At 42.9% G+C, this 69,718-nt stretch overlaps 5 protein-coding genes and 1 long non-coding RNA gene across 11 annotated transcripts; 4 read left to right on the top strand and 2 right to left on the bottom strand.

Annotated features, from left to right (window-relative positions):
• Nucleotides 1–14,556: 14,556 nt before the first annotated feature.
• On the top strand, nt 14,557–17,364 carry il17a/f2 (interleukin 17a/f2). Its single transcript, XM_040011868.1, has 3 exons — nt 14,557–14,675; nt 16,491–16,645; nt 16,753–17,364. Exons 1-3 carry the CDS (start codon nt 14,640–14,642, stop codon nt 16,985–16,987), a joined length of 426 nt encoding a protein of 141 aa, XP_039867802.1. The 5' UTR covers nt 14,557–14,639; the 3' UTR covers nt 16,988–17,364.
• A 4,383-nt stretch (nt 17,365–21,747) lies between these two features.
• LOC120720990 (membrane progestin receptor beta-like) lies at nt 21,748–27,622 on the top strand. The gene is made up of 5 exons (XM_040010946.1): nt 21,748–22,492; nt 22,602–22,690; nt 22,824–22,980; nt 26,529–26,744; nt 26,903–27,622. Exons 1-5 carry the CDS (start codon nt 22,208–22,210, stop codon nt 27,212–27,214), a joined length of 1,059 nt encoding a protein of 352 aa, XP_039866880.1. The 5' UTR covers nt 21,748–22,207; the 3' UTR covers nt 27,215–27,622.
• A 1,143-nt stretch (nt 27,623–28,765) lies between these two features.
• LOC120721508 lies at nt 28,766–38,203 on the bottom strand. 3 transcript variants are annotated; one of them, XR_005693181.1, is made up of 3 exons: nt 35,308–35,776; nt 31,123–32,401; nt 28,766–29,309 (listed from the first exon to the last, which is right to left on the bottom strand). It is a non-coding gene; the product is annotated as an uncharacterized LOC120721508 (long non-coding RNA). The 3 variants fall into 3 exon arrangements; XR_005693180.1 differs by lacking the exon at nt 28,766–29,309 and adding an exon at nt 37,314–38,203 and having other exon boundaries at nt 30,618–32,401; nt 35,308–35,379; XR_005693179.1 differs by lacking the exon at nt 28,766–29,309 and having other exon boundaries at nt 30,618–32,401; nt 35,308–35,778.
• Nucleotides 30,143–36,819, top strand: si:ch73-204p21.2. Of its 2 annotated transcripts, XM_040011882.1 has the most exons (6): nt 30,143–30,274; nt 32,265–32,388; nt 32,543–32,603; nt 34,053–34,113; nt 35,665–35,739; nt 35,843–36,819. In XM_040011882.1, exons 2-6 carry the CDS (start codon nt 32,270–32,272, stop codon nt 36,124–36,126), a joined length of 600 nt encoding a protein of 199 aa, XP_039867816.1. In that variant the 5' UTR covers nt 30,143–30,274; nt 32,265–32,269; the 3' UTR covers nt 36,127–36,819. The 2 variants fall into 2 exon arrangements, with proteins under 2 accessions (XP_039867816.1, XP_039867815.1); XM_040011881.1 differs by lacking the exon at nt 30,143–30,274 and having other exon boundaries at nt 32,109–32,388.
• Nucleotides 38,204–49,955: 11,752 nt separating the features above from the next.
• On the top strand, nt 49,956–58,875 carry znf395a (zinc finger protein 395a). 3 transcript variants are annotated; one of them, XM_040011321.1, is made up of 10 exons: nt 49,956–50,090; nt 53,246–53,406; nt 53,556–53,653; nt 53,745–53,854; nt 53,959–54,152; nt 54,256–54,356; nt 54,672–54,945; nt 55,025–55,114; nt 57,182–57,252; nt 57,513–58,875. In XM_040011321.1, exons 2-10 carry the CDS (start codon nt 53,248–53,250, stop codon nt 57,622–57,624), a joined length of 1,209 nt encoding a protein of 402 aa, XP_039867255.1. In that variant the 5' UTR covers nt 49,956–50,090; nt 53,246–53,247; the 3' UTR covers nt 57,625–58,875. The 3 variants fall into 3 exon arrangements, with proteins under 3 accessions (XP_039867255.1, XP_039867256.1, XP_039867257.1); XM_040011322.1 differs by having other exon boundaries at nt 53,962–54,152; XM_040011323.1 differs by having other exon boundaries at nt 53,568–53,653.
• A 125-nt stretch (nt 58,876–59,000) lies between these two features.
• On the bottom strand, nt 59,001–61,598 carry gtf2a2 (general transcription factor IIA, 2). Its single transcript, XM_040011324.1, has 4 exons — nt 61,413–61,598; nt 60,217–60,321; nt 59,966–60,123; nt 59,001–59,397 (listed from the first exon to the last, which is right to left on the bottom strand). Coding segments are annotated over exons 1-4 (336 nt in total). The 5' UTR covers nt 61,485–61,598; the 3' UTR covers nt 59,001–59,396.
• Nucleotides 61,599–69,718: the final 8,120 nt, after the last annotated feature.

Genomic DNA, 69,718 nt, shown 5'->3' on the forward strand with positions numbered 1-69,718 from the left:
CTGTGGCTACAACTGTAGCTGCCTCCACCAGCGTGTGAATGAATAGTGGCATTGTAAAGCGCTATATAAATCCAATCCATTATCATTACTTCAATTTTATTCATAACCAAAATCACGACAATAGTACAGAGAACCCCCAATAATTAGACAGCTCCCTACAAGCAAACACTTTGGCGACAGTGGGAAGGAAAAACTCCCTTTTGACAGGAAGAAACCTCCAGCAGCACCAGGCTCAGGGAGGGGCGGGGCCATCTGCTGTGATAAGCTGGGGTGAGGGGAGGAAGACAGGACGAAGACCGCCTGTAGAAGAGAGCTATTAATAATAACTCATAATTAAATGCAGAGAGGTGTATAAACACAATATATAGTCGCTGCCTCCCCTCGTGCTTTGTCAGAGTGTCTGCTCACCTTGTTCCAGAGGTTTCCAGCCCAGGGTTCAGGTTTGTTTTCTGTTTCACCTTTTTGGATTTTTGTAGCAGTCAATAAATGTCTCACTGTAAGTTCACCTCTGGCTTTGGTCCTCATCTCCACACGTACAACAAAGTGCTACACTAACAGACAAATATACAAATAATCCAGAGGAAGGTGAAGAGCTTCTCCCTCAGAGTGGACCATCCATCATCTAGAAATACTTTCAATTTAGGTCAACACATTTTAACCCCGAGAAAACAGAGAGGATCTCACACCTGTCAAGGATTCTGCTGTGAATTTTATTTACATCCACCTTTTTCTACAAAGATTACGTAACAGGAGGAACTATGTAAAGGTCGAAGACGTGCAGTTTATGCATTTTAATTTACTTCAGCGTGATGGAGAGAATTCATGTGAACAATGAAGAGCAAATTTTATTTTGCTACAAAAATAAGTTCATTAATCTTTATTATGATAGTAGAGAGAGGACAGGGAGGATTCACAGCCGGGCCTGAACAACATCCAGGTCAACTCAGTGAGAGCTCAGGTTATTAACCTGAGTTTGCCATGTATGCACTTTTTTTTGTTCAGATATTTCGTAAGCATAATACGGTGATATTTTGTTTCTTAGGCTGTTTCCACAAACTGTTTACCTCCCACTCTCACCAAAAGCAAGAAGAAATTAAAAATTGGGTCACAGTAATTCAGAAGTTTCAGCACAAAGAGATGAGGTAGGTGTTTGAGTTTTCGATGGACGTGATCCTCGCAGTGTGGCGTGTTTGACGAGCGAGCTGCTGCGTGTTGAGAGCTGTGCTGCTGCGGTGACTGGAAACAAAGTCAGAGTAGTGACGGGAGGGGGGGTTTCTGAGCTAACCAGAGCCTCTGCTGTGGTTTGGGGAACCACAGAGTTTGTGACATCCAGGAATGTTTTATTCATTCAGAACTGCCTCTTAAGGTTCCCATTCATTCATGGCTCATTCATTCCCTCTTTCCCTGCCTGGAAATTAAGCTTATGATCTCTACAGTCAAAGTGCAATGTGTCTTTATTTTTTGTCAAATTAGTCATTACATGTCTACTTAGGAAAATGAAGAAAGGTTAGTTGTATTTGGGTAAGTGCAAGAACTGTGATTACAACCAAAAAACAAAGCACATGCCAAAACTTTAAACTGAGTTTCCAAAAGTATATTTCTGTGTCTCTGCAATATTTCTGTTGACCTTTTACATAAAATAAAACTGATATAAAACATATTTGAGGAGCTAAAACTGATTTGATTAAGTTTGCCTCACAAAACACAGAAACTACCTGCCGGCTGAATTCAGTTTTACTGTACAAGTAAATTGTTTTAAGGTATTGCGTGTAAATGTGAAACTGTTCTTTATTATATTGCATACAGCAATATTACATAGTAAATTTTACTATTATAGGTTACATGCTATAAAAAGTGAAATGATAAATTTAAACACAAAGCCCTGTTTCTATGACAACAACTTATAAAAAGACCTAATTACCTAAAGAAGATGAAGCTGTTCAACTTCTTATTGGCTGAGCGTGGGTCAGACCGTCTCTATGCAGACAGCATTTGTTGTCAGATGGAGGCAGTGTCCAAATAACGTGGTACAGCTGGTCTGTGGCTGCTCCTCCATCAGCCAGCTGCAGAGAAGAGCAAAATTATAACATATGAAGATTTAAAAGAAAATCAAGTTGTAAAAACAATAAAAGTGTGATTTGCAGCCACCGTCTGTGATTTTCATGCTGTTTTTTAATCCTTGATGTTTCGTCACACTTCTCCCGTTCCTGGAAAACTCTGCTGTCGCTCCCTTTTCCGGCCCAGAACAGGCTGCTGGGTTTTTGGAGGAGTGCATGGTTGGTTCCATTTATGTTGGAAAGTTTGCTAACGAGATAGCTAAAGCTAGGCTTTAAGTTCTGTGTACGTGAGAGACACTACGAGGTCTGAAAATACCTCCCAGTTTTTCTGCGATGACGTTTACAAAGCTGAGCCTGTTTAATATTTGGATGAAAAAATAAACTTGTATGCAGATGATGCAGCACTTTTAAATGTTCCTGTGACCCCTCAGTTACTTCCAGTGACTACTTTGAGGAAAGAGAGGCCAGTTTATCTGCATTTATCCTCCAGTAGTTTACAACAGCTCACTGAGATTAAGAACAAGAAAAAAAAAATAATTATCTGACGTCTCGATCACTGGTTTCGTTTTACTGCTGCCTTAGATCTTAGTTCAAGCATAAAACTGCATGGATTCTGTTTTTTGATATAAAATGATTGTGTCTTAAGTCTAGTCTTTTTAAGTCTTTTTCAATCTGTACAGCTCTTGTGCCACATATTATAATAAATGACAATAGTAAAATGCAAGTTGTCAAAGGAGCTTGGAAAGAAAAGCGTCTGGACTTCTTTAAGTTGCAACTTAACGAAGTCCAGACGCTTTTCTTTCCAAGCTCCTTAGACTGCGATGACCTGGATGACTGAGAACCTTCACAGACATAAAATGCAAGTTATAACATTTTTAATAGACACAAAACATTGTATGGTTGGTGTCTCTTTTCCTTGAAAATAAGAGTTTCTAACGTTTTTACTGTTACATCGCTCCCTTCCACTGAGCCTTTACAGGATGAAGTAACTTTGTTACTTTGTTTCTGGCCGTGGAGGCCAATAACGGTTGGCTGTCCTCTCCTTTAGCGCCACCCTCAGGTCAGACATTTTTATCTCACTACAGACAACGCTACAGCTAAGGCATCCCCTTGTATCCATCGCATTTGCAGGTGTCGCTGGTGAGGCTGCACAGGTTACCTTGAAACTTGATCGACACACGGCTGTGTGAAAACTCCTGACAGCCCTGCCAGTAACCAGCAGTGGTTGAATACTTAGTGATTTATCAGATAAATCCTCGTTTTGTCGGGTTTCCTGTGTCAAACCAGGTCAAAGGAAATATGCTGACAGCTCTGATAGAAATTCTCTCAGCTCAAACCTCAGGGTAGACCACAATCAAAGCTACACCAAACAGCTCCGCTGTGATGTCACTGCAGGGGGTGGAGCCACGGCAGGAGCTTCTGTGAGAACCTAATATGGAAAAAGGAAACATACAATACTGAAACATGGGGGCTAACTGAACTATGAATGCATTCAAACCTGCAGCTCTTTCCATGCTAGACACAGATGAAATGCATTGTTCTGATTGGCTGATTACACACATGCAGCTGTTTCTGTTTCTTACTGGTGGATTTTCTTTATTTGACACTTTAAGAATATGTCACTGGTTTCATTAGATTGGGATCCATGAATATGTAAGATTTCCCCTCATTTTTTTTCTCTGTAATGGAAAATCTCTCTTTTTTTACCTTCACAGAGAAAGTGAAACATTACGTTAAAACTCTGTGTTCTACCTCCACCATACAACGTTTTGACATCTCCTATGAATTAGTAGACATGTCTATCTAATAGTCTCTGATTTGTTCATGTAAATGGAGAGTCCTCGTCATATTTTTATATTTATTTCCCCATACCTCTACACAATCAGTTAAATGCAATACTGAGAATTATGATCTAGAACCTGTTTGATTTTGTTCATGATTGAGAGGTTAACTGAAGTGATAAGAGCTAGCTTTTGAACACTTGAGTTTGGACACAACTGGTTTAATTGTCACGTATTAGTCCTAATAATTTAGTCTCCTTTAGTATTTTAGTTTGTTCATTTTCTACCTGTGTTTGTATCCCATCATTCACTTTATACTCACCAAATATCATTGCTTTTATTCCCAGAAAGAATATATTAGTACCATTTCAGCAAATAATATTAAATTTGATCATTTAGAAATCTTGAACATCTCATTAATATATGTTCACACCAAGGGCGTAGATTTGGTTGTGGCATTGATGGGGACGGATGATTCAGCCATCGAACCCTGCCCCGTTTCTTATTTTTTCCTTTTTGTTTTTGCTTCTTGATAAAAAAGGAGAAATATACTTGCCTACATGTGCTATTCTACCTGCTTTTAAACCGTTTAAAATTACAATTCATAGTTTTATATGTGAATTATATAATGTTAAATTACTATTAAACAAATGACTGACTAAGTATTTCAGGCTTTAGTTTACTTCAGCCATATTCCATATAAATCAGGTATCATACAAAAGTAAAAATAGCTTCAAATACAGTCATGACAATAAAAGAATATGACTCTAAGGACTTAACAACATTACTTCAGTTATAGTACACCAACATCTCTTATACATTAGCACTAAGGAAACACTGAATGACCTGCTGGTTTTTGTCCATAAAACTACTCGTCTAAGATTACCACAGAGTAAAAGATCTCTCAGCAACATTATGCAACATTTTAGGCACTATTGCCCCGATCAAGTCAGTGAGCTGGGATGTTTTACTCTAAACATGAACTACTGTTACAGCAACAGACATGGACTATATGTCAGCTTGATAATCTGTTGTTAGAATTTATTTAATATTACTTTCTACACCAGGATCTTTTTCCACGCAGCTGACGGCTGGTAACTGTGCAGGGGCGGATCTAGCAAAGTTTAGCCAGGGGGGCCGATAGGGCATGAACAGGGAAAAGGGGGCACAAAGACATACTTTTCTTTCTTATTCCCATTTAAAATGTCGAGCTTTTAATAAATAATTATCTGAATCTTACACCCAAAGTTTTAATTTGATGTAAAATGTATAGAAGTCCATTACTGTATATAGTAACTGTTAAGTCTAATATACCCTAGTAAGCTATAGTACTTTTTCCTTTGGGAAGATACCATCTGTGCAGTCTGCAGTTCTGTTGAAGAAAGATGTTGAATCTATTTAATTATTCTTGAAAAATAATTGATTTCTGTGCATTTTTTTCACACTGCATCAAATTAAAGTTGATTACGTCGATTAAGCATCATGAGGTGGAGGGTGGGGGGTGGTTCCCTATTTTTTTTTTTCCACTGGGAGTTTTAGAGCCCTATTAGTTAGGTTGCTTAATATTTCTGCTAAGTACTCTTTAAAATACCAGAATAGGGAGGATGGTGCAGGTTTAAGTTTATTAGATTGATCAGTGTTGCTGAACTATGAAATATTTTGGGTGCAGTGTATTTTTACATACAGGTATAACAGAATAGCTTTAGTGTTGTTATTTATTTAAACTTGTGTATGAACTTATACAAAAAGCAGCAAGATATTTTAAAAAAAACAGTTTTATTGATTAAAAAACACTATATCGGATTCATATCGGTATCTCACATAAAAAAAAGTGGTATCGTGCCATCTCTAATATATATGTATGTAAGTATATATACACATACACACACATATATACATATACACATACATATTCCATCACTGAAAAAAGGAAATTGGGTGGTTGTTACATTTACAAAAGCCTAGCTTGTTTGCAAAACATGTTTCTATGGTGAACGTAGTGAAATCATCTAAGGTCTGAATGAAATTCAACAGATTAATTTGTTCTTGTTGAGATGACATGAAACAATCCTGTCAGAGAGATTACTTGACTGGACTTCATAAGATCACACAAGATTTCAAAGCCCAGGAAATGCACGAGTCAGAAGAAGCAGAAAAGCATACGCACACCACGTGTATGCTGTTGCTATATATTGTGGTTTAATCTGTCAAGGACAAAAAAATGTAAAGAAAATTCTGCATCAAGCCTTGTAATCATAGCTTTCCTACTTTTGTGAGGTCTGTATCGACAGCTCGGTGGTGCATTGGTTAGCATTGTTACATCACAGCAAGAAGGTCGTTGGTTCAAGTCCGCAGTCTGGTTAGTTTGCAGTGGGTTCTCTCTGGTTTCCTGCCACAGTTTAAAGTGTTGCATTTATTAGGCCTAGGTTAACTGGTAATTACAAGTGAACATTATGTAATATGAAGACAACATGCAGTATTTAAGTGACCAAGTAGTACTGGGGTAAAAAGGTATTTAATCAATCTGGACAAAATTATAATATTCAAAGAGCTCAACTTACTTCATCTAAACATGTTTAATCACATTTTATCAACACAAAATTCACACGTTTATTGAATATGAATAAGTTGTGCTGATTTAACTCAGTTGTTTAAGTTGCTGCCAACGTGACTTAAACAACACTTTTTTCAGTATACCCAATTCTCCAAACTTCACAAACTGTTGTGTTCTTGATAAATGTATTTATTCACTTCCTTAAATGGACGACTGTAACTCATTATTATCAAGAAGTCCTAAAAACTCCCTGAAAAGCCTTCAGTTAATCCAAAATGCTGCAGCAAGAGTCCTGACAGGGACTAGAAAGAGAGAGCAGATTTCTCCTGTTTTGGCTTCCTGTTAAATCCAGAATTCAAAATCCTGCTCCTCACATACAAGGTCTTAAATAATCAGGCCCCATCTTATCTGAATGACCTTGTAGTACCATATCACCCTATTAGAGCACTTCGCTCTCGCTCTGCAGGCCTACTTGTTGTTCCTAGAGTATTTAAAAGTAGAATGGGAGGCAGAGCCTTTGTACTGTAAAACTGTCTGTTTCGATAAAGCTTTTTCATAGAGCTGAACAGCCATTAGTTATGTTGCAAAAGAGTGTTTCTTCTCCAGTCTTGTGTTCCCACTTCCCGCATTAGATTTGTGGAAGTGTGGATTTGGCACACTACTTTAAAGTGGGAGAAAAGCATTTCAACAAAAGCTCCTGTTTGACATTCACGGGGAGATATTTGACTATTTTGCACGGGTGATTTCTCTCAAATGACTGTACAGTTGTGGCAGATGTTACTTGGTTGAAGTTGGTTGAATTGGCAGCCTAAATGGCAGCACTGAGGATTAAAATACCAAAGCATGATAATGATGTCATGGGCGCAAACCTCCCTCGTTGCTTTGATGCTGGTTGTAGCCTAGAATGAGTTAGTGTCAGCAGGCGTCTGAGGTCAAAGTGGCACCATCACAAAGCTGCTTTTAACAATCACTCCCCCAAACCTCAAACCGAAAAAGGTCACTGTGCCCTTCAGCCGAATTCTACCGACATACTTCTGTGCCACCGAGTAAATGAAATCATACAATTTAACACCCACACTCGCAGTAAGGCAGTGCAGCAACAGCCATGCTAACAATTCAGCTACTGTGCATCTGCAGGCATGAAGGTAACTGGGCAGCTGACAGCTACTGACATCCACCAAATGACTTTAGAGCAGGTGGACTTCCACAGGTCAGAATTTGAGAAGTAGCCTTCAGGGCTCTAAAGAGGTTCTTCATCAGCATGGACAGCCATGGGTGCAAAGCACGGTCTGAGCTGAGAAAGCCGAGTTTTCATTTATGCTGAGATCTTAGACTCAAGTCGGTGACTCAGCTGTCTTAGTGTGTGGTGAGTTTATTAATCCACTCGAGTAACGTCAGATAATATCTCTCTAGCTTTGCGTGCCGTGCTGTCGAAGACACTGTTGGCGCGGTGAATTTCTCTCGCTGGCTGTAATCATCAGTTACTGATATGGTTTAAAGGTGACTCCTCATATCGGGGTTTCTGCTACAGTGGCCCACCAGTTCTGTCCAAACATTTCTTCCTGTTAAAAGGGAGTTTTTCCTTCCCACTGTGGCCAAGTGACTTCTCATAGGAGGTCATCTGATAGAAAGACATGTTTTTCTGGTAGTAAATATTGCTATGTTTGTTTCCACATTATTACCTCTCAGCCATTTTCTACCGAAGGTCCATCCATCCATTTTCTTCCACTTATCTGGGGCCGGGTCGTGGCGGCAGCAGCCCAAGCAGAGAAGCCCAGACCTCCCTCTCCCCAGCCACCTCCTCCAACTTATCCGGGGGAACACCAAGGCGTTCCCAGGCCAGCCGAGAGATATAATCTCTCCAGCGTGTCCTGGGTCTGCCCCGGGGCCTCCTTCCTGTGGGACATGCCCGGAAAACCTCGCCCAGGAGGCGCCCAGGAGGCATCCTTGTCGGATGCCCGAACCACCTCCACTGACTCCTTTCAATGTGGAGGAGCAGCGGCTCTACTCTGAGCCCCTCCCGGATGAACGAACTTCTCATCCTATCTCTGAGGGAGAGGCCAGCCACCCTTCGGAGGAAGCTAATTTCCGCCGCTCTTTCGGTCACTACCCACAGCTCGTGGCCATACAGAAAGTAGTCTACTAAATCACAAGGCTGGTGGTTTGATCCTTCAGGGCTCCAGTCTACATGCCAAAGTGTCCTTGATCAAGATACTTAACCCCGGGGTGCTCCCGCTACGTTCATCAGATTAAAATCCAATCAAAATGCAAGAGAAAGTGATGGATTTCCTTTGATTTATTTTGATTCAAGCAATAACACATTGTATTGGCTATAAATTACTAAAGCTACCCAGCCATACACAAAGAGTTAAGGCCAGTGTGTGACCACTGGAACACAATTCAATACAAGCACAGGAAAGGTCTGAGTGAAGAGTAATATCACAAACTAACCACCTCCTATTACCAGTGTTAATACACTTTTATATACAGAATAATATGATATACAGATGTTACAAGATGGACTTGATGTTTTATTCAGTGCGACCCTGAATGAGTCACTGAGGCCATGAAAGAGTCTGCAGAGGGTGGTTTTCCCATAGACTTCTATAGGACTATTCACAAGCACAGCTAATGACCCCTGGTGGCCATTAGAAGAAATGCAAGTTTAAATTCAAATTCAAATTCAAATTTTATTTGTCATGTACACAGTCATACACAGTACGATATGTAGTGAAATGCTTGGACAACTGCTCGTGACCTAAAGAAAACAAAAAAGGAAAAGGCTATGAATAAGATAGGAAATAAATATGAAAAATTAAAAAGGGTAAATTTAACTAGGAAGGAATAAAATATAAATTAAGGTTAAAAATGAAATAACTGTACAACACAAATTAGAATGAAGGGTAAATTTAACTGGGAAAGAATAAGATAAAATATATAAATTAAAGTTGAAAATAAAATAACTGTACAACAAAATACACAATATAGAACTATATAAGAATGTATGAAGAAATATAAATAAATATATACACAATAACAGCAGCTGTACAAGTATTAACTGGAAATGAAGAATATTTATTTATTTAGTTTATGGGACTTCCATATTGCCTTCACGTTTCAGAGCCTGATGCAACATCCATCTTTAATACTATGTTTAAATAATAGGGGGTGCTGTCTGTGTACAGTTTACAGTTGCAGTCAGAGACTCCAGCAACAGCTGGATTTACAGCCAAAACCCTAGCCACACTCCTGGCTAAAGAAACAGGCCAACCTGGCATCTCGGCCTCTGTAAGAAAACACTGTTACGACCCAGGGTTGCCTAATCCAGCCGTAAGCACGTTGGTAGGAAGGGTGTTGCCATCACACGAAGGCAGCATCAGACCAAACAGAGCTGCTGTCAGAAGAACAGCCGTTTTTATTTTATCTTATTTTTATTATTGCAAACAAATTTCAGAAAAATACCAAAATACCAAAAACATAATAGAGGCCCAAAGCATCACAGCTGCTGCAGACACAGTGCATATTACCTGCCAAGGATTCCCCTCTGATCTACGTGTTCCTCCCTCTGCTAGGTTACATTCACCCCCAATAGGGATAGACATGGACACCCCCATCCCCAAATTTTTATCTTTGAAACAGATCACACTGTTTTCCATCTCTGAGCTCTTCTCTAATTGTTCTGTAATGTGCGCCCTCCTCTTGCCCTCTAACTAAGCAACTTAGGGCTCAGCAGCTCACTCTGCACCTGGATACACTCTGGCGACAGTGGGAAGGAAAAACTCCCTTTTAACAGGAAGAAACCTCCAGCAGAACCAGGCTCAGGGAGGGGCGGGGCCATCTGCTGTGATTGGTTGGGGTGAGACAAGGAAGACAGGATAAAGACATGCTGTGGAAGAGAGAGAGAGATTAATAACAAGGATGATTTAATGCAGAGAGGTCTGTTAACACATAGTGAGTGAGAAAGGTGACTGGAAAGGAAAAACTCAATGCATCATGGGAATCCCCGGCAGCCTGCATGTATTGCAGCATAACTAAGGGAGGATTCAGGGTCACCTGGTCCAGCCCTAACTATATGCTTTACCAAAAAGGAAAGTTTTAAGCCTAATCTTAAAAGTAGCTAGGACAGCCAGTGATGTTTCTTCATTAGTGACAGTTTTCATGCGTCCACATTTTGGCAAATCCAACACTGAACCAGTTTCACGAAACTTAGGAAGCAGTTTGCTGACTGTAGCATGGGAGATGGGTGGTCTCGTAGGGTGTCTTGCATTGAAATCTGCTGCGATGACCCGGTTACTGCGTTCACCAGATATCAACACAATTTCGATCCGCTCCTCACGTGTTAACCTCTTCGACATGTCAATGGCTGTGAACAAAGAGAAACTTGTAAAAAACAAGTTGTATCCAAGATGGCCGACTTCTAAATGGCCACCATGGTCACCACCCATCGTGAGGAGTTTGCCCCCTCACATATACTAATGTGCCACAAACAGGACTTTAATATCACCAACCATTCCCATGTTGTTACGGTGTATCCATATAAATGGCCCACCCTGTATATTTTATCCCTGCACAGTTGGTGTGGAGCACCCACAATTACGTTGTGCATGTACAAGAACAATAAAGCGCTATTCTACTCTGTTCTACTCTTCCTCTATTAGCTCCAAACATCAGTGCAGGTTTATGCTTTCTGTAGATCCACAAAGACACAGAGTGAAGCTCTTTCTGACCTTCTCTATACTCCACCAAACATGCAGACATCAGTAATAATAATATTCATACTCTAACAGTGGCGTATGGCACCACCCTGTTCAGGTGTAGAACAATAACACGTTTTGAAAGTGCACAAGAAACGAGAAAAAAGCAGGAAGAATGCAGTTTTTTTTTAATATGATCCGTGTTTCCTGGTCGATCATTAGAGGAAGACGAGCACTTTGATCTGTCTTTACTAATCTGACCTCGTGCTACTGACGCACTGAGGCTCCACGACGTCTTCCGGGAATGGTGACAGTATTTTCAGTAGGCAGCAGTTTCATGTGCGTTGATCTCTATGGTTAGGTCAGCAGTGTTACTATGGAGATGAAACCACTTTCATAACAGAGAAACACGAAGTTAAACCTGAAGTTTCCTCCAGAAGCTGAAAGTCCTCAGGACTGCGGTACCCTTGTGGTTAACCTGTGTTACTGCAGCGTCTGCGGTTTCTGCTGATTTCTTCGATCTTCTCTCACCGTAGATTCACGTTGCTGTGTTTTTACCATAACAGATGCATTTGGTCACCAGAACAAGGAGAGGCATCACTGTTTGTTTGAGTCAATTTCAGACTAATGAATGACTCATTTAATTGTTGCGTGGGAGGTGCTACAGTCATTTAATCAAAGATTAATGGTCATGTAGGTGTGATTGTGGACGTCATACTGGTGCTGGTTTGTTTTATCTCTTCTGCAGAGCGTGCAGAGCATCTCAGTGTTTATTATCCTGTTTAAATATCAGGTGAACTGAAGTAGCAGCATGTCACTGAGAAACGCCGCCCGGCAGCTTTTCACTCATCGCAAAGCGATTTTATGGAAAATCTAACAATTATGACTTTGCTGCAGTTTTTCAGAGGTTTGAATTTGATGAGCTGGTCCTCCTTGGTGAAAACATGGTTCATGTGTTAAACATAAAACATCTGGCACAGCTGTGCCGGCCTGCACAGTCAATCATGATGAGAGTTTTTAAGAGGACCCAAATGCAGGACACCAGGACATGGAGTGTAATATATTATTGCTATTATGATTATGTTTATGATTGTTATTATCATTGTTGTTGTTGTTATTAATGAAAAACATAAAACCGACAAGTTTACAAAATAAGAAGAAAAAAAAATGAAAACGACACACAAAAAAAATTCCACTCGTACTGATCAGCAAATTTTCAGCAGATGAGTTTTTTTCTGCAGTAATTTAATAATTCAGGTTACACCACAAACATTTAGCCCAGATTCTCTAAGGAAGTCAGTCAGTACATCAGCCCCCTCGCCAATAACATCAAATCAAAAGACTTTGGTATCATTTTTGATCAGCACCTGAAACTCGCATCAAAGGTTACCCAGTCTTTTTTCCTTCATCCGAGAAATATTGAAAAAATCAAACCTTTACTGTCAGTTAACCTCTTAAATTTTAGTCCAATCCTTGCATCCCGTCACTGACTTCCAGTGAGATTAGAAGATTAGACTAGAATTCTGTTCTTAACATGTGAGGCTCTGCATGGACAGGCCCTGCTCACACTGCAGAGCTCCTAACCTTCTGTGATTTTGGAGGTTGTTACGTCCAAACTGTGGAACAGCCTTCCTCGGTCAATCAGGTAGGCTTTATTTGTTATTTGCTGAAAAAGTCATTTTTAGCCATAGTTTGAAACCAGCATGTGGCGATGTCCACGAGTTTAAGACTTCAGGTTGTCATTACCAGCAAAGAGTTTGCAACCAAGTATTAGAAATGAACGTTTCATTTTCAGTTATTTAATTTGTCCAATTGCTTTTGGGCCCTGAAATGAAGTGATTTACTTTAGCTCCCTCACGTTTTTTATTTCAACCCACCAAATTAAAGCTAAGAGTCTGCATTTCAGCTACATCTGAGTTGTTCCACTGGGGTACTGTACGGAACCAAAATTAGAAAAAAGTCTCTGTCCAAATACTTATGGACCTTACTGTATCTTATCTTATATACTGAAATAATCAGAGCCTTTTTTCCCACCGCGATGATTAAAAACCCAACTTTAGCTTTACAGAATAAACAGATACGGTGATTATCAAAGAGGAAACAGATATTTAGATCAGATGTTTTGCTGGTGTGCTGACAGTAAAAGATGCAGATAAAGACGAGATAAACTGTAATGGTCCCACGCGGGGAGCTGAATTCTCACGGTAGATGATGGATCGAACAGATAAGAAACTACTAACGAAACAACATCGTAAAATTCAGGGCAGCGTGCACTTTGAAGACACTTTTGGGGGGATTTTATGCCTTTTATTTCAGAGGAAAGAGTCAGCAGGAGATAAAGAACAAAGGACTCCTGAATGACACCACAGGACTGCAGACCTCGACACAAAGCCAACCAAGTCTTCTACGTATCTGTAAAGCAAACCTTCTTCCAAACTTTCTTTGTCGGCCAGCTTCTGGAAGCACGATGAGAAGCAGCGCGAATGTGGAAAAGCAGCTTCTGAACGACATTGTTTCTTATTTTTTATTACAAATCAGAAGTTCAGAAAGCACATCGCAGCCTCGCAGAAGTTTTATGTCCACGGACACAACTTTTCCAGTTTTCTAACCTTCCTGAACACCATTTGTCATCTCTCCGTTCTCACATGTGATGATTTCATTATTTAACAAGGACCAGAAACACTTCTGGAAGCTGGAGGGACCTTATCAAATAGAATAAACTTGGTTAGATTTAGGTTAGATAAATGTTGCAGATATGAAACCTGCTTCCTGTTGAGATACATCAGTTGCAAAAGCAGTGCATGAACACAATCAGATTAATTTTTTTTTATCAATTTAGATCGATCAGGATAAAGATAAGTGTGCTGGAGCAGAGCGGCGTGTTGGTCAGGGTTGGAAGCTCTGAACCTTCTGCTTGCAGCTCTGCAGGTTTCACCTCGCGCTCCAAAGACATGCTCACTAACGATCGTAAACTGGCTGTAGGCGCGTCTGTCTCCAGGTGTTTGAGATCTTTTGCCCTCTGTCAGCTGGGAGAACTTTCCCCACCACCATGATCGTAGGTGAGGAAAATGGATGGAGCTGTTGTCCAAACAAATTACTTCAGGACGTCTCTGATCGCGAATGCTTCTTAAAATTGAACATATGTAGTTTCTGCTCAGGTAGACGGCATGGAGAACACCTACATTCTTAGCAGGAAGACCAGAGTTAGAAAATTAAAAAAAAGTAGAATCTGTTGTCATTAAAACAAATTCTGTTCTTTAGATTAATCTGCCACACTGAAAATAAAATTCAGCTTCTGCTGTTTTACACGTTTTTCCTGTTTTTCTGTCACAGATGTTATCAGTGCAGCAAACGTGTTATTTTCATCTGACAGACCGCCTGTCAGGCTTTCATCGTGTGATTCAGATGGTCTGCAGAGATAACAGGAATCTCCCGTTTTGTTTCTTGAGCTGTTATCATCTCAGAGATCAGGCGTGATCACATCTGATCAGCATAAATTGTGCTGATCTGAGAGCAGTCGCACACAGACGCTGGACGGGACCAGAGCAACATCATGAAGCTGCTGAGGCACGGCGTCTACACTCTGCTGGTGAGCGTCGGCTTTATTCACTCTGATCATCTGTTTACTGCGACTGAAAGATGAAAAGCCAGATTATATTAGTCTGCTGGAAATTACAAGCAAGAAATTACTCACGGCTGATAGTGGCAAAGGTTAGATTGGGGATGACTGGTGAGAAGTTCCAGCGCAAAGCAAATTTAGCAGTTTGACTGTGAAATTGATCAGACTGGAAGAACCAGCAGCGGCTGAAAGGTTTTACTGGGTTCATTTAATGGATGGACATGAAAAGTGTCGCAAACAGAAACTAGTTCCAAGCAGTCTTTTAGAGATGTCGTTAGCTAGAAGAGTCAGGTGTGCAGCGCAGCTTTCCAGAGCTGGACCCAGCGCGGGTCTTTAGGCAGGTGAGTAAATTTAAACTGGTCAGAAAACGCTTTTAATAAAGTAATGTTTTACTTCACGTTTCCAGATAATCTCCTGTACGGCTCACCGGGTTTATAATAATTATAATCTGTGTGGCTAACATAATATCTAATCAACTATAACAGTTTTTGGTATTTTTACCTAATAGTTACACAGTCATGACGCGTAATAGTTCATCCCGTCCTAAAACTCTCCGTGAAATCGTCCTCCTGCAGACACTCTGTGTTTATTTATATTTAAAACTGAGTTTTGTGTCGGCTGCTGCTGTTTAATGGACTATCATGTCTTTTTTTGTGCTTATCATGGTTCTTATTCGACCCTGTAGATTTGAAATTTAAACCCTGTTAAAACAGTGTTTAGAGTGATGAAGTTTGTCGTTGCTTAAATTGTCATCATCTCACTAAAAAGTATAATAAAATAACCTTTAAGGGACGGTTATAGACTGTCAGCAGCGCGCTCAGGTTAACAGATGCTGATGGAGGCTCGAAGCATGTCAGGTTTGGGATATGATTTCCAGCTTTTTCTGAAGAATCCACAGAATCTCCTTTAAAACAGTCCAACCCAGCATTTCCATCCAGCTTCAGGGTGACGCTCCTCTGGGCAACACCATGGATTAAATCCGGATAGACTTAATTAAAAAGAGCTTGTTTGTGTTGATATTACATCTATAATTGTTGTTCTCACATTTTCACTCTGGATTTGAACTTTGTTCTCTGTGTGAGTCTATCGGTCTGTCTCATCACTGCCGAGCAGTTTTGGTCCACTCTCGGTAACAGCGTTGCTTCAGTTCATCGAGGTTTGCACCATTCGTTCATGCACAGCTCTCTGGACTCTGCACCACTGCAGCAGCTTGATTCTTTTCTTTTTCAGCCATGCATCTTCATGGAGCTCTTGGGTTTGAGCTCAGGGTGAATTTGCTGGTATGTCTGCTCCTGGGGAGATTGTGGCATTGAGTGTGTTAACATATACACCTGTATATAGAGGTGGTCCCTCGGGTCATTAATCGGTTAATGAAGGGCATTTGATTGGCTGATACTTACCCTCCGCTTCACATGGAAGCAGTGAGAGAGGACTGTCTTTTTCACACGAATGGACTTTGAGGAATAAACGCTCTAACAGTCTTTAAAAGGCAGAGTTTAAAACTGTGAAACAAATAATTCTAGTTTTAGTATTTTAAGCTTCTAGTACAGACTAAAAACTTACTGAGAAACTTGCACAGATGAGCTTCACTAAGAGTTTCTAAGAGGTTCGTACTCTTCATACTAGATTAAAAGTTGAAACCACTGAACGATGTTTCAAACAGGCTGAGGATGATCAGAAAGCTCTGAAATACATATATGTATGCAGAAAAATGTAAAAATGGTTGAAATAGTTGCATTTAGTAAAACCCAAGATTGTAACTTGTTGGTAATCTTGTATATTCAGGTATGTTGCAGTGCATTGTGGGTCGCTCACTCCGAGGTTGAAACTGAATCTGCAGCTGAATGTGACACCATGCTGACGTTCTCCTCTGAGATCACGAGCTTGACTGAAGGAAACGGGGACATCCACAGCAGATCTCTGTCTCCGTGGAACTGGACGTGAGTAAACTCATGAATGAATTTGTGAATGAATGACTGAATGAGTAAAAACAGAAGCAACTCTGATAAATGTCTAATTTCACTTGTTGCTGTGTTTGTTGACTCAGGCCAAACACGGACAGAAACCGAATCCCCAGGACGCTCTGGGAGGCCGAGTGCAGTACCAGCTTTTGTTCCAGTCCCATCCCGGGACAGAAGGACCAACACAACCTGAACTCAGTCCCCGTCTACCAGGACATTCTGGTCCTGACCTCACACAATGGCCGGCGCTGCTACAAAGCATCGTTCCGCTCTGTGGCGGTCGGCTGCACCTGTGTTCGAGCCGAGACCGATCAGAAGTGAAGCCCAGGAAACAGGAATGTTTCGAAATAAAAGGAGCTAAAAAATAAGCTAATTGAAACCTGGTCATTTCATTCTTGCTGTTTTTGTTGTATTTATTTAAAAACTGCACAGTGCGTGTTAACATCAGATGTGCCAGATTTGAATCAGCTCTTCATTTTTATCTATAATCTCTGTGCAGGTAACATAAAAAACACACAAACAAATAAAAACTACGTGGAGTAAAAAATGATGACAAGTCTGGTTTGTTTGAGATCAGCTTTCATTGTATGTGCAGCGTCGATCTGAGAAGTGCCAAAATAGTTACTCCCCTTTACTGACCTCACATTTTACTCACATTTGGTTCCCCTATCAGGCCCCTCGCTGTCTACTCTAGCAGCAGCTCTAACACCAATCCCCCTAATAAATCAACTGAAAGTATTGGGGAAAGTCTATATAAAACTTTATACATAAAACTGCCATGTTTTTTAAATGATCGAAGCTCAAGAGATTGCCTTTATCGATTTTTTTCCCGGAAATGGCCTGATGTGCTTGGATTTGTGTAAATTAAATTTTAAATTGTTGTTGAAATTTTCAGTCATACTGTTGCACCCGAGCCCAAAGTGAGTCAAAGTTAACTGAACTTGTTTACAGTGTCATTAGTTGTTTCATAAACATCACACTGTCGAAAGAATACACACTCACGCTGGCTTTGGGAATTCCACAGCGTGTTCTTTAATACACGTTCCCTTCGTCAACCATATAAGCCCGGTTGAATGGCTGCAGCTTAACAAACAGAGTAGTGGCGCATACGGATGACAACATTAACCCTCGACTTGGGTTGTCTTAAAGAGACACCACACCATTGTGACTGTTACAACACGGATGATCTGATATCGTCGTGTTGGTGTTGTTCCCAGATCATCATGAAAATGTTGTTCCAGGTTCAACATTGCAAGTGACCAATCACATTGTTGTGACGTTATTCTTTTGCGCGCCAAGCCATACGTGCATTTATGAAATTCCAATGTTGCAAGGACAATATCAGTTCTGCTTACCGTTTATTAAAGGGTTACGGTTACGGTCAGGGTCAGGGTCAGGGTCCGTTGATCGGCGGACAGAGGCGGTTTCTCGCAGCTTAAGTACAGTTTTTTGTTTTACGGCGTTTTTTTCCCGAAGTCGCAAAAGTATGACATCACAACATTCTGATTGGTCACTTGCAATGTTGATCCTGGAACAACATTTAGTATGATGATCTGGGAACAACACCAACAGGACGATATCAGATCGTGCGTTACAACACACTGTTCAATAATTAGTCAAATTAATGATTTTGAAGTCACTCTTGAACCTGAGTCAGTTCCTCTGTAAGACATAAGAATGTGTGATTTTGAGCGTGTCATTGTGTGAAGACTACTGCATCATCTGCGTACATTGGAATATTAATATTTAGATACATGTTAATATGAAGTGCAAAGAAAAGTAGTCCGAGCAAAGAGCCTTGTGGAATCCCTGCAGAGTGAATATATGCACATTGCTTTCTCTGTGATAGAGAAATCCACAGAACAGCTTCAGTTCAGATAAAACTCGGTGTTTGATTGTGTGAAATGCTGTTTTCAAGTCTGGGTTTGGATGATTACTCGTTTTTGTTCAAGCACAAAATAACATTTTAATGTATTTTGTACAGTGAAAGACATGACTTCGTTTGACAGTAACATTACAGGAACAGTCTTGATCTCTGAATGATGGCGTGTGAATATAACCAAACAAATCAAACACGAAACAAATTAAACATGTAGTTGTGGACTTGCAGTTCTCTCACCATCCACCAGTGGGCGTAGCAGAACTGCTTTTCTCCTCTTTTTAAAACATAATTCTTCTACAAAGCTTGTTACCTTTTACAGTTTTGTTTTGGCCAACATTCTTAAATATTTTATCATCTTACATTTTTATTATTTTAGAAGAGAATAAAATAGAATAGAATAGTTTTCATTTAGAATTTGGAAATATAACTAAAATAACAAGAGAAAAACAAAACTTGAAGTTTACAGTTTTGCTTTGCTTTGTCTCTTTATTTTTTTTGTTGAATTAGTCTCCAAATTTACCATCATGTGCACTGGACGAATTAGAAAAGTTCCTAATCTTTCCTTTTATTAATCTGACGTATTTAGAGAATAAATGTGACGTTACTGTGTGGAGGATTTGGTGGTGTATTGGCATGCACGCTGCAGCGAAGTGTGCATTACTGCTGAGTCTCATGATGTCTGAAATCCTCTGCAGAGAAAAACTTGTTCAGACTGAAATCAGCTCTAATTAGCTGAAAACAAGAACACATTGTGGAGTGTGTGTGTGTGTGTGTGTGTGTGTGTGTGTGTGTGTGTGTGTGTGTGTGTGTGTGTGTGTGTGTGTGTGATTTGAACACTCTGACAGCAGGCCCAAAAACCCGAACAGAAAACAATAGAAGTGAGTAGAAAATAAGTTGTGCAGCGTAGCAGCGAGCAGCTCACATCCAGGAGACGGTCAGGTAGGTTTGATTTCCTTCTTGTCCTTCAGATTCTGTGACCTCTGACCTTTGTACAGAGATGATTGAAGCTTAAGTGTTTCCAAAGAAAAAAGGCATTTGAAGCATCTTTAAGCCAAAGTTTGTTGAAGCTGAACAAGCTCCAATCAAAGCTGTTGGACTGCTTTTAACTCAATCTATTTGCCACCTATCTGTACATTTATTTCCCTCTCATGCACAGCGGGGTAAAATAAGTACTGAATACCTCACCAATTCTCAAAGTAAATAAATTTTTAAGCTGCTATTGATGTGAAACAATGCAGTACACAGATGCAAAGAATTCAAACTTTCTAATGGTGTATTAATTAGAAAGACATAGGGAAAAAGTATTGAACACGTTTACTGAAATGTATTTAATACTTCGTGCAAAAGCCTGTATTGGTGATGACAGCTTCAAAACAACTCCTGCACAGAGAAACTAGTCTCACGCATTGCTCAGGTGTGATTTTGGTCCATTGTTCCACACAAACAGTCTTCAAATCCTGAAGGTTCTGTCGACCCCGCTATGAACTTTAGATCTCTCCATAGGTTTTCATTTGGATTCAGGTCAGCTGATTGGCTGGTTCATTCTAGCAGGTTAATTTTCTTTCTCTGAAAGCAGCTGAGAGAATCCTTGGCTGTGGGATCATCGTCCTGCTGAAACGTTCACCCTCGTTTCATCTTCATCATCCTGGCAGATGGCAGCAGATTTTTATCCTGAATGTCTCTGTACATCTTTCCATTCATCCTTCCTTCATTTATATGAAGTACCGTATTTACTGCACTATAAGGCGCACTTAAAATCCTTCAATTTTCTCAAAAATCAACAGTGCACCTTATAATCCGGTGCACCTTATGTATGAACTGGTTGTGCTTATTGGCCTCAAACTGATTTTATGTGCTACACGGCACTCAAAAATCTGTCAAAAAATGATTTAGTGCGACTTTGGTAAGCTACGAAGCTGCAAAGCTTGATGGATTGTTGGAGCATTACAGTACCGTAGTCAGGAGCCTCGCGGAGTAATCGGGGTCCAAAACTCCGTCCACTTCAGTTACCAAAGTCAAACGAACACTGAGAGTTAAAAACGGTCTAAATTCTTTCTTCTTTAATAAAATGATCAGCGTTGTTGCTTTACCAGGTGTAACAATTAAGTTTAACATCCAGGCATCCATAAAAACAGGATTTATTAAATGTAACGGAGTTAGTTAGGAGTTAGCAGGAAGTTGGCTCGCTAGCTTCCACCTAAACTTGATGTAGCATGTTCTGACTGAGAGATTTCTGAAACAATTCAAACGTACAGCTCTGCTATCACTTCCAACATAAATGAAGACAGAAAACTAAACAGCAGTGACGTTTGTAGGGTTACTGAAGTTGGGCTAGCTGGTATAATGATGTGCTAAGTGATTGCTAGCGACACAGCTATGTTAGCATAACATAAACACAGTGAAGCTGGAGGATGAACGCCAACTTTTTTCCACCTGATAAAAATTAACGTGAGGGTTCCCGATGGTTAGGGACAAATGCCAAACTTCAGTCAGGAGAACAACTGAGATAATCCATCCACAATACGAGGTTAGTCATTAATATACTGCAACAACATGGGAACAACTGAACTTGTTGATTCCAGGTCTTTCTGTAGCTCTCCACAAGTGCCAAGTATCCAATGCCATCAGTATGTTTTACAAAAATACGGTTGTGAAGGTGTTGAGAGAGCTCACTGGTTTTATCCATCACGAGATGTTTACTTGTGTGACACCTAGGTGATGAGACACCATTTTTATAGGCCATCAGTTGGGACTGAACCAGCTGATATTAATTTGCAGTAATTACTGATTTTCTGAAGCTGATGCCATTTCCATGCCTTTTTGAACCTCCCTTTCTTCATGTGTTCAATACTTTTTCCCTGGGCGATCGTGGCTCAAGAGTTGGGAGTTCGCCTTGTAATCGGAAGGTTGCTGGTTCGAGCCCCGGCTTGGACAGTCTAGGTCGTTGTGTCCTTGGGCACTTCACCCGTTGCCTACTGGTGGTGGTCAGAGGGCCCGGTGGTGCCAGTGTCCGGCAGCCTCGCCTCTGTCAGTGCGCCCCGGGGCGGCTGTGGCTACAATGTAGCTGCCATCACCAATGGGTGGATGACTGGATATGTAAAGCGCTTTGGGGTCCTTAGGGACTAGTAAAGTGCTATACAAATACAGGCCGTTTACCATTTCCCTGTGCCATTTTGCATTATTACACATAAATTAGTTTATGGACATCTGTGGTTTGATTTATTTGTATGTGTGCATTGGATGGGTTGTTACCTACATCTGGTGTGAATTTCATGTTAACATCACCTTTAGAAATGTATTTATTTAGAAAATTAGAGTTTTAAAATAAATTACTTCAGAGCATTTTACTGGTATATTCATGGTAGAAATTTGTTTGATAAAGTACAAATATTTGACATTTTAATAACAAATATCTCTGCTGAATTACAGTCATTTCCCAGCATTAAACTTTTATTTTACATTTTATAATCTGGAATTCCCAACAGATAAAAGCATAACAAGGATATAAGCTTTACAGCTAATACTCTCAGCTTTTTGGCTTCCAAATAAATTTATAATTTAATTTACTGAAGTGTGATTTTCATTTTCACGTAGGGGTAATCAAACAGAACAGAATCTTCTTATCATTTCCTCCTCATCCAGCTGGGTCATCCCCCATCATGCCTCAGGTGTCGTTTGCCCATCCCTCGCTCTGTCTTAACTTCCTCCCTCTGCTGCACCGCCTCCTCCCATCCAACCCCCCTACCGTCCGAGACGTGGATGTTCCCCCTCTGTTTCGGGAGCGCTTCATCCTGACGGGGTACCGTCCCACGGGCATGTCGTGGCGGTGTTACGCCCTCAGCCTGTTCCAGATCCACAATGAGACGCTGAATGTGTGGAGCCACCTGCTGGCTGCCGCCTTCGTGGTGCTCAGGTTCATGGTGTTCGCCATCATGCGAGGAGGGGTAGGATATTTACAGATGCTCTGATCTTCTGCTGCATGATGACATTCTGTTTGACTTCCTGTTGTCTGACCTTTGACCTATTAAGGGAATCCTGGGTTTCCGACTGCAGGGTCCTGAAGGTGAAGGTTTTTCTGTGGATGCCTCCTCTCTACCTCTGGTCCTCTATGTTCTTTCTGCAGTCACATACCTCAGCTGCAGGTGAGTGATTCATTCTTTAGTCACCAACGATAACAAAGTCTTCCTATATATTTGATTTGGGAATGATGTTTGAAGTTTAATGTAAACATTTTAAATATTGCAGCTTTAACTAACATCGTATTACCTCCTGCAGTGCTGCCGCTCACCTGCTGCAGTCCCACTCAGAGCAGGCACATTACTCACTATTCTTCCTGGACTATGTGGGCGTGGCCGTCTATCAGTATGGCTGTGCTCTGGCTCTCTGCCTGTACAGCTCCAACACTGCCTGGAGACAAAGCATGCTGGGACAGGTTTGTTTACAGATATTGAACTATGGTAATATTTGATGGCTGATTGTTGGACGTCTGCAATGTTGGTTGATTTTTTGGACGGCCTGGTAGTTTTCTGGTAAGGTAGTGGAAATTTAGTCTTGACTGACTGACTGGATGGAGGCAGGAGGTTGGACAGTTGGATGTTACATGTTGGATAGTCTGACAGTGTTATGTTTGGGTATTTTCACTGAATGATAGATAGCTGGATTCTGTGATGGCTGGGTGGTTGCGTGAGTGTCTGCTGTTTTGATGTGTTTCTCCATGCTGGCTCTGGTTCTCCAGTATCTGCCCATGAGGGCAGAGGCTCATTTCCACATGCATCATCCAGCAGTGATCCATCAGTGGCAATCAGCAGGCTGGCATTTAAGACCAGCTCACCCTTTGTCTCATTGCCAGTCCGTCAGCTACGGCTGTAACTTGGCTCTTCCATCTCTTGTTATTTGCCTCGTTGAATTCTAACTGCTGTTTCCTTGTGTGTCCAGTTTGTTTTTGCCGTTCCTGGAACTAAACTCCGCTGCAGCTTTCTTTACTTGTCACTTTCTTCAACCGTTAACAAGACAATTGGAAGATTTTTGCACAACTTTCGGAGCCAATTGGAAATTGCCCTTCACTGTGTTACACCCACAACCCTTCTACCTGGTCCTCACAACTTTCATGGACTGAATATACTTATAACTCACTTCTCTCTTCTGCTATAGGTCTCTTGCTTTTTGAAGCCTCTCTAGGGTACCAACCCCCTCTTTTTCTACAGATGGAGCCTGATCTTGCGGTGCCCTCAGTTTGCTCCAGTCCACTGTGCCTGTCTGCTAGTAACTGCTAGTCTATTGTCCCTTGAATCTGCTTTCATGTCCACTTCCACATACAGTGGGGCAAAAAAGTATTTAGTCAGCCACCGATTGTGCAAGTTCCCCCACCTAAAATGATGACAGAGGTCAGTAATTTGCACCAGAGGTACACTTCAACTGTGAGAGACAGAATGTGAAAAAAAAATCCATGAATCCACATGGTAGGATTTGTAAAGAATTTATTCGTAAATCAGGGTGGAAAATAAGTATTTGGTCAATAACAAAAATACAACTCAATACTTTGTAACATAACCTTTGTTGGCAATAACAGAGGTCAAACGTTTACTATAGGTCTTTACCAGGTTTGCACACACAGTAGCTGGTATTTTGGCCCATTCCTCCATGCAGATCTTCTCGAGAGCAGTGATGTTTTGGGGCTGTCGCCGAGCAACACGGACTTTCAACTCCCGCCACAGATTTTCTATGGGGTTGAGGTCTGGAGACTGGCTAGGCCACTCCAGGACTTTCAAATGCTTCTTACGGAGCCACTCCTTTGTTGCCCGGGCGGTGTGTTTTGGATCATTGTCATGTTGGAAGACCCAGCCTCGTTTCATCTTCAAAGTTCTCACTGATGGAAGGAGGTTTTGGCTCAAAATCTCACGATACATGGTCCCATTCATTCTGTCCTTAACACGGATCAGTCGTCCTGTCCCCTTGGCAGAAAAACAGCCCCATAGCATGATGTTTCCACCCCCATGCTTCACAGTAGGTATGGTGTTCTTGGGATGCAACTCAGTATTCTTCTTCCTCCAAACACGACGAGTTGAGTTTATACCAAAAAGTTCTACTTTGGTTTCATCTGACCACATGACCTTCTCCCAATCCTCTGCTGTATCATCCATGTGCTCTCTGGCAAACTTCAGACGGGCCTGGACATGCACTGGCTTCAGCAGCGGAACACGTCTGGCACTGCGGGATTTGATTCCCTGCTGTTGTAGTGTGTTACTGATGGTGACCTTTGTTACTTTGGTCCCAGCTCTCTGCAGGTCATTCACCAGGTCCCCCCGTGTGGTTCTGGGATCTTTGCTCACCGTTCTCATGATCATTTTGACCCCACGGGATGAGATCTTGCGTGGAGCCCCAGATCGAGGGAGATTATCAGTGGTCTTGTATGTCTTCCATTTTCTGATGATTGCTCCCACAGTTGATTTTTTCACACCAAGCTGCTTGCCTATTGTAGATTCACTCTTCCCAGTCTGGTGCAGGTCTACAATACTTTTCCTGGTGTCCTTCGAAAGCTCTTTGGTCTTGGCCATGGCGGAGTTTGGAGTCTGACTGTTTGAGGCTGTGGACAGGTGTCTTTTATACAGATGATGGGTTCAAACAGGTGCCATTCATACAGGTAACGAGTGGGGGACAGAAAAGCTTCTTACAGAAGACATTACAGGTCTGTGAGAGCCAGAGATTTTCCTTGTTTGAGGTGACCAAATACTTATTTTCCACCCTAATTTACGAATAAATTCTTTACAAATCCTACCATGTGGATTCATGGATTTTTTTTTCACATTCTGTCTCTCACAGTTGAAGTGTACCTCTGGTGCAAATTACTGACCTCTGTCATCATTTTAAGTGGGGGAATTTGCACAATCGGTGGCTGACTAAATACTTTTTTGCCCCACTGTATCAGCCTTTCACCCCCTGACAGTTAGATGACTGTATTGTATATGGATAGTTGGATGGTTTGATAGTATAACCATTGGATGTTTGGATATTGTGATTGTTGGACAGTTGGATTGTTGCGTTTTGGATAGATGGATTGTAGGACAGTGTAATACCTTAATGGTCTGAAGGCTGGATGTTTGGATATTGATATGGTTGTATTTTTGGGGAGCAGGCTGACTGGCTAGTTGGATACATGGACTGCAAGATGGTGTGATGGTCAAACAGTTAGACGAGTCGATACTAGGTAGTTGGATGTTGAATACTGGTATGTTTGTATGGTTGGAGAACTTGATGGTTGGATAGTTGGGTAGTTAGAATTTTAATAGTGTGAAAGTTGCACAGTTCAGTGATTGGATGTTGGATGACTGGATGGTTGGATAGTTTAATAAATGGAGTCCTGGACGGTTTAATGGTTGGGAATTTGGTTCATTTGATTGTTGGATGTTGCATTATTGAATCACTGGATATTGTTATGGCTGTATATCCAGTGATGCAACTGGATATACCTCCCAACTGGAGCTAGGAGGTTGAATAGTTTGACTCATGGACTGTTAAATAGTGTGATGAGTGGACAGTTTAGTGACTGGGTGTTGGATGACTGGATGGTTTGTAAATGATATTGGTAAACAATTTGATAATTGGATATTGGATTGTTGGACGGGTATAGCTGTATGGTTGGAGATCTGGGTGGTTGGACAGTTTAATGATTGGATGTTGGACAGCTGAATACTGTGACTGTTGGATATTGGAAAGTGGGGTGATTAGATGACTGAATAGTGTGAATGTTGGACTGATGAACCCAGTGCAGGCTGGACAGGTTTGTTCACGGATGGACAATTTGGATGTTTTGTAGTTGGCTTATTTAATGGTTTGATGATTACTTTGTGGACAGTTGGATTTCTTATTGCAATGATGCCTGGATGTTCAGATGGAAGGGAAAGCATGGTTAGAAAGGTTTGTGTTTGAGTCTTCCGTCCCATCGGTATGTTCAAATGTCCTGATCAGGTTTTTGGATTTCAGGTCTTCCTCCCAGCAGCTGCCCTCCTTGCGTGGCTCTCGTGCACCGCCTGCTGCTATGCAAAACTTCGTTTCCGCCGTCCATACCCCCTTCACAGGAAGCTCTGCCAGCTGATCCCAATGGGTGTGGCCTACCTAGTGGACATCAGCCCTGTTGCCCACCGTCTTGCCACCCACAGCTGGACAGGCAGCCCTGCACTACCATTGCACTTCTTGCAGGTAGTTCCTTTTACTTATTTCTTTAGTCATGGATTTATTAGACCTAACAGTTATATTTATTACTGGTTAGTAATTTTGGGTAAAAATATTGCACAAATTGTTCTTATTTGTATATTTTTGTGCTACTGTCAAAAAGCTTTCTGTCATTTTTCCACCAGGTGGTGCTGTTTATGCTATCCGCCTTCTTCTTCTCTTGCCCCGTTCCTGAGCGCTTCTCCCCCGGCCGCTTTGACATCGTCGGCCACGGACACCAGCTCTTCCACATCTTGCTGTCACTCTGCACACTGGCCCAGCAGGAAGCACTGTTCCACGACTTCCTATGGCGGCGGCCGGCGATGGTCAGAGAGTTTGGAGAGGAGCGCCTCCTGCTGGCTTGCGCCTCCTTTCCCTGCCTGACGTTGTGTTGCGCCTTGACAGCCCTCGCCATGAGGAGGCAGGCTCAGGCACAGCTGATGAAAGAGCAACGATAGAAGAGGAAAAAGTTTGTGTACAGGAAGTCTCTTCTTCTTCTGAGGGACTGACTCTGCAGTGGAAGCATTTCTTTACTTTTGTTGGTTTGGGTTGTTTGTTAGCATCAGATGATAGTGATGCAGACCATCATATTCCTGCACCGAACTTCTGGTTCTTCTGGTTTCTCTTTTTTACATTTTACTAAACAACGACTAAAATCAAGTGACCATTTAACATTATGGGACCAGTTTTTAATTTCTGTTTGCAATAAAGCAATATTGTCTATAGTTTGTACGTTTATCTGTTAGCTGAACACTGTTGCCTCACTGAGCTCCAGGTTGGGGTCTTGATTGAAAATAAATCTAAAACCTGTATTTAATAAGATAAGATAACCTTTATTAGTCCCACACGTGGGAAATTTGTTTTGTTACAGCAGAAAGTAATAATAATAATGGATTGCATTTATGTAGCGCTTTTCGGGACCCCTCAAAGCGCTTTACAATTCCACTATTCATTCACACACTGGTGGAGGCAGCTACAGTAGTAGCCACAGCTGCCCTGGGGCAGACTGACAGAGGCGAGGCCATCACCAGTAGGCGGTAGGTGAAGTGTCTTGCCCAAGGACACAACGACCGAGGCTGAGCCAGGGCTTGAACCGGCAACCTTCCGATTACAAGACGAACTCCCAACTCTTGAGCCACGATCGCCCTCCAAAGTGGACAGTGCAAAGTTATATAGCAAAAATTAGAAACACTTGAATAGAATAAGAATAAGATACTATATACAATAGATTAAAATAATAAGATAATAAAATACTAAGATAACCGTTGACTGTTCTTCCTTTAACAACAGTCTGTAAGCATTTGGGAACCAAGGGTTTGCATTTCTGTAGTTTTGTTGTAGTTTTTGCCAAAGGATTCTCATTCTTGCTTGTTTTAGGACTTGAGCCACATGTTTTTAGTGGTTGATGGTCTGGAGAACTTTCAGTTTAGCAGGCAGATTTTTTTTTCCTGCGTACCCGTGCAGTTTGTGTCGGCGTAAAGGACGGTGATAGGTTTGTAGCATAAACCTATTCGCTGGAACGTTAAGGACAATTTAATTACACAGCAAAGCAAGACACGAGTAGGCAAAGTTCTTCATGGTTCTCGTGCACGGGAGAGAACTGGACAAACGCCGTTCCTTCGCTTGACCCCAGGTGCTCTCATCCGCTCCCCCGTAACACTGCTCTTTTATTGAGGTTACATGAATATACATAGGTTCATTAACATATCACGTCTACATACACACAAAGAGTACCTTACCTGTGCGTTGTGTAAGTGTGTGTGTGGTCAGAGTGTGACCCCATAAAGACTTCCCTAACCCTGCTGGTTTGGAAGTCCAACAGTTCATCTAAACAAAAGGCACTTAGCCTAAAACAGATATAGACATGTTTATCCTACCATAAAACAATAAGAGAAGGTATGCCCTCTCCCATGCTCCCAGAATGTGGGTGTGAATGCCAGAACACTCTGGAATGCACACCAAGCCTTTGCAGACTATTAAGGATCACACATCCTATCACTACACAATCGATTATGCACCTCTAAGCATATATGGTTAAAAATTTCTAAGCATAAATGACAATAAACAATACAAATCTAACAGACGGTTTCTGTAGTACCTCTAAAATTTACAGCCTGTCGATTTGTATGAACAATCATTGAACAACCTACAACCAACTTGTAGGTTGGTTTTTAATATATCTGTTATTAAAAACCAACCTACCAACACCCCATATTTTACTAAAGCTGATTCTCCCTTTATCTATCAAAATGAAATTTTAGCTGACATTTTACAGTAACTACAGGGTTTCTATGGACTTTAACACCACAATGCACGTATGACAACATCCAGACAGGAAGCTGAATGCAGACTGCGATAGAGAAAAAATAATGTGAATTCACTTTATGTGTCCTTTAACAGCAAGGCTGCTGTTATCTGCCTCTCACAGTCCTCAAAGGGCCTCACTCTGCCAGTCAAGCAGAAAGTGTCAGTTGCACAGTTCGGGTGGAGCTGCTCTTGGTGCTCCAGTTTCAGTTTGATCTCGGCTTTATGGAGCTTATCAGTCGCAGCTGTCTGTGGTTAGAAAGACGCCATAAAATGTAAAACACACCCCCCATTCAGCTATCAGGAGAGAATATCATTCTCGGTTTGAACACTAAAATTATGAAACAAAGCCACTTCTGAAAGCATTTGTGGCTGTATTATTGACAGCACAGAGTAAATGCTCAACACAGTGATTATAACAGATGTGTGAGGAACCACATGGACAGGTGAGGAACATCCTGTTCACATACACTTGTACCGTAGAGCAGGTCAAAGTTCATCAGTAAATCAGCAGTGAAACAGCAAACACACAGAGGGTGTTAAAAATAAAAAAGCAGAGATATGAAAACATTAAAGCAGAAAAAGAGGCAGCAAGTGAGCTGCTAGCCTGTAGCTCTGTGAAAATAGAGGTTTCAAACAGGTTGATTTGCTTTACCTTCTAATCGAATCTGCTATGAACAGCAAATCTTTAACAAGACAGTCTGTGATGGCACGTTCCAGTTTTAGTTACTCACAGTGATCTCTGATGGGTCTAAAATGTGTTAGAGCCTCATTATTAATGTGGACTAATGTTTTTGACATAAATCCCCATGACTGTCAGCACTCTGCCTAAAATTAATATACACACAGTAGGTTTAGTGCCCATTAAACTATGATCATGCTGAAGCCTCTGTTGGATATTAGAGGAACTGCAGTCTTTCTGCACATTTCTGAATAATTACCGATTTTTGTTAGCATTAATAATCACACATTTTTAGATTTAAGCAAAGACTGCAACATTTTGAATATGTGCACATGCAGTCTTTGTGCTTAGCTAAGCTAAGCAGGTCTCAGTTCCTGTGGGGGAATCCGGAGTCCTGTGCAGTGTTTGTGCAGTGTGTCTTTAAGCAGCTCTCACAGCAGAGTGTTTGTTCAGTCTGTCAATGAGTAAACGTGCAGCAGGAACAAACCCTCATAGCACCACTGAACCTGAACACACAGCTGTCTGCGCACAGGTACGTCCACACTGCTTCTTAAACTTTAGCGCTCATACATTAAGAAAGTAAACTGAACTGTTGGAACACTCAGAGCTGCACTCGTACTCTGGAGCTGCCTGCAGTTACTCAACTGACATGAATGTAGATGAGAAAGTTGATGTGTTTTAATTCACAGACATACAGTCATAATGTCAGTTGTAAAGGAAATTAATGTGCAAACACTAATTATCCTAATATTAATGTGTCAAGAGATATCATAAAGTAACTATTTTACCAAGTTTCACATCTGAGGTTCTGTTATCTGTTACTTTTCTGAGCTGTCTTATGTGATAGCAGCAGCATCAGTGTGTTCTTGATTTTCACGTTTGACGTGAAAAATATTCTCATAGTAGCACTTTTAAGACCAGGAAACAGGTTAAAAGACAGACTGGCATCGTTTGGTATTCACACCAGAAAACCAGAGACAGATGATGAGGCAGCGGGCCCCCAGCTGCAGACCCCACCCTGTTCTATGAGGAACAGGCTGAAACAAAGGGCTGTAATTTGGGGTTTGTGTCTATGACTTCATTGTCTTTTATCAATACAATGTTGCTGTTTTGCACTTTGTCAGAACTATTTAGGGTCTCGTTATGGACTCTTAATGTCTCTTTTACTTGTTTTACGCCTCTTCGTGGCTTTTTTTTCTTTTTTGACTTGTTTGGCATTTTTCTGGGACCTCACCGTGCTCGTGCATACAAAGATGGAGCGGGTGGAGCGACAGCACCACCTCCTCGTACAGAACAGAGGAGGCTTCGCTGGAAGGCAAAGGGGCTTGCAAATGTGCAGAAACTGTGGCCCGGCAGGATAAAGCAGCTTAAATTGCTCACCCATCAGGATGTGGACAAGGGTGTTGCCTGAGCCATCAGGTGATGTGGGCTGACCTTGAGATCAGGTGACCTGCTGGGACTGCGGCTCGCTTTTGTGGACGCTATAGGCTCGCTTTCTTTGCAAAAACAAAAAGAAAATAAACAGAAAGGCAGTCGTCTCCTTCATACGTGGAACTCCGTCTCCAAACAACTGAGAAAAGAGAAGAAATCTTAAAAAGAGCAGCCCCACCCAAACCTTTCACCACAGCTCTGATCATCATCGCACATGGTGATGATGTTTCCTGTTTTCATTCATTTATTCTAATCTCTTCATGGTTCGCCTGCTCTGTGGCCTTACTTCACTTTAAGTTCAGTCTCAAGTTCGATGGACTACGATGTGTCTGCGTATTTGAGTCGCAGCTCTGGAGACAGGCATTGGAGACAACAGGAAGTTCCCCCTGCGCAGAATAAAAACAGCCCCAGCTGTTGAAACATTTAACTGATGTTTTGTCACTGCAACATTTAACAGAAGAGATGTGGCGTGATAATCAGTGAGGTGGATACGTGTTAGCTTGGCTGTTTGCGCCTCGTTTCCTTTATTACAGTGAAATAACTGCGCTAAATGCAGTTTTTTCTAATCTGAACATGGCGTTCTCGCACCGCGACCCACCTCCGGCATCTGCTTCACTGTTTGTGTAACAGGAGTTGGTCAGGATGATTCAATCGCCGCTGAGCTGAAAGAACGAGTACACACCCGACGACGGACCGGCCTTAAAGCACACACAGCGTCACGTTTGATCCACGAGTGTGTTGCTTTGTGCGTTCATGACTCAGGGCTTTAGCACACATGCATTAATGATATCAGTAAATTTGAGCTCATATTTGCTCAGTTATGTTTGAAGAGCGCATTTAAAGCATTCCTTTGATATGAAAACAGATCAGGTGGAATTTATGTGGAAGTCTGCGAGAAGAAGGAGGAATAAAGTTTCTGACCTTTGACCTCTGCTGATTGTTAGACCTGTTAATGATCAGAGAAACTGAGGATGATTTACATCTGATGCTAATTAAAGTTCTTTACAAAACACTAAAATGCAAAGTGAGCTTCTTGGAGGTCATAAAGTCTCCAGGTCGTCCTCACTCATCTGCGTTTTCTCTCCTCTCAGGGATCATGGCAACCGGACCAGACGCCATCGAGCTGTGGCTCCTGTCATCAGGAGTGGTTAGCTTCTTCATCCTCCTCCTCATCCTCTCCATCTTCCTCACGGGTCTCTGCAGCGACTGCGGCAGGTCAGCAGACTTTCTACATCACAGAATGATGAAATGAATGAAAATGAAAAGTTTAACGTGATTATCAGAGTCAATCTTAAACAATCCAGTAACATCTGAAATGATCAGTGAATCATTAAAACCTGATCTGACGCTGTTGTTTGTTGTTTTTCAGACATTCATTTGAGCTTCAGGATCTGGAGGTGAACAGAACCCCGTCAACGCTCATCAGCGTGGTAAGAGACGAGTTTAACGACCTAAAACCTCTGATGGGACGGGGCGTGGCTTAACTTGTAGTCTAAGGAGCTTGAGAAAGGAAAGCTTCTGGACTTCTTTAGGTTGCTTGAAGACGTTTCACATCTCATCCGAGAAGCTTCTTCAGTTCTAGGGTCAAATGGTGGAGAGTCCCAGGCTACGTCCACACTGGCCCGGATAGATTTGAAAACGGCGTTTTTGTCTGAAAACGCTCCGCGTCCACACTAGCGTTTTCAGTCGTTTTCACAGAGTTGTGCGTCCACATTGAAACAGCTGAAAACGCTTACGTTTCCAGTCCTGCGCATGCGTGAAACGAAAGAAGATTCGACCTGCCTCATTTCTGTCTGCCGCTTATTTACTTTCCGGCTCTTTGAAACGTCACGGCAAAATGTCAAGGAAAAGCAGCGAGTTTTTAAAATGGACTCACAATGAGGTGGAGTTGTTGCTGCGAGTAACACAAAAGTACAAAGTTGCAAAAGCGAGTGAGAATTAAAGAATTTGAAGAAAAGCTCTCTGGAGGATGTGCAGACTGATATTAATCTTTAATAGGGCCGTCAAACAAAACAACTGCTGCATAATGCCCTCCGCTATCTTAGTTTAATTGGTCACATGACTGCATCATATGACTAACATGCGTCATCGTTTTAGAAAGTCTCTGTTTTCGCCGTCCACACTGCCACGCCCAAGCACCGTTTTGAAATGTATGCGTTTCTGAGAGCGTTTTGAAAACGCTGTATTTGCCGAAACAGAGAGAAAACGATGCATTTTTAAACTAATATGCATTAGTGTGGACGTAGCCCCAGATTTAAGCCCTGTGGGAGTGTCCACCCCAAGAGGGACAATGGACCCCCTAATGGTCCTCTACCTAATCACACGAGCCATTGTGAAACCTGGCCCCACCCTATCATGTGATTTTCTGAGGTCAGATGACCCAGGATGTGAGTGGGCGTTAAGGCGTCTGGGAAGGATCTCAAAACTGGATTATAGATTGCAGACAGTTGGTGTCGTAAGCCCCGCCCTCTTTTCAAAGATGGCCGTTCACAGTGGACATAGATGCTTCTTTCACTCCTCTTTCAAACCATCTGTCTTCTCTGTCCAAAATGTGAACATTGGCATCCTCGAACGGTTGACCTTTGACCTTTGGATACAGATGGACAGCCGAGTCTTGTCCCGTGGAGGTGGGTCTTCTAGGTAGGGGATCATTAGGGGGTCTTTTGTCCCTCTGTGGGGGGAAACTCCCACAGGGCTTAAATCTGAGGCTCTCCACCATTTGACCTTAGAACTGAAGAAGCTTCTCGGATGAGAGGTGAAACGTCTTCAAGCAACTTAAAGAAGTCCAGACGCTTTTCTTTGCAAGCTCCTTAGACTACGATGACCTGGATGACTGAGAACCTTCACAGACATAGTTAACCTGTCGTGTTGATTGACAGGTGAAGCTGGAGGAAGTGAGAGAAAACCCAACGATCAACGAGATCCAGAACGACGAGAAACGTGAGCAGACTTTTCAGCTATACTAAATGAAGTTTTAATGAAGTAGTTTCATCACATTTTCAGGTTCGTGCGACGGAGTTTACTTCAGTTTTATATAAGCAGCACCAAACTGCATGTGGAATGAAGTCAGGGTGGAGGAAGAGCTCACAACACCTCCAGAAAATAAAAGTCTTTGCAGAAAAATGTCTTTTACGCGTGAGTGCACAGAGGTAGATGAGTAATGGCTCTGAACCTGAAGATCTGAGGTGAAATGAATACCTCCTGTGCTGGAAACGATGACCACCAAGGAAAATAAGTCAGAATTTACTGCGCTAACAGCTACTGACCGTCAGCGAGAGCCGATTCAGCTCCACAAAGATATCACATCAGTCCTCCCTCAAGCTCATCCTTATGAAGAAAACCCTGTTAGGGTCCCTCCCTGGAGGAGCCACCTGGGGGCGCCAGGGACTGAGCAAGGTCCCATCAAACACCAGGCAGACAGCAGACTTTTAACTAAAGACATTTAAATTATACGATTCATGAGGTCAAATGAATGATGAGGCTGGGAAGACTGTTTTAATAGTTTCAGAAAAAAATATGAATGATTTCCTGTGTGCATTCCCACCTTTAACATAACTTTATTCTTCCAAAGGAAAAACAAAGAATCACAAAAAAGAAGCTTTCGACCTCGAGCTGAAGGATCTTTTAAATTTATTCTGCATTTAAAGGAGAGGCACGTTTCATCTGTAGTCTCGTTTTTCGTGCGCAGAAGCAGGAAGGACGAGATGCTCCGTGATTATCAGCGGAGCTGATTTAACGTGAGGTCTGCAGAAATCATTTCACCAGTGTCCAAATGTAGGAGGAAACAGGAAGTATGATGTTGCACTGATCCCCTGGTGGCGTGGCAATTTTCAATGTGTCGCCATGAAGCACCAAGCTGCTGTAGATCAAATTGTCCAATCAGGGTTGAGCAGCAGCCAGCTGCAGACCCTAATTCGCTGGAGGTTTCTTCCTGTTAAAAGGGAGTTTTTCCTTCCCACCGTCACCAAGTGCTTGCTTAAAGGGGCTCATCAGATAGTTGTAATATTGTTGGGTCTTTACATTACAATATAAAACACTTTGAGGCAAGTGTTGTTGGGGCTAAATAAATAACAACGACTTGAATTTAATCAATGTGCTTTTTAAAATAAATAAATAAAAAGATGATGTCCTCACCTCTCGCTGTCTTCTCTCTCTGGCTCCCGATGTCCCGACTCTAAAGTCCCGACAGCTCCATCGTACCTGAAACTAAAGAATAAAACAGATGACATGAATAAATATAAGTAAATAAGAAATATTCCACATGTACACAAATGAGGCTCATTAACAGGTTCAGTAAGAATATTTAATGGAGTTTTCGTGTAGAACAAGATGCTTTTAGTTTGCTCTCATGCTCGATTTTCTGGCTTCAGGCTGAATCGCTTTCATGAACTCGTGATATTATTTTTTAATGAGAACACTTAAAAATTAAGAAACTTGGTGAAGAAACTCAGATTGCTGAATGTCCCATGATGCCTGTGTTTGTGTGTTCAGAGTCACGTCCTGAAGAGGAAGTCTCAGTGCAGTTCACTCCCTGGAGGAGCCACCTGGGGGCGCCACAGAGCCAAGGTTTTATTCTCTGAAGGGAGAGAACGAAGAAACCACAGAAACTACTTTTATTGATCATCATGATCTGATCATTAGTTCCTAACTGTCGTCTGTCTGTTCACAGATCAAAACGCTGAGCACATCTACCACGCCATCGGAGGACACGGCACCAACCCGGACATATCATCACCAGCAATGCCGGCCAATCACAAGCCAGCCAGAGCACATGGCGCCGCTCTGGAGGATTTTAGCAACCACGACGGGGATTCGGTTTATGCTCAAGTCAGCAAGAAGCTGAGCTCCAGTGCTTCACCTCCACCTGTCCATACACCTGCGGAGATACCGGTACAGGAGGAGGAGGAGCCTTCACCTCCGCTGCCCGAGAGGACGGCAGAGATGGAGGGATGATGGATGAAGAACGAGAGACGGTGTGAAGAGACAGAGAACGAAGGACGCCAGGTCCTCCCGCACGCATCATTAACGCCAAAACCTGAAAACTACATCTGCCAATCAGAGTGCTGGAACCCTAACACTCATGACATCACAGCGTCAACATCTCAGCTTCAGCGTCTTGATGTGAGGTTGAATTTCTAATGAAAAAGAGACACGTGTCACACGTGGAGTGACATCAGCAACTCGCTGAATCTGAACACAAGTTCAGAGAAAAAAACACGGAGGACGATTCAGGAACAGCAAAGATGGAGGGAAGTTTCTCTTCCAAGGAGGGAAAAATATTTTTCATCTTTATTGTAGTTCAGCAGAGTTTTCAAGCATTTTTTTAAATTTTTCAGAATCAGAAATACTTTATTAATCCCGAAGGAAATGTCCTGATTTTTATGTCCCAATCAGCCTTAAAATTAAAGACAATTTAGATAACTGGCCAAAAACGTGCCAGAGGCTGTTTCAGAGTAGATGCTAAGTGGCGAGAGTTGTTTCTAGAAGGACTTTGGGGCAGATTCCACTACAAATATATATTTATGTATTTATGATATACAAACAGTGTGACGGCCTGCAAGCAAACTGCAAAGAAAGCAAAAACACGTCTACATGAAAGGAAAGATGATGAAGGACGGAAACCTTAAATAAAGTTACAGAAAACTATTTTTGAAAGTCTTATGAATGAATTGTTGTTGAGTTGTTTTCAAAGTAGATCCATAAGGTGAAACCTTTACCTACACTAGGGTAGCGCCATTACCATTTTGCCCTTTTTGAGACAGAATTGATCATTTCTATAAGAAATCGTGACATTATCAGCAAAATGCATCGACAGGCAGTGTGAGAGCATCGCCCGGACACAGATACCTGCTAATTAGTCCCAAAGAATTTCACCCAAACTGGAGCTCCGCCTTCTTGGATGGTCTGTTATTACAGTGACCTCACAGTAGACATATAATTGGTCACATGATGTCATTACAAATGCCCCAAAAGGCTCCAACAGCACAAACATGGTCCAGAGGTCCAGTTTAGGGTCAGGTGAAGCCTGGCTAGCAGCTACAGCCACCTGTGTCACCATCCACCTATCAGTCAAAGAGGCCACGCCCCTAATAATGCAAACTAAGCATTAATAAACTTTAAACAGCTGTGATGAGGCAAACCTGTAATTTGTGGCTGTGGCCGTCCAAGTCCACTGACAGGAAGTGTTCTCACAGAGAGCCCGTTCTCCTCCAACCAGGCCAAACCTTCATGGGGTCTTCGTTTGCGCCACCACTCCCACTGAGCAGCGTTTGAGTGATCTTGCTGGAGTGTAACAGCTCTCAATTGTCTCAGTGAGGGAATAAACTACAGCATGGCGGTGGGTCACATGACTTGCTGTTTGAGACACAGGAAAGGAACCAGAGTAGATCAGTTTACACGTCACATTTTGCTGCTTCCGTTTATTAAATCTTCCCTCAAAGCCGACATGTTTATGTTGGATTTCACTGCCTCGTGTCCAACATTGTGACATCGGTGTGAAACACTGAAGCTGAGCTTCTCTCACCATGTGCTGTTTGTATATTCCTGTAATCAAACTGTGGCCCCATCCTCGTGGTGACAGGAGGTGATTCCTTCTGAGCTTTATCATCTGACTGTAAGTGAAGTTACAGCATTTAGAAAATCACGCTGAGTCACAGCGAAACCAGGGGAGGATGCAGTGGCGTCCAAATGACAGCTGAGTCTTTGTTTGGACATGTCTTCGCTTCTGAGACGCTTCTGCTCTGTGAGGACGATCTGTCCGGTCCTCGTAAAGACACATTCAGGTCTGAGACTTTTCAAAGGTTCACACAAACACAAACACAAAGCTTCTGTGGAAGAACAGGGAACTTTTTCAGGAAGTTTTAAATGAAAGAGGAAGTGAGGACAGTTTTGTAAGGAGGGAGGGAATTTCTGAAGCTTTGGGACATTTTTGTAAGGTGGAGATGCCCTGCAGAGCTTTTGTAGGACTTGTCTGGCAGAGTTGCACAGATGTCCCACAATTATCACAGATGACACATCACCCTCAGCTTAAGCTGACGACTCCATGGCAAAGCCTGTAGCTGTGTGATGTGAGACGGCTGCGCCTCAGTCAGGGACAGAACTTTAAAGGTTTGAGGTCCAGATCCAGGTTCAGGGATCTGTGAGAGTGCCGAATCAGTGACAGACAAACAGGGTAAACATGTGTGTGTGTGTGTGCGTCAGATCCTGTCATCGTGTGAGTCAGAGTTAATCAGAAGAGTTCAGCTGATGACTAAAAACAGTGAAACTATCAGCAGGCACGTTTACCACGTCCATCAGCTGCCAGTGGACGTATCCGTGGAAACAAGGAGTCTTCTTCACACACAGATGTTGGTATCGCAACCACATCATGTTACGCACAGCAGTTATGAATGAGCTGATTTTGGGGTGGGGTTCGGCTATGACTATTTTCTGGAGAACAGAGTCCTGTTTTCTGTCTTCGCTGAGTTTAACATGTCACAGCGGCGGACACTGTTTACATCATACATGCTTCTCTTTGGTAAAATTATTAGGAAACACATTATTTTTCATTGCTATGGAGATAATAACCTGTCATATTCGACTATTTTTATAGCACCAACTCACCTCGAGGCGCTTTATAAGAGAAGGTAAAGTTAGTTAAATCACAAATACACGATATTGTGAGAAGTATTCACTCACCCATCCAAACCATTGAATTCGGGTGTTCCAGTCACTTCCACAGGTGTATAAAATCAAGCACCTCAGCATGCACACGGCTTCTACAAACCGTGACAGTTTGCCACCTGTGCAACAAGTCCAAATATTTCCTCACTACTAAACCTTTCACGTTCAGCTGTGAGTGGGATTATATCAAAGTGGAAGCGATTGGGAGTAACAATAACCCCGCCATGAAGTGCTAGGCCACGTAAAATCACGGTGTGGGGTCAGCGGATGCTGAGGAGCATAGTGCACAGAGGTCGCAGACTTTCTGCATCCAAACTTCACGTGGCCTTCAGATTAGCTCAAGAACAGCGCGTAGAGAACTTCATGGGATGGGTTTCCATGGCGACCAGCTACATCCAAGCCTTACATCACCAAGCACATTGTAAATGTGGGATGCAGTGGTGTAAACATGCCGCCACTGGACTCTAGCGCAGCGGAGATCTGTGACCAATCACACTTCTCCATCTGGTGGTGCACGTGTCTGAATCTGGCGGTTGCCAGGACAACGGTACTTGTCTATCCTCATTGTGCCGAGTGTTTTGGTGGAGTGGGGTTATGGGTTGTTTCTCAGGAGTTAGTTCCAGAGAAGGGAACTCCTAATTCAGAATTTATGGTCGAGCGGAGCGAGCGCCAGAGGCGGAGCCAGACATTTGAAACACCCGGGGCTTAGCCCTAAAGGGTAGTATGCATGTGGGATTTTTTTTTTTTTTTTTGGGGGGGGGGGGGGTAGAAATGACTGAAAGATTAATAGGCTCTGTTTTGACTTTTGTTCAAAAAAGAATGACTTCATATAGGGAAAAATATATATCACATGTGCAGGACATCTTAAACTAGTTTTTTAATCAAGCAGCAAGGCAGAAGAAAGTCGGGGCTGTATCAAGACACAGGGACTAAACCCCAATTCAACCAGACCCAGAACTGATCCGGAATTAAAACAGGTCTACAACAGTTCAAAATCAGGACTGCTGAGGACTTAACCAAGACAGAACCAGAATCAGAACTAGATGATAGTAGCACTAAAAATCATCATAGACTTGCACTACACTTATTTTTTTTAATTCTACCAAAGTACACTATTTAGATTGAGAAAAGTTTATATAATTATTCAGCCTTGTTGTGCAAACAAGCCTGCATAACTTAATAAATTTAGAATTTGAAAAATAGCAAACCTAAAAAGAAACACTAGGTACGAGATACATGAGGACCTATGATACGGTGATACTTTTGGTAAACAACCATTTGACTAACATGTGTGTCTCACCTGCTCTTGTTCATCTCTGTTCTGTCCTCATTCTCCATCTCCCTCTCTGTTCCTCTCTCTCCCTCTTTGTGCTGACAATCATCAAATATACAGTTGAAACCACATATTTATGTACTCTTCAGATCAAAACACAAACACTTTTTAATTGTAAGATCAAATCAGACTAAATGTTTATTTTTTTAGATTGATAAATATAAAAAACATATTTGTTAACTTTAAGAGTAAAGAGAGAAACTATCTGTATTTCTTAATTGCAAATGGCACCAAATTGTATTCAAAATTGAGCCACACTTATGGAGCTCCACAGTTCTTTTCCTGGTGTTTTGGTTGACATCTCTTGATTTTCCCATGTCAAAGAAACAGGCTCTGTGTTTTGCCTTATATGCATCCACAGCTGTGCCACCAATTTACTCACATGGACTCTACAAACCTATCAGAAGCTTCTTCAGCTCAGAATGGAATCGTCTGCAGTTTTCTTATTAATTAACAATAAACTTAGTGTACATGTGCTCCTAAATTTAATGAAAGTGATAAAAATAGACAGCTCTATCTCTCTTTATTCTGACATTTAACTAATTCAAAATATATTTCAATATTTATCTAAAACAAAAGTTTACTCTAAATTGATGTTGTACAGTAAAAATGTTTTCTCCCTAAAGTGTAAATATCTGGTTACAAATGTGAATATCCTGCTGTGTACTGAAACCCCTCTTGTTTTGCATAGAAATATACTGAACAACATACAAAGCATAATATATAAAATAACATTTACCTGAGTTTTTTCTTTGAAAGAACCCTCTAATGTCCATTCTTATATTTCAGTACATAACTGAAACCGATTTAGTCGGGGAGGGTAACAACTGAAAATATGAAATAAACACACGTAAGCTAAGACTCTCTAAAAAAAAATAGCATTTGTTCGGCTTTTCATTTCGCCATTTGTTGATTCACTTGAAGAGCAAGTAACGTAATATTGGTCAAGTGATCAGTTTGATATCAATCTTTCGTGATGCACCGTCATATTTACATTATTTGTACGGTACGAATGATTTGCTTTGGTACCTGCTCAAACTTAAGCTCTCCTTAGTATGGCTGGCTCCGTTTCTCCAACAGTGCACTCACAGGCAGCAGCTGCCCCGCCCCCTCGCTCAGTCGCTTAGTGCCTGAGCTCGGATCATACCAATATCAGAGGCGCCTCTGCTGTGGGCTCCACTCCTGCCCGTCGCCTGCAGTGAGCTCTGCTGTCAGATGGAGGCGGTGTACAAAGTATGTGCTGCAACCGGTCTGTGGGCCCCTCTTGCTCATGTTGTTGTTGGTCCGTAAGCCAACTGCCAAGGAGAGTGAAGTTCTAACACACCGGGCATTAAAAATAATGAAAAGTGTCACTGCAGCCACTCTCTTTATTTTTTTATTTTGCAGTTTTTTCCCGCTTCTCCCTGCTGAACTCTGCTATCGCTCCCTGTTCTATTCCTGCCCACCTATCAACCAGCCAACATTCAGCAGTCACATACGAGGACCGCACGACAGCAAATGTTCTCCCCCTCGGTCCGACCTAGAAAACATTTATGGGATTAATACCCTGTTAATAATTCAGCATACCAAGATTGTTTCATGTTCCCAACTTTGTGGGAACAGTTTGGAGATGACCCCTTCCTGTTCCAACACAATTGCACACAAGGTAGGTTCAAAAAGACATGGATGAGCCAGTTTGGTGTAGAAGAACTTGACCGGCCTGAACAGAGTCTTGACCTCAAACCGACAGAATACCTTTTCATCCCAGCTTGGGATTAATTGGAGATTGTCAGGCCTTCTCGTCCAACATCAGTGTGACCTCCCAAATGTGCTCCTGTAAGAACGGTCAACGATTCCCATAAACGCTCCTAAACCCTGGGAAAGCCTTCCAGTTATAGCTGCAAAGGGTGGGCTGACATTAAATTATGGATATTAAACTATGGATTAAGAATGGGAGTTACAAGTTATTATACATCTGAATGCAGATGTCCAAAAACTTATTGCAATACAGTGAATGTTTTTAAACATAAAGGCTGGATGAACCTAATATTCTTCCTCTAAGTTCAGACAAACTGATGTTATTATATTTGACTTATAAACCTTAGAAACAGGATTTCTAATCACACTGACTCTGACAGCATTAAATAAACTCGGCCATTTTAACATCTTTCTATTCACATACAAAGCCTTGAATAACCATCGTATCATCGCAGCAGAGCACAATCTTTGCTCTCGCTCTCTCATAGTTTCAGTTTTCTTCTCCTCCCTCTTCACTTTCTCCAGTAGGGCTGAGAATCGTCACTGATTTCTAGAATCGATTCGATTCAGATTCACAAGGTCCCGAATCGATTTGAATCAGGGAAATTTTGCCTCAGACAGTCAGAAATATTATAATTCAGATCATGCATCAGGACATTTCCATATTTTTTATATCTATAAAAAGGAAGCTGACACTTGCGAGACTTTATCAAAGGTGTGAGCATCACAGCAGAGGCCTTTGTGTCAAAGTAGCTGAAGATAAAACACAGAAAAACATGAAGGCGACTTTCCTGGCCTGGATTTTATAAAGATATTCTGCAGTAGATCAAAAACGAAAGAAAACCATTAATCAACTTATGAACATTACCTGATGCTGCTGACGTGAAGCAGAGCAAAGTTACAGAGGTTTGATTAGAGACACAGCGTTTCGCAATTTTGCATAATTTTAAAAAGTTTAAATTTGTTCAGTATTGAACGGCAGAAATGAGGCTTTCTTGTCAGAAGTAAGTAAAAGGAAACAAACAGCGGCCGACAGCCTGTAAACAACGGTAGACTTGTGCGTAACAAGCAAGCGAATAATGCAGAAAACAGATTTTTAGACGGGAAACTGTCCTTGAAGTACAGAGAGAGAGAGAGAGAGAGCTGTGCATGAAGTGTGATTTTATCCTGGTGGAAGCAAAACAGCGAAAGTCAGAGAATTCATGACGATGTTTATGTGAAGCGTAGTTTGGATCTTCTTTTGCTGCTGGTTCAGTCAATATTGTTTGGAGAGAGATCAAATCTGCAGCTTTAGAATCGGCGCAAAAAGGGCGTGAACACAAAGCGCGGACCCGCCGAAACATCAGAGTCAGCGAGCTGTCGGCTTTCAGCCCCGACCGTGTCCGTGCTGTCGGGTAAGAAAGTCACATCTCACTGATCCTGATGCGTCGGCGGCTCCGCGCTTTGTGTTTACGTCTCTGTGCAGAAGCCGTGTTCCTGCTCTCATTTACCGTTTCAGCTGTTTGGTGGTTGTTGAAATTTTGTGAGGTTTAACCTGAGATTCTGGCGTTTCGGGCAAAATAAATTTATATTAAAAAATCAATTCAGGATTTTAATGAATCGATATCACGTTATCCAAGCCAGAATCGATTTTAATCGATATATCGATAATCAAAACACAGCCCTATTCTCCAGCCTGTCACAGCAGATCGCTGCCCCTCCCTTCACTTAGTTCTGTTGGGGGTTTCTTCCTGTTAAAAGGGAGTTCTTCCTTTCCGTCCACACGTTTGGAGTCTGAATGTCTAAAACTGATGAGAGAATCAGACTGAGAGTTATTCACCGAGTCATCTGACTGCTTCGGGTCTATCACGCCAGAGTGATGTCATCATCAGCTGATTAAACAACCCTGCATCCTGATGATGAATAGACCTTAAAAATAAGCTCTGCTATGAGTGCTATGGGATGAGTCGGACTACAGAGATGAGGTCAACAGACTGACTGAGTGGTGTTCAGTTAACAACCTCCAACTGAACACCACGAAAACTAAAGAACTTATCTTGGACTTCAGGAAGGGCAGAGCAGACCCGGCCCCACTTTACATTCACGGGAGCTGTGTGGAGAGGGTACACTCCATGAGGTTTCTGGGCGTGCAGATCTCTGATGACCTCTCCTGGACTGCAAATACTACGGCGGTGGTTAAAAAGGCCCAGCAGCGTCTCCACTTTCTGAGAGTGCTCAGGAGGAACAACCTGGAGGAGAGGCTGCTGGTGACATTTTACAGAGCCACCATAGAGAGCATCCTAACGTACGGCATAACAACATGGTTTGCAGGGTGCTCAGCTGCGGACAGGAAAGTACTGCAGAGGGTCATCAACACAGCCCAGAAGATCACTGGCTGCTCTCTGCCCAGCCTGGAGGTCACTGCAAACTCTCGGTACCTCAGCAGAGCTGGCAATATCATCAAGGACCACTCTCACCCCAGCAACCAACTGTTTGAACTATTACCGTCAGGCCGACGGTACAGGTCACATAAAACCAGGATAAACAGATAGCTCAGGGATAGCTTCTTTCCCAGAGCTATCACCGTAGTAAATAAGCACAAAAACAATTGAACCTATTCCATACAGTCACTGTCATTATATTATGCTGCTATTCATACTGTCATTATATTAATGCTGCTATCCTGTATATATTGTACATACTATTGTTTGAGTATTTACGATTGTTTTTTTGTACTTTTTATATTTTACATTTATATTTATTATTGAAACTTGCACCAAGGGAGTGGCACTCCAATTTCGTTGTACTCTGTACGATGACAATAAAGGCTATTCTATTCTATGCCCCAGGCATACACAGAAATGTGGCTCCTCAGGATAAAGAGGAGGCCACATGTGCTGATAATGATGATGATAACTATTGGTTATAAATCTTTGAATATCGAGCCACGTTCAGGTTAACGCATTTCAGATAAAAGAAAACAGGGGAACGGGACTAACCCATGAACAGCTGAACTTTGTCAAATAAACAAACTAGTCTCAGGATGGAAAAAGTCTTTACCAGAATCACTCAGACACTTCCTGTTTATTTAATGATGACGAGGGAAGTATTTCAGTATTTCTGTTGCCTTGGCTGGACTGCATCTTCAGATCGCTCCGCGGCTGGTTTCAGGGCTGAATTTCTTCACCGATTTCCTTTCTGTCTTTTTTTTCTTACTTGTTGAATCACCCAACTTCCCCAGAGCTCCGGGTCATGGACTGCTGCCCTCACATCCTGCTGTGAGATTGCTTCACACAGTGCTGAATTCCTTCTTCCATTGCGAGAGTCTGACATAGCAGAACAGACCCAAACCATGACGCTACCGCCGCCATGCTTCACAACTATCAAATCTAGCTCACGGCGTCTGATCCAAAACGCTACGATGGCGACCGCCAAAATATCCTTTGACTCTGCACGACAGCATCTGTACATCGTTGATATACAGTCTATGCGTCACTGAGGATGAACTGGTCCAGTGTCAGACAAAGAAGGATTATTTTCAACTGTGAATCAGGCAAAGCTGCTCTGATAAAATCACTAGGTTTACAGTATACACCCAGGTGCTCTGCAGGGCTCCCCACACTTCCAGGCTTTAAACTACATATTTATGTGTGTTTGCTTATTTTAGATATTTTCTACTCTGTTGTCCTCGATGAAGCCTCGAGCTGAAACGTGTTGGTCACGTAATGAAGTCTTTCATTACAAGCGTTGCTGTAGCTTTGGCCTCTTCAGGTTTTCTCCTCTTCTTCTACGAGCACTTTTGAAGGAGGCGAGGTTGAACGCTCAGCTCTGTGCCTCGCAGCCACAGTGAGCTTTGATAGGCCGCAGCGACACCTCCTCCTGCCCTGTCCGCCCTGAAAGCCAGCTCTTTGCAGCACGGGCGGATAAGCAGTGGAGAAAATGGATGCATGTTGCACTCCTGGTGTTTTCTGCGCAGGTCTGAATCTCGTAAGTAGATCTTAAACCGAGTAAAACTGAATTTCCTCCATTTGTAGGCATCTTATTTACTTGATCTGCTGAAGGTGAAGCACTTGCTTGTTTATTGGTTGGATGATAATGTCTCCTTATTACTGTCATGTAGTCATCGCACTGATGCTGAAGCAGCAGAAACAGATGTATTAATGTGATCCTTTTGAGGCCTTTATAGGTTGTTTTCAGTGTCTTAGTTCACTAAGTAGTTGTCTAAGTAATATATGTGCACCCAGAAACACGCCATAACTGGGCGTTGTAGAAACACACAGAGCTGCACTCCTCTCCTTTGCAGCACAGCTCCATGCAGCACTGACACACTGCCACAGATTCATGCACGCATGTAAATCACAGTGATTAGATGATTCCTAGAGAAGCCGTCTCAGGACACGTGTGACAGACAGCTTTGAAACACGCCTGATCTTAAAAAGCAGGTGACACAGGTACGTTCATCAGATCACCTCCCGCAGAAAGCCTGAAACGGCCTCAGAGTCTGAAAGCAGACACACACAGAGGAGTGAATCACGTCTGTGTGTGTGTGCTGACTCAGCAGGAGTAAGATTACAGAGAACGGTGTTTAAAAGCACCACAGAGAGCCTTTTGGCTTTACTATTCTTTATATTCTAGGATTTGCTGAATCTGATTTCTGTTTTCCTAAAACAAATAAAAATAAAAAAGAACAGCATTTCCATCTTAAAATGATAAAAACAAAGAGCAAAAATTTCAGAAATTCAGGGAATTATCAGTTTGATGCTGAAAACATCCTGATGTGGGCACCAGGACTTCATGTTTGGCCACCTCGCCTTCACTTCTCCTGCATATCTGTCCATAAATTCCTGAGCAGCTGCTGAAAACTATCTGAAACAGTCACACGACGCCCTTCATAGAGCTGATAATAAATGTCAGGAGGCCTTTAAACAGTTTTGAGTCAGACTGAGAAAATAATTCATTCCTGATTAAAATCTCTCCGCATCTTGTGTCCTGCTGATGTTTTTCTGGCTGTTATTTTTGCTGTGAACTGTCACACAGTGGGAGCTGCGAGCGCAGAGAAAGTGGGTCAAACTGTCGGCGTGACTCATTAACACGGAGCACAAAAAGAGGCGGAATGTTCCTTTAACGGCGGCTCTGCGGGGCCTGCACGTAGCTCACGCAAGCAGCGCAGCGTGTGTGTGTGCGTGTGTGTGTGCTACGTGCAGCTCTGTACCCCTGCACACACGCTCCGCCCACAGCCGTCTCTTTGTTATCTCTGCAAGATCACACAGCTGAAACTCCGCAGATGTTCCTGCGCAGTAATCGAGCCTTAGCGCGAAATGCGCAGGCGCAGCAGATGCGTACGCGGTGCTGGTGTGTGTGTGTCCTGCAGCTTTGCCACAGACGGTCGGTTCGCTCCTGCTCACAATAAACAACAGTCCTCGGTGGGGTGTGTGCCTGCGCTCCAGACCTCCGCCAATCAGAGCTCAGCTCCTCCCCCACGTGGTGAGCTTGTTTACTACGGGGCTCGAGCGGCACCGCGGGTGCTGATGGAAAAACCCGGCGCGGATCGGGGAGCACCAGAGTTCAGAGTTCATGTTTGTTAGTCTTCGATCCTCCGGACTGTGTCACATGACGTTCTATGACGTCATAAACTCAAGGAAAGCGGGTTTTGGAGGCTCGTGCTTCTCTGGTGTACGTGACTCTCACTGGGGATTGTTATCCTTCAGCAGGAACATATGTAGCTGTGATTTCTTTCATCTCATCGATATCTCTAAAATTAGAATCCACCTGTCTGAGAGTGAAACACTCGTTCATGCATTTATTACTTCCAGGCTGGACGACTGTAACTCATTATTATCAGGAAGTCCTAAAAACTCCCTGAAAAGCCTTCAGCTAATCCAAAATGCTGCAGCAAGAGTCCTGACAGGGACTAGAAAGAGAGAGCAGATTTCTCCTGTATTGGCTTCCTGTTAAATCCAGAATTCAAAATCCTGCTCCTCACATACAAGGTCTTAAATAATCAGGCCCCATCTTATCTTAATGACCTTGTAGTACCATATCACCCTATTAGAGCACTTCGCTCTCGCTCTGCAGGCCTACTTGTTGTTCCTAGAGTATTTAAAAGTAGAATGGGAGGCAGAGCCTTCAGTTTTCAGGCCCCTCTTCTGTGGAACCAGCTTCCAGTTTGGATTCAGGAGACAGACACTATCTCTACTTTCAAGATTAGGCTTCAAACTTTCCTTTTTGCTAAAGCATATAGTTAGGGCTGGACCAGGTGACCTTGAATCCTCCCTTAGTCATGCTGCAATAGACATACACTGAGACCTCCTGTCTCCCCCCCTCCCCGATTCTGGCTCTGTTGGAGGTCTCTTCCTGTGCAAAGCGGGTTCTTCCCTCTCACTGTCACCGTGTGCTGCCCACAGGGGATTGTATGATTTGGGGGTTTTTCTGTAAAGCACCTTGTTGTTTCCTGACACAGTGAGAGCATAGAAAAATGTTCAGAAAGACCAAACAGTATCTGAACCTCTGTGTCTGTGATAACAACAGTGTGAGTGTATTAACTGTAAGAATTGTCAAACTGAAGATCAAATTTCAACTTTGAAGCCAAAGTTTGTCACCCAGCAGGACTCAGAGTACGTCTACCTCAGAGCCTCATCAACACTGAGCTTATTATTCCCTCGATTTAAAATCATCTTTATTTGGAGGAATGTCTCATCTCACGTCTGTTTCCCTTCATGCTTGTGCTTTCACTCTGGTATGTGTTTTGTCCTGAGGGGCCACTCTAGTCCAAACTGGTGATTCACAGTTTAGTGGCACAAAGAAAGAAAAAGAAATCCTCCGACATCTGCGAGTCACGACGGTAAAGTTTGTGACTGACTGCATAAAAAAACACAAATAACATAAAGGTGGAGGCAGCAGGTATTCTTCTCACCTCAAATTTAGGATGACAGATTCTTTATCCAAAAAATTCCCGTTACAGCAGCAAACACAAACATACAGCAGCTTCATAAATGATATGAGTAAAAAGCTCCGTCTGCGTTTCAGGTTCAAAGTTTGGCTCCACTTCTGAAAACAAATCTGAACTTTTTAAATAACCCTGTAAGCAAACTGAAGCGATCACATGACCACGCTGACAATAGAAAACTGCGTTTCAATAACAGCAATGTCTGAGTTTATGTATTTCACTTTTACTTAACCAGGAGGAAAAAATGCTCTAGAGAGCAAAAACCTCTATTCCAGTCGCATCATCACAGCTGTGATCAGCAGACGTTTAGCCAAAAACAACAAAGAGCATATCAAGTCAGCTGCTTTGTCCTGACTAAATGCTGGCAGGTCGTGTTTGAAGGCCAAGAAAAACCATGAACAGGATTCATCCAGCATGAGCTCCAGCAACAGACAGACCGAAGGAGAGAACTTCCTCCACCTTTTTACAGGATGTAGGCCAGTCAGTGAGAACAGAGCGAGAAAGGTCAAAGGTCGAGCCTGTGGAAGGACAGACAAGCCAAGATAATCTAAATCAGTAAGTTTGCCACATAACATGACACAAAAAAGCTCCATAAAAGTTACAAAATCAGAGTAGCATAGAATAAAATCCAGAACATAACCCAGTAGAAGAGCTCTGCTCAGAAACCACATAAAATAGAATAAAAAGACTTCATGACCTCGAAGGTGAGAGTTTCTTTCCAGCTTCACAGAGAAACCGAACCTGAACCAAGTCCTGTCCACGGCCTCTCTAATTAAACTCACTGTGCAGGTGGTGGGTGGGGGCTCTGCGCTGACCCCTGTGTGACCCGCTGAGCTGCCCCTCTGTTATTTTGAGTCTTCACTTGTGGCCTTTACAGAAAGCAGGGTCAGGGTCCCCGGACCTGCAGGGGAAAATGTGCCGGTTTGAATATCAGCCCTGCCTCCACCCTGCCTGCACCACCTCCCTGTCAGCTGAAAGACGGTGAGTGATGCCCTCCTCCCCCCATCCGCCCCTCCTTCGGTTTGGGTGGAAAGTTCCTACAGCAGCTGCTTTGCCTGCGTGCAGCTCTGAGGGTTTCAGGAGCTCCCGTCCAGCCGGATCCAGTCCGGGTCTTGCAGGTCTCTTGTCCCGCACTGAAGGTGTTGAACTGCAGCCACACACACTCTCCCTCACACACACTCTGAGCTCTCATTGAACGGCAGCAGACACACACTCAGGAATCCTCCGAGTCTTGTTTTTGGTGCTTTTCTCAGGCTGCAGGTAGGTGACAGCTGCTCGCTTTAAAGCACTTTTACTGCTCTCAGAGTTTTACTGCTGAAGCATGCGCAGTGCGCGTGTGTTTTTATTTATTTATTTGTTTGTTTGTTTGTTGTGTGTAGACTGTGTGTAATGCTGTGAGGATGGGGCTGCTGGGAGTTACAGCGTCGGGCTGACTGCTTCTCTTTTTCTCACTTCTTCTGTTTGATAATCATTTTTTTAATGAAGGATTTTTTAGTTTTTTGTGAAAAGGTTCATATTTTTGTGTCCTCCTCCTCTGCGTCGTCCTTCCGATCAAACACAGCGTGAGGAGTTTGAGGAGCCTCACTTTGTGTTTCAGGAGTTAATGATCAGCTGCAGAGTTGCTATTTTCCTGTTCATGCGGGGCTCTTATTGTGGAGGGACGAAGGAATCCGATTGGTTATGTGTGCGTGGGTGTGTCGGTGTGTGCGCACTAACAGTCTGAAGTGCTTTATGTTGAAAAGCAAGGATCCTACAGGAGTGATTCCCAAACTGGGCTCCGTGAGGCTGATTTTAGGAGTTGTTTGCACTTCCTGTTAATTCCATTTTACAGAAACTGGCTGCAGTTCAGCGTCCTCACGGTAAAACTCGGTGAATATAGGCAGACAACTTCTAATATGATCAGTAACTCTATGGAGACGCAGGACAGAAATCGAAATACCACATTCATGAGTGGCGTGTTTCTGAGACCGATAAAAATTTACTGATTTAAACTAGAACTAGAAAAAATTGCATTTCCTGCGAAAATGCTGTGTGGATGCCTTAACACGTAAGATGTCTGCTGAAAAAAGCTGAAAAAGTTAAAAAATTGCAAAAAGTTGTATGGCAGTGAAGAAACTGAAAATTTTGCAGAAAACAGGTGAAGAAGCAGAAATTTTTTGCTGAAATGTGGTGAAAAAAATGTTGCCCTGAGCAGGATTCGAACCTGGCCCTCCTGGTTTCAAGGCAGCCACTTCTCTCACTGAGCCAAACTCATTCTGACAAAGAACACGTGGAGAGACTGACAATTTTGCTGAAATGAGCAGAAGCTGCTGAGAATTGTGCTGATAAGAGGTGAAAAGGCTGAAATTTTTGCAGAAAAGAGGTGAATAAGCAGAATTCTGCTGAAAAGAGTTTTTTTTCTGAAAACAGCAGAAAAAACTGAAAATTCTGCTGAAAATGGGTGAAAAAGCTGAAATTTGTGTTGAAAAGAGTTAAAAAAGTTTTACTGTTAACTGAAAGAAATTTTGCCATAAGCGGGATTTGAACCCCGGCCTCCCAGTCTGAGAACGGATGCTCATCTCACTGAGCTAAAACACAGGTCAACCCGGCAAGGAAAATCAGTGAGGCCACTGATAATATGGCAGAAATGGGCAAAAAATATTGCAAAAAAAAATTCAATATCTCAAAAAGTATAGAAGTTATGAGCACCAAAAGTCATAGCCCGCATTAGCAGAAAGAGCAGAATTTTTTTTAAAGAAGAATAATTTGAGGGCATCCACACAATAAAATAGAATAGCCCTTTATTGTGATTGCACATGTAGATAACCTCCAGCTGGGTGTTAGTGACGCTCCTGACCTCTGCTGGAGACATTGTTTGGAAACAGCTGACGTCCTGTCCCAAGTCATTAAAGGTACTTCATGTGAAACAGCCGTGCAGCCGAAACCACTTTCAAACCTTCTAAAGTCAGTGAAACGTGTGTTTGTGCTGCAGAGAGGTCGCCTGAAGCTAAAACACGGGCGGACTGCGCTCTCGTGTAATACCACTGTGAGCCACAAGGTGTGTAAGACAAGAACACGCCAACAATATTTAACCGCGTGTTAGCGCAATATGTGTGCGTGATTCGTATTTCCACCACGCTTGATCTCCGTGTTTGACCGCTGCACTGAAACATTGTTGCAAAGAGCTGCAGCGTTCTAGGGGAAAGTTTTCATTGGAGAGTTTTTACAAAAAGCGCCTTTAATACTATAATACTGTGTAGAAGAGTGTGTGTGTGTGTGTGTGTGTGTGTGTTTGAACTTTAAGGGACACTCTGGTGCTTTGGTCACTGACATCACCAAATAGGACACCATTTAAAGAAGTCAGCATCAGAAAAGTGTGCAGGGAAGAGTTCAGGATTGCCTTAAACTCCAACATCTGAAAGCCTGAAGTGAAGCTAAAGTATGTGGACGCCACCCCTGACAGCGCTTCCCTGACTGCTCGCTCTGAATGACGGGAAATGGAGAAATTGTTTATGCTGCAGCTTGTAATGATCATCAGCCATGGCCTTCCAGCTTTCTACCAGCTGTTTTTCTCTGCTCATTCAAGATGACAATCACCCCCCACCTCCACCCCACCCCACCCGAGGAAAGAAATACACAGAGGAACATGTCCACATACTTTTGGTCACACATGTTAACAGATGTAAACTGATAAAAAGAGGCTGATTGACAGTTACACCCATTTGCTCTCTTCATGTTAATCCTCTACCCTGTTAGTGACAGTGATAGTGAGCTGGTAATGACACACACACACACACACACACACACACACACACACACACACACACACACACAGCCTGACTGTAAATGACTCTGCAGCCTGTGACTCACTCAGATTTTAATCCACAGCCAATGTTTTCCCAGCAGAACGATTCAGATCCTCCAGTAAACTAAAAAAAAACAACGATAAAAGTACACAACGTGTTTGTGTACTCGGAGTGGATATCTGCAGGCGGAGCTTCTTTTGTCGACTGACAGTTAGATAGGTCGTCCACTGGTGCCCAACCTGTGGGATGGGCCTCTCAGAGGGTCAGCAGATAAATCTTAGCCGTGAGTTTGTGCACAGATGCAGTGTTTACACAAAGGCGGAGGTGTGGCGTTGGTCCTAATCCAACACGGCGTGGGCGGGGCATGCACGGTCCCTTCAGGTTTTCTTATCTGAATCATTAAACACCGTTTATAAATTTCTCCTCTGCTAATATCTGTGACCGAAGCAGACAGTGATGTCCTGCTGACATGCTGCTGGTGGAGGTCCTGGTTCTGCAGCGGTTCCTCTCCTGGACAGAACCAGTACCTCCAGCCGCAGTCCTGCAGGTGTTTTTCTTCCAGCCACATGGTGGTTTCCTTCACCTGCAGCTTCCCGGCTGTGCTTACAGAGACTCCTTTGTTTCTTGCAGACATGATACCAAAGGCTCGTCTGGGGAAGCGTTCTCCTCTTGGGGCACTTGTGACCTCTACCTGTCCGGGGATCAACCTGGAGACTGGTGAGACTGTGGTGACGATGGCGGCAGCGGGACAGCAAGCGACAAGCAGAGCAGACGGCCATCTTGGATTAAAGGTGAGTGCTGGTCCTGGATGTTGAGCTGAGCAATAATGTGGGGAAAACGCAGCGTCTGTCCAAATTAAGAGTATTTCTGTTCGTGGAGGTTTGTGTTGACTGGCAGCTTTCTGAGCCAATCACAGTGAGCCGTGTCTGTCTGATCTCAGATGTATTTCCAGTGTGGAGGAGCAGGTGAATCTTCAGTCGACAGCTCGCCTTCATCCTGCAGCAGATCCGTGTCCTCCAGCATCGATGTCCCAAAAAGGTCAGACGCGTCCCGCCTCTGGTGTTTATTTATCGTTTACTCTGTGTTTACCTGTAAACGTGTTTAAACGCCGCTTCCTGTCGTCCCGCAGTCAGAGGAGTCCTCATGAGGTGGACATGAACGAGCTGATGGCAGCGATGGTTCTCAGCAGTTTGTCCTGCAGCCCGCTGCTGCACAGCCCCGCCCAGCCTGACCTCACAGGTACACAACATCAAACAAACAAACAAGCAACACGTTTTTCCTCCACGAAGCGAGGCTGGAGGTGTTTCTCCCTCTGATGGTTTTTGTTGTTTTTGCTGTTTCAGCAGCTTCGATGGAATGTGGCGGCGGCGAGCTCTCCGACAGCGGCTACTGGAGCGTCGGCCACGCTCACCGAAGCCCGGCTCCTTCCCCGCCAATCAAAGAGTCCGACGCCAGCCCGGCCACGCCTCCTGATGAGGGTGTTGACATGGAGCTGGACCAGGTGCTGTTTGATGAGCCAGCACCACGGAAACGCAGGGTAAGTGGCGGTTTACAGCAGTCACGGAAAAACGATTTATTGATTGTCGAAGTGTCGAAGACCACGAAAGCTGCCGGTGGTGATGATGCGTTTCCTCCTGCAGAACTCGGTGAAGGTGGCGTACAGGTGTCTGTGGCCGAGCTGCGGTAAAGTGCTGACGTCTGTGGTGGGAATTAAACGCCATATCAGGACGACACACCTGTGGTAAGCCTCACCTGACGGCAGCCTAAATATGGAAGTTCGTTACTGCCAGAAACATTTGAAAACTTCAGATTTATATCTTTACGTTTTTATATCAAGTCTGACCGCAGCTGCTCCCACACAGATATGCAATGTGTTCATGTTTACATTTATTTTTTAAATCCTGAAATTTTAGTATTTTAATGAAACTTCTGACATCAATGGGCTTCCATATATTTTTAAAAACTGTATTTATATAAAATTGTTCTTCAGAAAGTTTTTCTGACAGTAAGGAAGGAATTTGTTTAATAATAACCTCTGACCTCTGACCTCTTACAGCCGTGGTGGCGAACATGAGCGCTGTTCCCGCAGTGAGGAGGATTTTTACTACACCGAGATCAACCAATGGGAGCATCCGCAGCAACGGTCTCCTCCCCATTCTGGACACAGCGGCTCCTCCCCCGCCTCACCGGCTTCCTCCCCGTCCTCGCCTTCCAGCCCACCAACACCGTCTCCACCGTCTCCCTCCTCTCCCTTCTGTGCCGCCCTGAGTTGCTCCGCCCCCTTGTCTTCTGGCAGCTTCTGGCAGGTCCAATCAGAGCACTCCTACCAGGTGTGTTGATGTTTTTTCGGCTGTAAAATATTAATGATTACTTTTATTGTTATAGCTAACTCGTATTTTTTGTTTTTAGGCTCCTCCTCCGAGTCAACACGTGGTGTCAGCGGCAGCAGCCACACCATCCTGCCGTTGGACAGCCCCGCCCACCACCTGCCACAAACAGGTAAATCTTCAGAGCAACTAAGATCTGTATTTATAGGAACCTGAGAGAACTCGTTATTAACGGGTCGCTCCCGCACATCTGGGATCTCCATGTTTGATTTGATGTGGTTTCCACGTTTTTACGCCATCACGGGTACATTTATCCGGGCTCATGATGCCGCGAGGAGCACGCTAACTTGCGATCAGGGATCTGAACCTTTGTTATCTGTGAAAACATAAACACAGAAGTATCTAAATAGTCTCTGCTGCGGGCTCAGCACGCCCACAGAGGATAAACAGCGGAGCTCAGCAGGCGTGGGTGCTGCCCGTCTGCAGGCTCAGCTGATATCGCCCCCAACACGACGCGGATACCTGGATGTAAAGTCAGAGCAGTTGTTGATAAGCTGAGTTAATAATAGAAGAACTTTGGCTGTTTTTAATCACACGGCTCTGCAGTAGGTGTCTGTGTCGCTGTAGTTGAAGCAGGATGCAGCTGCTGCTGGGGGAGGTGTGAGCTTAAAGGTCGAAAAACAAAAAACAGTTCGATCAGAAAGTTTCCCCAAAATTCAGACTTCAGTTTTTTAATAATCAGGTTTTATTGTGAAGGTGTGCTGAACTCACACTTTGTGTCCTCGAAGCTACCGAGGAGCAGCGTGGACGGTTAGACACTACAGCTGCGTCGAATGGGCTAAAAAAAACAGTATCCGGTTACCATGACGTCTGGCACCAGATGTATCCTTCAGTGAGACCCACAGTGTAATTGGTTGGGTCCACGATGAGACCAGCTCACCTGTCCCCCCCCCCCCCCCCCCCTCTATTTGTAGTGGAAGGAAATTCAGAAAAATGATCGTGAAGCAAACTTCTGTTTCATCCCTTTAATCCGACAGAATGAGTCAGACTCATCATTACTGCACCACAGAAGTTGTTGCTTCCCTGCTGGAGCGTTCGTAGGTATTTCAGGATCCATCAGAGAAAAAAGCTTCGATTAAAGCAGGAAAAGTTTGCTGCTGCTAGCATGGCGGCACCCGGACACCGAACGTCTCTCGGTCTGAGGTGGAACCGACATAAAAACTAAAAGCGTCCCGCAGCAGGGTGTCAGAGGTGTAAGGTGAAATTTTGGCTCACTTGTGCTTTGGGCACAAAAACTCGGCGTGACAGAGCTCTGACGAAGCTGCTGCCCTCGGCCGGGTCTTTACGGCGGAAAGTCCACAATTAACCCAAAGTTATCTTTAAAGAAGAGTGAAGGTTGTGTCCTAACAGTGTGTGTGTGTGTGTGTGTGTGTGTGTGTGTGTGTGTGTGTGTGTGTGCACAGTGAGGCTCTGTCTTCATTAAAAACAGACTTTTCTGTCCCCGATCTGCAGAGGAAGCAGCACGGAGGACTTTCCCTGAGAATTTTAGGTTCTATCCAAGTTTTTAAAGCTAATTACGGTGCATCCCCCCCCACAGCTGGCTCTCTGCCCTCACTTCTCCAATTCGGTGTTTTCTCGGTGAGTGTGCACAGCAGCCGATTGTTTGCTTCCTGCCACCGCAGCCTGTTCAAACTGGTTTCATTCTGGAGAAAGGAGGGTGCGTACTCCTCCCTCATGGTTTCATTCAGGCAGGAAAATCCCCTCACATCATTTGTGATTAATTCCCCATGAGCTGTGCGCTGCAGAGCAGCGCTGCCACCTGCAGGCCAGCAGAGGACACTGCTCAGCGGTGACGGCCGTAAACAGCTGCTTCATGCACGACTGCACGACTGAAAACAGGCAGCTGGGCCTGAAAATAAAAACAAAACGCCTCCTGACGACGAGCCAGACACACAATAACATGAACGTGTGGAGGCGTCTTGTCTTTTTCATCCTTCTGTGGCGATTTTATCTCATGTCTTCGATTCTTTGTCTCTGCTTTGGTCATTTTATGTTTGTTTTTTGAATTATCGTGCTTCTCTTTGACTTTCCAACGTGGAATATGAACACTTTAATCGAGGCTCCGTCCCCGAGAACAGGTCACGGCGCCCTGCTTCAGTTTTTTTGTTCGTGCTTCAGAAAGCAACAGAGAAACAATGAAAAGCTCCAATCTGACCTCCTCTTCCTCTCTCTTCTTCAGAGTCTGTCATTCCGGGTGCGTTCGGTCAGCGTGGGAGAGCAGTGGCTGCAGCATCAGAGCGCCCCCTCCAGGTCAGTGCTTCTCTTTTGTTGAACAAAGACTGTATATATGAGATGGCTGTAGTCTATGAGATCCTCCCATTCAGCTGATCGCTGAGCTCAGTGCACACGTCCCTGATAACGGAGCCACGGGAGGAAAACTCGATGACACAGTGGCGTCTGCTTGGCCAGCTGCTGTCCTATGTTGGCTCGAGCTTACAGCTTCCTTTCATGTGCGTGAAGCTTTAATCTTGAAGTCATTCGCTGACCCTTTTGTCTCCGTGTTTTTTCAGGAGGATTCGCGGCGAGGCCAAAAAGTGTCGTAAGGTTTACGGCATCGAGCACAGAGACCAGTGGTGCACAGCCTGCCGCTGGAAGAAAGCCTGCCAGCGCTTCCTCGACTGAGGCGATGGGAAGAGGCGGGAAGACTGGGAGGAAGAACAGAGGCTGGACTTTACTGGTGGATGTTTTTTTTAATGTTTTTACATCTGGAACCAGAAACGGTCCCAAACCTGTGCGATGAACATTTGGCAGCTCTGAAGCAGCTTTACACGTCCAGCTGAGCGCTCTGCGACTAAAGGAGCATTTCACGGTTTCTGCCGCTCACAGCAGCTGCTCTTATCTCTCTGTAAACACTTTGACTCTACTGATCTGAAGTAACTACACTCGGAGGTCAGTTTATTAGGAACACAGCAGCAAATCTGCCATCATGGAGGTTTCAACACGTCGGAGCTGCTTCACACGTATCCTGCTCAGCGATGTCGACCAAATAACAGAAACGGACGCCTGAAGTGAAGCAAAGGTTGAAGGTTACGTTTTTAATGAGTCAGATTTACAGACTGTCCAAGTCTGGTTTGGTGCTAAAAATCCAAATTTAAAAGAAAAGCAGCACATGTGAGATCCTGGAAGTCGGATTTTAGTTTGAAATCTCAAGTTCAGCGTCTCGCTGTGAGAGGGTGAAGAGAATATTTACAGGCAGTTTCTACAGTTTTTTCTTTTTTAACAAAAATTTAAGCAGAAAATTCAGTGCTGGTTCCATTTTTTAAACTTGCTGCTCCTAATAAACTGGTGACAGAGTACGTAACATTTGCGTGCATATATACAAATAGAACTATAATGAAAGAGTTCCTCTTGGAGCTAACACCTGGCACCTATTTTTTTGTTTCTTTTTGATATGTTGTATAAAGAGCAGAACTGACCGTCAGCAGCTTCTGATCGCTGCGACGTCGGCGAGTTTCTGAGAGGCTGAAAACACTTAAAACGAGACTTTTCTCGAGCAGGTTCTGCTGAAACGCGGCCGCTAACGTCCCGTTTCTCAACATCTCGTCTGGATTAAGTCTTTTTTTTGTAATGTTTGGAAGCTGAAGCCATTTCCGTCTCTGTGCAGTATTGATCCGTTTACACAGAGTTATAATATCTATATTTTATATCTGCTCTTTTCTGAGATGTACATACAGATGATGTATTATGGGTCCAAATATGACGTCAATAATCAGTCTCACCGCAGCGAATATGAGACAAAGATGTGTTGATATTCTGCTTGTTTATGAAGCAAACCAGGAAGCTGAGGAGCAAAATCGTGTCGTTTTTACCGTGATTTCTTTTCTACATGATGTCAGTCCTGATGTTGTAGTAAATAAAGCAGAAAAAACTCTGGAAACGTCTTCGGTCCTTTTATAATCTGAACAAATCGCTGTTTAAGACTCATTTAATTTTGTGTTTCTCACAATCTTATTTTCACAGATCCGAAGCTTTTTATGAATCTCAGTTTTTGTCTCTTGGTTTAAGGTTTTTAATTCTCGCAAATCTGAAATTTCTTCTTGTAAATTTGAGCTTTTTCTCACAAATTTGAGGGGGGGGATTTGTTTTTCTTTTGAATTTAAAGCTCAGAATATCAACCCCCACCCCACCTCTTTTTTTAAAACCTTTGTCCGTCATGATACCTGATGGAACAGAAGAGCTCGAATGCTCAGAGGTTCTTTGTGTTTTAAATAAAGTTTTTATTCATGACTCAGTAATCACAACAAACTGAACAAAAACTTCCGTAAACAATAAAAAACAAAGCAAACTGCCGCACACACCCACACAGGTGACCGCTGTAATAAATTATATGTACAGTCCAGGTCCATCCGGGACTTTGTCCCACAGAGGAACTCCCAGAGAGCCGGCCGCCCAAATCTAAAGAGAAGAAAAGACGACATTAACGACGAATAACACCGGCACAGAAGAAGAAAATGTGAGAATCTGCTGGAGCAACTTTATGTTGACTGCATCTTTATGCTGTGGTATCAGCATCTGCTTTCACAAATCAGATCTTAAAGCCTTTTTTACTTATTAAACAGCATATTTATCTGTGGATTTTATTGTGAAAGGTCAAGGTAGGAAGTAGCTGCACTTCTGCACGTGTGTAAATGAAGAGACAGCAAAGTGTTTGCGAACGTTAAAACACGCACGCTGAGATAAAGGATTATTCTGAACAATCATGCAAAGCTCCTCTCAGAGTCCAAGCATTAAAAAAAGGAATAGAGCGAGTAAAGCTGAAGCACAGAAACACAGCAGAACGTCTGCCGCAGAGCACGAGGAGCTCGTCCCTGCTGCTGCGTCGTGTCGGCAGAAGAAAATGTTTTAATGAACAAAAATGATTTTGGTACAATTGATTTTTAAGAGCTGCACTCAAATAAAGTAAACAAGGAGGGCCGATTCTGATGGACATGCGCACGTGTGTGTGTGTGTGTGTTGTACTTGCCATTTATCAGTTTTGTTGTGGGTCGACTCGCTCTTTCCATCACAGGCGACAATCTTGACCTTGTCGACCTTCACGAGCTCGGTGACCTCTCTGAACTCAACGTCGTTCAGAACGAACGTCCACACGTTGTCGCAGAACCTGTATGTGTTCAGAGATCCCTGAGAGGTGGAGACAGAGACAGAGGCGGGGTTGGATGATTTTTTTTTTTTTTTTTTAGGAGGCGGAGCTTGAGAAAATACAGATGGACTCACCCTGAAATTGACCCTGTTGCGGACTCGGTTGGCGAGCGCTGTGTTGATGGCTTTATCGAACTGGAGGAGGACCTGAAGAGCGAGCTGAGGAGTTATCTGCTGAGTCTGAACACACACACACACACACATTTATTAGTTTAAATTTAAGATTTTTAAATAATAAACAGCTCAAATAAATGGTGGGAACACGCGATCATTGTAGTAAAACACAAAGTCAGGTGAACATTCGAAGAAGAAACCACTGAATCTATTTCACCTGCACAGGTGCAAATGAAATGAGATGAACTCGAGGGCAACAACAAGACAACACTCACAAACAGGAATGTTGTGACAGCTGATGGCACACAGAACAAAACCAGAGAATTACTTTTGTTTGTGTAGTTACTCTCCTAATTTTACACCCAGTTCCTAAAATTATAGCTCAGCAGACCGGTGGGTGTGCTGCCACCGTCTGGTAGAACTCGGTACAACAGTGAAGTGCAGCCATTCAAACTTGTGTTGGCATCTTTGCCAACACGAATTGTTTTTGAACTAAAGTCTTAACGCTTTGTTAGTTCTAAAAGGTTTAAGACTTTTTTGAAACAAGACTTTACAGAAAAATCAGAAGCACAATTTACATTTTCAAGACAATTTTTTTCTGAAGTGATTTAAACAGATGTGCTGTACTCAGGTCATCTGCCACTTTGCACTAAAGTGGTTTGGTCTTTGAGCACACAGGACTTTCCTCTGCCTCTGGAGGGAGCACTGATTGGTCTACGTGTAGTTAAAGAGTCAGATATTTCCTCGTATTTCTCACCACCTGAAGAACAAACTATACTCTCCCACAGTGCGGCACACCTGAGAGGGCGAGTGTCAGAGCATGATGTGAGGTTCAGACGTGAAAAAGAAGCGTCAACTCGTTTAATTAAAAGACTTTCTCACCCTTGAACCAGGTAAACAGAACCTTCATCACTGTTACAGAACAGTAACTTGTACGTCTGTGAACTTTGACCTCCTCGCTTTTATTCATCCCCTACAGCTCACACCTGCAAAATTGTAACCCCTCTCTGGTAAAAACTTGATTTTTTGCTTGTTTTCTGGAGTCTAAAACATGGTACAGCTAGCAGGCTACTGTTAGCTCATCCGGCTAACAGGCTAGCGGGGAGCTGAATGCCACCAACTGGCAGCACTGGCACCGTGTCCGCGGGCAGTGTTACCTGTATAAGCTCGTCCAGACTCTCCTGCAGGCTGTTTCCCAGCGTCGTGTTCCTGTACAGCTGATACGCCATTATGGAAACTCCGAAAGAGCGAAAACCAGCAGCGAACTATCCTCCAAACACAGGACGAGCAAACGGAGCTAACTGCTTCCCTCCACAACAACAGCCTGGACGACAACAAGCTAACAACACACTTCCGCTAAGATTTTTCGAAATAATTGTCATTCTGACTATGTAAAATAATTTATGCTTTTAAAATATCGAGTTGTTAGTCGTTGATATTTTAATTTAATATTTTAAATTCATTTTATTAATTTAGTTCAAAAAGGTATTTTGAATATGTCAACAAATTTACTTTTAGTTTATGATCAATAAACTATTGACTATTTAATATTTTAAGAGATTGTGTTACTTTATTCACCTTTTTAAAAAATAATTTCATGTTATTATGTTACAGTATTTTCAGGACTTTTGACGAGTGGATGTGATGATGTTGTGTTTTTGTCAATACTCATGTTTGCTCAGGACTTTTTATTTTGGAGTTTTATTTTGGAGGTGGCCTCTTCCTAGTGTGTATTGCTTACTTGATGCAGAAAAAGTCTTTTTCCTTCGAGTTTTCTTCTTTTTTAAAAATGATTTCATCCACGTTCGATTTCTACTTTGTTTGTACCAGTTTTGTAGAGTTTCTAGTTATTTTTCAGTTTTTTGCTCGTCTTGTGTTTAAAGTGAAGCTGATGAGATATCACAGCTGTGATTGTAACAGGAAGCACTAGATGGCAGCAAAGCTTCAAACTGTAGAAACACCAACCTTCCTCTGCAGCTCCTTCATTTATGACAGCGGTTCCCAAACTGTTTTTGCTGGCCCCCCCTTTGTTTTACAAGAAAAATGTTGCCCCCCCCGGGCGCGCGCGCACGCACGCACAAACACATCCTCCAACCACACACGCCCATATTTTGCTCCATTGCGGTTTATTTCACACCTCAAACATTTAGTAAACAATTAAGCAAATACAAGTAATCTGCAATAAATCACAGGCAGTAATAAAATAAACTTCTAACTCTTTCACGCTGCGTCCGCACCTACACGGGTATTTTTGAACACGCAGCTGTTTCGTCCACGTAAACAGCGTTTGGAATCACCGAGAACGGAGGTTTTTTTAAACTCCTTTTTGCATTTATGTGTGGACGAGGAATACAGAGTTCTTCACACAACGTCAAAGGTATGTGCCTTTTTCACGTCACGCTGTGGCCACGTTATTGTTTACAGGAGATGAATTGCAGAATGGCAGATAGAGACAAAATACTGTTAATCTGACTGTCTGCAGGTTTACACGCAGTTACTGTCCCTCCATTTACAAAGGCAGAGGCGTCACGGTGTCATTATTTTACATGTAGTTGTTTTTTTCCTGTGTAATAATTTTCAACATTGCTATCAATACATTTTTCAAAAAAAATGCCTCTCTGTGCAAAATGGGTTTAAAAACATAAACAGCTGTGGGATCCTGTTTGTCTGTGATTTGAACAGGGGGGACAAATCATGGCAGGATCAGCCTGATGTTATTTGTATCCTGCTGTAACTTTACTGTATAAAGAGCAAACATCTCCAAAATGTCAGGAGTAGTTAGTCATTACAACAAGTGTTTGTGAACTAAAGATCAAGAATGTGGGATCCTGTTTGTCCGTGATTTGGAGAGCACTGCTCCCAAACCAATCCTGCAGGGAGACCTACCTCGGCACTTGTGCAGGTGAAGCCAAAGGGCAGATTTGCTTCACCATATTTTCTAGTCTTTGGCTTAGAATGAAGTTGGTTTGGAAACATATTCAGCGATGCTTCATCTCCTGCTTTGCGTTTGTGTGGGCGCCCCAAAGCGTTTGTTTTTTTTTTCCCCTTTTCACACCGCCCCCCTGCAATGGCTCTTCGCCCCCCCTAGGGGGCGGGCCCCAGACTTTGGGAAGCTCTGATTTATGAGTTTCTCTGTTATGTTGCCCTGAGACACTGGCCCCACCCATCAATGCCAGTGGAGGTGCTGGAGCCTATTCCAGCTGCCACAGGGTGAGAGGCGGCGTGTATCCTGGACAGGTCACAGGTCTGCAGCCTCTTGGTGTCAAATTGCAACCAAAGTAAAAAACTTTGTGAAAAGTGTGGAAAAAGCAGTGTGGCTTACCCCATCACTGCCCCTCCTGCCTCCGAGAGAGGAGGCACACAGCACTGCTGCAGTGCATCATGGGACCAACACCAAAGAGTGATCTGGAGACAGTGCATCAAACTGTTCTGAAATAATTTCTCACAGATGCCTCAGCAGTGTCGAATTATGACCTTTATTTACTTTTGTTCCTTTCCAGCGACTCCAGAGGCGTCTCGTATCTCCTTTAGCTCGCTCTTCATGTGGTCCAATCACGGCTGAGGACACCAGTGTGAGCGACGCCCACATTTAACCTGCAGGTGGAGGCCATCGTCGGCCTCAGCTGCTGTCACAGAGGAGGTTATGATGGGATGTCATCACTGAACAGATCTGTTTGGCCAGCCGCTCTAGTGACCTCTGACCTTGCTGCAGGTAAATGATAAAAAATGGCGTGTTAATCTGGAGCCGTCTGTCGCTGCTCCAGATGATAACACATCAGGGTTCACGTACCCCTCACTGAGCATGCCCAGTGACTCCCACCCAGAACAGCTGAGTAGGCTGGTCTCAGAGAAGGTAACGACCAAGATAAACAAGTTAGAGGACGTACCTGATGATGTCAGCACAGGTGAGAGCTGCAAACAGCCACTGATGTCCGAGTCTGAGCCATCCTTTACCTCGCACTTCAAACAAATATGTAGAACTGATTTTTGTCATCCGATTAATTAAATCATTAAAATGAGAAACGTCTCAGTGATGCTGAACAACTACTTCATGCTTTATTACTTCTGGACCACAGTAATACATCATCAGCCCGTTCACTCTATACATATACATATATACATAACATACATATTTTCATAATGATCATGTCTGTGTGTGTTTATTTTGTAATGTTTATATTTTTCTTTAGTTTTTATTTTAATACTTTTGTGGTTTATTTTTCAGTATTTTGACAAATTTTATTTGAATCGCAGATATGAATTCTTTAGTGTAACTTAGGTAGTATTGTAGGAACCTCTTAATATCATTTAGCATATTTTTGGTCTTATTGTAATTTTGCATTTTATTTATTTTTATTTATTTATTTATTTTGCATACTCCTCCCATACTGGCTTCTCTTCACTGGCTTCCTGTTAAATCCACAATTAAAGTTCAAAATCTTTCTCCTCACATACAAAGTCCTGAATGATCAGCTTCCACGTTCTCCTAAAACACCTGAACTGAAGGCAGCAGGACTCCTTCCTGGTTCCTGAAGATGCTCCACCTCTCACTCAGGTGTTCAGTTTTAAAAAGACTCAGGTGTTTTCTCTTAGGTGTAAAACCTGGGACCGATTGGTGAATGTGAAACATCTTCACAAACCAAAATCCCTTCGTTGTTGGGATGTTCTCTGTGACGTCACAGTCGTCTTACACAGCACTCGTGTGAGCAGGAATAAAACTGAAGTCAGTCACAGGATAGGAGACTCTTCCACAGAGGAAACGAGTCTGATCGTAGTCACTGCTTTGTCTCAATTGTTTCCATTACAGCAATGATTCCCATTGGATCCCCCTAGTGGGCCACAGTGGTACTGCAGGTTGAAATCCTGTACAAGTATGTACAGATCCATTTTCATATAAATAGGAGATGGTTAGTTTGATATATATTAGATATTGCTCATTACTCTTGTGTACCAGTGGCAGATGGGTCGCACACTGACTTTAACAGCAGTAGTAGTTATTTAAAGCCAACAGCCTGTTTGCTTTATGTTTAAAGGAAATCTCTTCCTGTTCTGTTTCAGTTAGGGTGAAGATTTCAGATGCGTGGACCCCTGTGGGATTTTCTGGTCTTTAAGTTGTCCACAGTGCTCTTGACTTTGGAAATCTGTTCTCTATATTTGCTCTATCGACTTTAGGACAACAGAGAACTGTAGCACTTTGTAAAACTCTAATCTGGTAGAAAAATACAATAACAATAATGTATGATAGAGTGTCTGTTTGTTCGTTTAATCCTTTGAGCTCGTGTTGTGTGTTTGTCATAGTTTCTGTCTCCTCCGTGTTGTCGCCTTCACTGAAGCGAATCAGCCTTCGCTCTCTGTCTGACCCCACACGCGTCACATGGACGGAGACTTGACAGATGGTTCACGTGGAGATTTAACAGCTGATAGTTTAATTGTGGAGCATTTGCTGTGGGTGCGAGGAGGTTGAACAGCTGATTAATGCGAGGCTAACAGCGAGCGGCTCCTGCAGTGGCTCCTCCGTCTCTCGCCGCTGTGATAATGAGCTCATTCGATATGCAGATTCGATCCCCGGAGGCCTCGTACAATTAATTGTTCTCGTTGACTCGAGTAATTGTTTGTTTGCAGGTTTAATTTGGAGATTTAGAAAGCGTCACGTGACGAGCGCGAGCCGAGCGTGATGTAATGAGCGGCAGCTGATCTGTGACGTCATGTTATGGCCCAAATGATGGCCAGCGCGGTTCAGTTACAGCCTCAGCTGAGCTTTGGATCACGTGTGTCACAAAGCAGGGGTGTGTCTACAAGGGGGGCAGTGGTGGCACCAGCCAAGCCATCAGACTCGGGTACTGTTAATCTTACAAAGTAGCTGAGTACATTTACTCAAGTACTTCTCTTAGGTTTAATGTTCTTGTACTTCAAGTATTTCTATGCTGCGTTCTGCTTGTATATACACCAGGTAATGAGGGAGAGGAAACAGGTGGGGGCACAGTTGAAACTAGTGACAGAAGAGGGGCTGTTGTGATTTGGCACTTGATGAGACAAGGGAAGCAGAAATGAGAGACCAGAGACCATCAAAATAAAACAGGAAATGACTAACAGATATGACTAAATCTCATATCCCGATATAAAACATCTATCATCCGATAACGATATAAATCACAAAAATTTAACATTTTCTGTAAATTCTGTGAATCTCGGGCAGCTGAAGTGTTTCCAGCTGGGCGTCGTGTATCTGGAGTCGAGTGTTTTACCGATGCATGAAACTACACATTTTTAGACGTTTTCTTTGCGGCGTGCTGCAGGGAACAGCCTGTTCTAACGTTTGAGTCTAAGGTTTATTTTTTAGCACCTGACGCCTCTTTTTTGCTTCTCATCGGTAAATAGTCTGCATACTATTTCACATGATTCAGTTTATTTTGAAAAGTCTCAACAGGATCTTGAGCTTTATTGTGAAAGATTTATGTGGAAAATAAACAAGCAGACACGCGATGGTTTTACCATTGTTGTTGCTAACGACAACGCATAAAAACAGGCGTTTGTCCGTCCGTAGTGTGTGTGTGTGTGGTTGTGTGTGTGTGTGTGTGTGTGTGTGTGTGTGTGTGTGGTTGTGTGTGTGTGTGTGTGTGTGTGTGTGTGTGTGATCTGCTTTGCTAATAGTTTATTTGAAGGAAAGGCTGAATATCAGACATGGGAGAATCTGATGAATTATAAATATGAAAATCATGAATACGTATATTTCTTCAGGAAAACAAAATAAACTAGTGACAAAAACTATTTTCACTTGATATTTATTGTTAAAAGTTTAAAGAAATGTAACTAAATAATAAAATAAATAAAACGTGCTAAATCCACAAAAATAAACAGTAACAAATGATAATTATATTAATTGATGTTAAGTATATTAAAATGGGTTTTAAAAAACTGCACTTTGTACTTGTTTTTGTTGCAAACTTCTGAAAGTACATTTACACTACAACACCATAACCTGAAAAGTAAATCCTGCCCAGAGACCGAGAGGTGCGCTGGCGGAGGCTCGACCCTCTGAGTGCGTCTTGTTCTCAGACCTGATTGGTCAGTAGGCGGTGATTTCATACCTGCCCTCTTATCTGGAAGATAACCCTGAACGGGAGGAAATACCACAGCGTCTCCAGGCTCCACATGCTCAGTGTGAACCTGTGAAAAGGACAGGGCACCATGATTGGTCCTGCCAGATCAGGTGTTCTCAGGTGAATGCTAGTTAAGCTGCATGGCACTGGTCTGTGAGCACAGGTCCTATTAAAGGTCATCAAGCCCCAGTGCTACCCTCGTGAAGTCCCTGATAGCTCGATCAGACACATGCAGTGCTTCTCCTCTTCCTCCTCGCACAGATACCTGTCCTGCTAACAGCCCCTCTCCTGGTATCTCCTCCACACTGAGCCTGTGCTTGGAGCCACAGCAACCTTACTGTGACGGCACATACAGATGTTTCATCCTGCATGAGCTGGACTACCTGTGACACAGTTACGCACTGCCAGCTGCGAGGACACCAGCAAAAAGCAAAAGTAGAAGATCCGTCAGGGCGATCGGAGTCGATGTCTCTCCGGTGCACCTGTGGTCACTTCAGTTTCCACTAAAGCAGGTGAAACGTTCTCAACGGAAGTGCATCCAAAACAACTCTGACTCCGAATTAAAAGAAAAAAACTTCACTGAGTTTAAAATCAGATCATGAACACAGACAGTATCGATAGATTTTTAACAACTTTTCTAGAACAAAAATGTGTGGAGATCAAATAAAGATTTGCAGGTTAATAAGGATCCACATAAAGAGCTCTCACTTCAAAGGGAAGCTGGTTGTTGCTAAATCTGATTATGAATGTAATGTTCAGTATCCCAGGGCGTGTGTGTGTGTGTGTGTGTGTGTGTGTGTGTGTGTGTGTGTGTGTGTGTGTTAGTGGTCCAATATTTCCTCAGACAAAGGCAAACACTTTGTGGTCTGTGTCATTTTGGTGGCTTACTCCTTTAATCAGGCGGCGCTCTGATCTGGCAGAGCAAACATGGCTGCTCTAATTAACAGCATTAGTGTTAATTAGCTCCCGGTAATCTGAAGTCAAACACACTGAACTGTGTCTGTGTTTGGTTTGTTCATGAGATTCATCCACACGCTGATTTCATTCACATAATATTTAATGACGAGTAAACGCCGCGATAGAGCGATTTACGTCAGGAAAATCAGAACAGACCACGAGCAGCGAACGCATCAGAAATTCTTCAACTCTTCCAGAGCAGCTTTGCATGATTCACAGTTCAAAATAAGCTTTCTTTATCTGACACTGGGTCACTCAGTTCATCTCTGTCTGAAACAAGCTGTTGTCTCTCGTGTCTTTAAGGTCATCCCCCCCTTTAAAGCCTGATTGGCTGGTTTCCAGAAGCAGAAAACCAATCGACGAAACTGACCAATCAGCACGCGTTAACTGAAAATCAGCTTCACTTCCGACATGTTACTGATGTTTGACTGAACTAAAACAAAATGTGAAGACCTGACAATTTACCTCTTTGTGCAAAGTGAGGAAGTTTTTGTGCGTTCCTCACACGGACGGGGTCTCACGGGGTCTGAGGGTTCAAGGCTGGAGGTCTCCATCGGCGATGGTCCCCAGAGAGATGGTAATACAAGCACGTGTGTTTCCTGTGCCACAGCTGTCCCCAAAAAATTAATTACTGTGATCCAACTTTTTATAAAATGTGTCGCTTAATAAGAGCTGAGACATAATTAAATTTGCAGTCGAGTGACCTTGAGAGTTAAAACATAAAAACATGATGGATGGGTAGACGACACACACACACACACACACACACACACACACACACACACACACACACACACACACAGAAAATATAATATGAAATTATAAAAATGTCAAAATTAAAATATCTCCTTTATATTTATATTCTGACTGAGCGGCCCATGTAAAAACAGACACAGTGGAGAGGTCAAAGGTCACAGATGCTGAAAGTAAAATTTTGAAATTTTGCTTCCTTCAAAAACCAAAAGAACAAACGTTACAGTTTAATAGGAGAGAAGCTTCCTGTTGAAGCATCAGAACTTGAATATGGTCATAAAATGACGATGAAGACTTTCAGTGAAATGCTGCTTCAGGTTGTTTTGGGACTTTTTTACCTTTTTAAAGGTTTCATCTCCACCTTTTTTTTTGCTTTGCTCTGAGGTTTAAACCCATTTTCTAACTGGAATCGTGCGTTTTTTCTTTGAAAAACAGCGCTTTCAGTATTCTGACATGATGAAATACCCTTTAACTATCCCTCAGTGTCTTCTTTGAGTTTGGTCGCCTAACAAACCGCAGCAAATTACATATTAACTTTCTTTTCCGCTGCTCTCTGGCTTTGTCTCATCGACTCGGCCGCTGTAAGTCATCTCTTCATACATGACGCGACCGACCTCCTCTCGGGGACTGTGTGAATGTAATCGGACCCATCG

This window comes from Simochromis diagramma, unplaced genomic scaffold, assembly GCF_900408965.1.
Source record: "Simochromis diagramma unplaced genomic scaffold, fSimDia1.1 OVJJ01000603.1, whole genome shotgun sequence".
Taxonomy (NCBI): Eukaryota; Metazoa; Chordata; class Actinopteri; order Cichliformes; family Cichlidae; genus Simochromis; species Simochromis diagramma.

What these genes read in the sequence shown, in the direction of transcription:
- LOC120720990 (XM_040010946.1), top strand. Translation starts at nt 22,208, where the DNA reads ATGCCTCAGGTGTCGTTTGCCCATCCCTCGCTCTGTCTTAACTTCCTC. An exon ending in TCGCCATCATGCGAGGAGGG is followed by an intron (nt 22,493 to 22,601) that starts GTAGGATATTTA and finishes TTCCGACTGCAG; the next exon opens with GGTCCTGAAGGTGAAGGTTT. An exon ending in GTCACATACCTCAGCTGCAG is followed by an intron (nt 22,691 to 22,823) that starts GTGAGTGATTCA and finishes TACCTCCTGCAG; the next exon opens with TGCTGCCGCTCACCTGCTGC.
- si:ch73-204p21.2 (XM_040011881.1), top strand. Translation starts at nt 32,126, where the DNA reads ATGATCAGAGAAACTGAGGATGATTTACATCTGATGCTAATTAAAGTT. An exon ending in CTCTGCAGCGACTGCGGCAG is followed by an intron (nt 32,389 to 32,542) that starts GTCAGCAGACTT and finishes GTTGTTTTTCAG; the next exon opens with ACATTCATTTGAGCTTCAGG. An exon ending in GATCCAGAACGACGAGAAAC is followed by an intron (nt 34,114 to 35,664) that starts GTGAGCAGACTT and finishes TTGTGTGTTCAG; the next exon opens with AGTCACGTCCTGAAGAGGAA.
- znf395a (XM_040011321.1), top strand. Translation starts at nt 53,248, where the DNA reads ATGATACCAAAGGCTCGTCTGGGGAAGCGTTCTCCTCTTGGGGCACTT. An exon ending in AGCATCGATGTCCCAAAAAG is followed by an intron (nt 53,654 to 53,744) that starts GTCAGACGCGTC and finishes GTCGTCCCGCAG; the next exon opens with TCAGAGGAGTCCTCATGAGG. An exon ending in CGCCCAGCCTGACCTCACAG is followed by an intron (nt 53,855 to 53,958) that starts GTACACAACATC and finishes TTGCTGTTTCAG; the next exon opens with CAGCTTCGATGGAATGTGGC.
- gtf2a2 (XM_040011324.1), bottom strand. Translation starts at nt 61,484, where the DNA reads ATGGCGTATCAGCTGTACAGGAACACGACGCTGGGAAACAGCCTGCAG. An exon ending in GTCTGGACGAGCTTATACAG is followed by an intron (nt 60,322 to 61,412) that starts GTAACACTGCCC and finishes GTGTGTGTTCAG; the next exon opens with ACTCAGCAGATAACTCCTCA. An exon ending in GCAACAGGGTCAATTTCAGG is followed by an intron (nt 60,124 to 60,216) that starts GTGAGTCCATCT and finishes TCCACCTCTCAG; the next exon opens with GGATCTCTGAACACATACAG.
- il17a/f2 (XM_040011868.1), top strand. Translation starts at nt 14,640, where the DNA reads ATGAAGCTGCTGAGGCACGGCGTCTACACTCTGCTG. An exon ending in ACGGCGTCTACACTCTGCTG is followed by an intron (nt 14,676 to 16,490) that starts GTGAGCGTCGGC and finishes TTGTATATTCAG; the next exon opens with GTATGTTGCAGTGCATTGTG. An exon ending in CTGTCTCCGTGGAACTGGAC is followed by an intron (nt 16,646 to 16,752) that starts GTGAGTAAACTC and finishes TTGTTGACTCAG; the next exon opens with GCCAAACACGGACAGAAACC.